This window comes from Sorghum bicolor, chromosome 5 (genome assembly GCF_000003195.3).
Source record: "Sorghum bicolor cultivar BTx623 chromosome 5, Sorghum_bicolor_NCBIv3, whole genome shotgun sequence".
Taxonomy (NCBI): Eukaryota; Viridiplantae; Streptophyta; class Magnoliopsida; order Poales; family Poaceae; genus Sorghum; species Sorghum bicolor.
In genome coordinates this window covers 38,384,936-38,457,024 of record NC_012874.2, presented here as the reverse complement: position 1 = coordinate 38,457,024, position 72,089 = coordinate 38,384,936, and the positions used below count along the sequence as shown (strand labels likewise).

General features: G+C 43.3%; 1 protein-coding gene across 3 annotated transcripts; it reads right to left on the bottom strand.

Annotated features, from left to right (window-relative positions):
• LOC8064420 (ubiquitin carboxyl-terminal hydrolase 5) lies at positions 28,656–39,850 on the bottom strand. 3 transcript variants are annotated; one of them, XM_021461286.1, is made up of 13 exons: positions 39,133–39,850; positions 37,051–37,293; positions 36,228–36,372; positions 35,959–36,018; positions 35,789–35,884; positions 35,232–35,636; positions 34,475–34,618; positions 33,960–34,130; positions 32,372–32,629; positions 32,133–32,281; positions 31,460–31,945; positions 30,283–30,556; positions 28,656–29,583 (listed from the first exon to the last, which is right to left on the bottom strand). In XM_021461286.1, the coding sequence occupies exons 1-13, from the start codon at positions 39,255–39,257 to the stop codon at positions 29,395–29,397; spliced, it is 2,745 nt and encodes a 914-aa protein (XP_021316961.1). In that variant the 5' UTR covers positions 39,258–39,850; the 3' UTR covers positions 28,656–29,394. The 3 variants fall into 3 exon arrangements, with proteins under 3 accessions (XP_021316961.1, XP_002449457.2, XP_021316962.1); XM_002449412.2 differs by lacking the exon at positions 39,133–39,850 and adding an exon at positions 38,910–39,087; XM_021461287.1 differs by lacking the exon at positions 39,133–39,850 and adding an exon at positions 37,410–37,483.

The following is a 72,089-nucleotide window of genomic DNA, read 5'->3' as shown; positions in this document are numbered from 1 at the left end:
GATAGGACGATGATGCACACACAGGAGTGGTTACAGGTCACTAACTTCACTAAGACAACTATATTACTAAAGTAAATGCACAACAAGACTAAAAGACTTGCACTAAGTAAGAACTCAGTAAAGTAAAGTAAGAATAATATATTAATAAAAGGAAAGTCTTACAAAAGTAGAAAGGTACAAGAGCTATACCAGACTCTCCAGAAGACGACTCCGGAGACCCCGAGCTTCGCTCGACTCGACTCTAACTCCCACTCTAGACTAACTACTACTCTACTTGTATGCTTGGAACTTGTAATGCACTTGGCCTTGGAATTGCACACTTGAAATGAGGGATGGAGGCTGCCTTTTATAGAGGGAGATGGAGTAGGGGTTACTCCATCGCCACGTCATCGATCCGCGTGACATCTTCTCTCCACCCTTGGATCAAACCGACCTCACAACCGCCATTTGATCAACGGCAGGGGCAAATCAACATGTGGGACATGTGGGGAAGGTCGGTGGGAGGCCACCGACCCTGGAACCGCCTTTGATGTGGGGTCGGGCGACCCCACTTCTGGGCCTCTAGGCCCACCAGCAGTGTCCACAGGGGTCCCTTATGTCGGTGGACTAGGTGGCACACCTGGGTCCCACCAAAGAGGGGTCGGGCGACCCCCTCCCTGTGGGCCCAGGGTGTCACCTGTTGTCCCCTCGATCTCCTCTTGATGATTCTGATGTTGGCTTTGTCAAATAATGTCTTGAATTTGTTGTTCCTGCATAAACAAGCTAAGAGTACAAGTGGAACTAGTTATGGATAAAATATGTTCATGTCATGTCGTTTCCCCTTGCAACCGAGGCATGTTGACGGTGTTTTGTATGTGGATTTCTATAATATATCCACCGTCAATAGTAAGTGATAAGAATGCTCCTCCAGCTGCAGCATCCATGGTCTCTCGGGCACTGTTGCCGAGCCCATGATATAACGTCTGCATTAGTAGCCAACTCTCCATTCCATGATGGGGACATTCTAGGATGTAGTCTTGAAAGCGCTCCCATGCTTCTGGAACAGATTCATCATTTTGTTGCTCAAAACTTGTAATCTTCCCACGAAGAGCATTGGTCTTGCCCATGGGAAAGAACTTAGCCAGAAAGTTTGTTGAGCAGAGTGCCCACATAGTATTCTTCTCCTTTGTAGCGTAGAACCACTGCTTCGCTCTTCCTAACAGTGAGAATGGGAAGCGGCGAAGTAGTATAGCATCTCTGGGGACTCCTGATATGGTAAATGTGTTGCAAATCTCCAGGAAGTGTTGGAGATGAGCACTAGCATCTTCGTGTGCCTTCCCACATAACTGGTTGGATTGCACCATGTTGATAAGTCCAGGCTTGAGCTCAAAGTTACCGTCAATCTCTACAGCAGGTCCAGTGCGGATGTTGTCCGTAGTGGGAGCTGAGAACTCGCGGATTGATTTGTTCGTCATGGCTTCGAACTCTGAAGACAAGTTCCAGTGATCTTCTTGATTAGATGAAGCTTCTTGCTGAAGTGTTGATGATCTATTCTTGAGCTTGGCTCTTGCTTTTGATTGTCAACAAAATTTCCTGGAAGATGTCTTCTATTCATACATTCCCCTGCATAAGATAAAATAGAAAATATCGGGGTAAAACTGTATGAGAGAATAGATAAGCTCAATCATATTAGTGATGCGAATGATAACTCAAAATCCTTTATTCATTCTTGATTAGTAATCAACCTTCCCCAGCAACGGCGCCAAAAATGCTTGTTGGGTATTCTTAACATCACTACCAAAAGTAGACTTAGTTTTCTAATTCTAGTAATAGTGCCAAAAATGCCAAACCTATCCCTCATACCACTTAAGCCAAGTTGTCATCCCCAGCATGACATGAGAGACACGGTATTGAAATATGCAATTGCTCTTCTAAATAAATAATTAATGGGATCTGCAAGCGCACAGATTAATACCTATGTAGCATTTAACCCGGAAGTATTCCAGATATCGTTATTTATATTTTTACCACTGGGAAGGGATTAGCAATCATCAATATTGATTACAGAATAGAATATGAGATTGAGTATCTATCATTGCATGTATAATTGAGAACATTTATCTAACTCTCTCATACAGGGGTAAGTATCACATAAAAGATATATGAAGTAATGAATAGTGACAAAGATAATTAATCTGATCATAACTTAGCCACATAATAAATATGATAAGCACCTCAATTAGATACTCTAGAAAGTCAATAGAATGGTATTAGAACGAACTACAAGAATATTTCCTAAGTTATTCTCAACTATATAGTCTAGCATTATCATAATTAGTGCAACCATACTTAGCAATCATTGCGAGACAAGACTACGCCCATGCATAGTGATATTAGCAAGGTAAATGAGAAACATAGCAATCACTCCCCTGTAATAATATTGCTCTGCCAGCCCAATACACGAGAGGGGGACTATATAAGAATCAATGAAGCTGTCACTATCACGAACTACCCCACGATCTGGCATATTGGGTACAATCGCAGATAAATACGGTATAAGCACCATGCCTACACAATATCTATCATTTACCCATGGATCCGATGGATAAACGCTATACGATCCTAAGCATGTATATAGATCCAATCTAACTAAGGCCAGTACATAACTACGATAAACTAAGAACAATATAATCTTGAATATAAGCAAGTAGAGCAAAGTCATAAGCAATATATTGAAGTAGAACAAAGTCATATTCATAATATTGAAGAACAAAGATAATTAGAAGAACAATTAGAAGCACAATTAGAGAATTACCAAGAATCCTCTTAACAGATCCGGAAACCAATCGAAGATTGACTCCTTCTAGTTCTAATCCTATGTAGCTATGCTAATCTAGATATCTAATTGATGTGGTGGCTCTAATCTTGATCAGAGGCTTCTTCTCCCTCAAGGAATAATGAATTAGGGTTGAGAGGGGCTCTCCTCTAGGGGCTAGGGGGTATGGTTTTATAGTCCCTTCAAGTGAATATGGGCCGTTGGATCAAACCGACATAGATTGAACGGTTATCCTTGATCCTTTAGGTCGGTGGAGATCTTCCCCGAAACAGAGTCCTGATTGGGCTCGGCAGGAGGGCGGGCGCCCAGTCCCTGGCCCCGTTCGGCCTCCGCTTCCTTCCCGTGGCTTCTGGAGTCTTCTAGATGTAAGATAATTGCGCGGCATGTTAATATCTCTATGTAATCCCGACGTGTGGCCCTTTCTTCCATATTTCCTGATAACCCCCTGCAGAAATAGACAAACACCAAAACTCGTGGAATTCTGTAAGATAAAACCCTAAGTCTAGATGTTGATTTCATTTGGATCCTTTTCTTTGTTTATTTGATAATTAAATTTGATACTTAAGGACCGTCAACAAAAACTCGGTTTGTATAAACGCTCCCCTCTTTTAAATTTAAAAAAAGTTTTATAAATAAAAGTTTAAAATATTGTACATTCATTCTCCATCAACTTGTCTCCTTTGTTCAAAATGTTTTGCATCCCTTTTATTTCTCACTAAAATTCCTGTGAATTTATGAACACTTTGTTAGGGACCCCATTTATCTAAGTAATTGACGGATGTGATATAGTAGGATGACATGATGCTTGCTAGTCTTTGCAAAGTACTTGGGTTTTTATTTTACAAAGTTAAAAAATTCATATAGCAAATTCCTTGAATGATTAAGCTTTTATCTACCAATGGCCAAATATATCTCTTTACGATGAACCTTCTACATATGCTGCTTACTCTGTGTTAAGTTTGGTCAAATTTTTAGACCACTGTCGAGAGATGTTTCATGCCTCCAAGATCAGAATTCACTTGCACCCACCAAATAAAGCCAACTCTCACACTGAGAAGTTGCGTGTTGACGGTCCATAAGTACTAAATTTAACTGTCAACTAAACATGGAAAAGGATCAATATGCACCAAACATCTAGAATTAGTGTTTTATCTGATAGAATTCTACGAGTTTTGGTGTTTGTCTATTTCTGCAGGGGTAATCAGAAAATATGTGGTATTTTCGCATCCATGGCTCGATTAGACAACATATGTATGAGCTGTTTTTCAAACCTATGAGCTCCATGTAAACATTCCCTTAGTTATAGGTAAGTGACATTTTTGGTAAGGATCCACAAATACCACATATAGAGAGATTTGAGAGAATCATAGCTGGGAACTCTGAGCTTTATTTTTGAAAACGTATGCAAAACTCCAGAACAAAGGTGAAGTATAGACAGGAGGAATAGTGCTTGACTTAATTATTTTGTCTTTCAATTACTCGAGACTTAAGTGCAGGTACTAAGCTCCATGACACTTCACTCTAATCTAGGAGAATTTTATATGAAAGCATGTGTGCCTGTAAGGAAAGAAAACATTGAAGCAACTCCTGATCCATCTGAGTTTTAGCTGTTTGCTCAGGGACGAGCAAAGGGTAAGCTTGGTGGAGTTTGTTGACGGTCCTTAAGTATTTAACCGTCAACTAAACATGGAAAAGGATCAATATGCACCAAACATCTAGAATTAGGGTTTTATCTGATAGAATTCCACGAGTTTTGGTGTTTGTCTATTTCTCCAGGGGTTATTAGAAAATATGGAGAGAAGGCCCACATGTCAGGTTTACAACGAGATAATTACGTGCCGCACAATTTTCCTCAATCAAGAAGAGTCCAGAAGCCACGGGAATGAAAGGGAGGCCGAGACGGCCCGGGGGCAGGGTGCCCGCTCTCCCCCCTTGGGCGCCTGCCCTGCCCTGGTGACCAATCAGGGTAGGTCTCTTGGATCGTGCTCCACCGCCTCTAATCTTCAAGAATAACTGTGCGATTAAGGTCGGTTTGATCCGACGGCTCACATTCATTTGAGGGGGCTATATAAGCAAGGCCTCTCCACCCCAAGGGGAGAGGAGAAATCATTATCAGAGGAAGCCATCAAAGTTAGGGTTTAGGAATTTCTCACCCACAGAGAATTAGAACTAGCTACTTCCAATTCCTTCAAGTTCTATAGGATTGATTAGATAGAATTAGTGAAGTAGAGCCTAGCGCTCTGGATTTCGGATCTTCATCAATAAAGATTGGTATTATTTCATATCTTTCTCTACTACTTTATTGCATTATGTCTCTATTTATTATGTTCTTAGTTTGCTCTAGTTCTATATTTGATATAGTTATGATTGACAATGAGTTCATGTATAAATTTGCAAAGCGCTTAGCTCTTGACTCGAGGGAGCTAAGTGGTAGATCATATGTGGGCATGGTGCTTAGATATTATTTACCTGCAAATGTATCCTATTGGCTGGGTCGTGTGGTAGTTCGCGATGGTGACAGCTTTGTTGATTCTTATATAGTCCACCCTCCGTTGATAGGACAGGCAGAATTTGTATTGCGGAGTAAGTCTTGCTATGTTCTGATTTACTTTAGCAATGTTCCTTATACATGAATAAAGAGTCTTTTGTGCTATATATGATTTGTAGATAACTAGAGTAGATTGTGACTTAGTAGATAGTAGATACTCAAAATCCATTCTCTAGCTAATCCGACGTCACCTTACATTTATGTGGAGTAGTCTATTTCTAATCACTGTGTTATTTACCCATGAGCTTACGTTTTATTATCTTTATTATTATGGCTTACCCCCTGCTAAAGCAAGTGACTGTGTGACGAGTTTCTCATTAGTAATCATGTTCTTGCACGTTTATCTCTAGTCTATGCCCTGATAGATTTTACCGCTATTTTCACTTTCGCCATTCTATTAAGCAAAAATATAAATAACGATACCCGGAATACTTTTCCTGGTGAAATGCTACAATGAGGTATTTTATCTGTGTGCTTGCGGATAGAATAGATTATTTTCTAGAGAGCCTTCATATTCATAAATACCTTAGTACACTCTAGTGCCATGCTGGGGATGACAACCTAGTATTCAAGTGGTGTTAGCAAGTGTCAACAAGCATTTCTGGCACCGTTGCCAGAGAACGGTAAGGAAAGCTAGGAAGTCAGTCAAGGTTATTCACGTAAACTATTAGACTAGACTATGGAGAAATAATTGCATAAATAACTAGCAAATGAGAAATCATAACAAGGCACCTCTGCTTTGGCAGGTTCACCCTGATGTTTTTCTATGTTTATATTTTTATACACGGTATATCAGGATTGACTTTGGTACATTCAACTCTTCATCATCAGAACCAAAGCAATCAAGAAAGAAACAAGAAGCTACCTACCAATTGCTGAAGCTATGGCACAGAAGACCTTGCAAGAATTCTCTACTCCATGTCTTGAGAACATTCCAACTGGTCCAAGATTTGAAGTAGAGGAAGGAGCACCCAAGTTCGAGCTCAAGTCAAGCCTTATCAACTTGGTGCAAGCTACACAATTTAGTGGAAAGGCACATGAAGATGCTAGTACACACTTGCAGAATTTCTTAGAGATTGGAAGCACAATCCGCATCAACCACTGGTCCCGAGCCGGTGCTGCCCTTCCGGGACTATAGGCCCACCCTTTAGTCCCGGTCCGGGGAACCGGGGCTAAAGCCCCCCACTTTAACCACGTTGCAGGACCCTTTAACACCGGTTGGTATTACCAACCGGTGTTAAAAGGGGTTCTTTTTTTGTTTCATTTTTTCGGTTCTGTTTATTGTTTTAAAATAATAATTGTCGAGGGTGTCATTAAGGGGTACCCCAGCCATGCTCGTAACGAGAGGACCCGTAAACAAATCGAGACCCCTGACTCGACGCCCCCACTCGCACGCGTGACTACCAAAGCATGGTGCCAACCCTAGCCTCGAACACAGAAAAGGGGTCGTGCGAATCGATAGAGGCTCGACTGGACAGTGACCGTCAAATACGGAAGTGGCTCATACGAATCGACAGGACTCGAGTGCAAGGACGTCGTTCACCGCCTGTCGCGGGTACGGGAACCAGGGCATTTGATGCTCCTGTCGTGTTCTCACCTAACCCGACAGTCACAGGAGACGTGATAGGGAGCGAGCACTCATCCAATCCCCCTTTTTGCAGCTTTATCCCTTCAGATGAGCCAGAGTATGGCCAAGCACAGTGAGACAGTCGAGACGTCGCATCATGACCCCCCTCGAGGCATCCAAAGTCAGCGCATCGATCAAGCAAGGCCATGCGCGGTACCGGACCCTCGAGCGAATACGTTCCTTCCCAGAGAAGAGTCAGACGGTGAAAGACAGCACCTCAACCGCTCTGGACGTGACTACTGCCATGACGTACAGGCGTGCCCACGGTTAAGCCAATCCAAGGCGACGCACAGGAGCCGAATTCGAAAGCATGCGCAATCATCACCAAAGTACCGAGTAACAAGACAGCTCGAGGCCACGCCAGTACGGAGGCCTCGAGTAGGTCAGCGCACTACGCCCCTATCGATCACTATTTTATTACCTACGCCATGTAACATAGGCCTCCCCTTGGAACTATAAAAGGGGAGGCTGAGGAAGGAACACGCAGGAGATATACGTAGAACAACAACCATACACCGCATCCGTTTAGGACTTAGAATCTTCAAGTGACACAGGCTTGTATTCACCCCTGTACAAGCACTTAGGTGCAAGACAATAGAAAACACCCCCCCCCGCTGGACGTAGGTCCTTCTCTTGCCCGAACCAGGATAAATTCCTTGCATCACCATCTGGGAGAGGGAACACGAATACAAGATTACTCGTTGGTGTGACCTCCCGAGGGCAAAACACCGACAGTTGGCGCTCCAGGTAGGGGTCCTGCGTGTTTTTCATCAGCCACCCGTCTCCTCCTAGATGGACACTCTCGTTTCGCCGATCCCGTGCTCCACGGTAATTTGGTTCGGGAGCCTCGAGTTCATATCCACTGGTTTCAGCTACGACATGATCCTGCTCTCGGTCAAAGGACCGGGAGGAACTCGCATTGCACCAGCACGATCGAAGGCCCCATGATGGCCTCGCCACCATGCCTCCCCGCCCAAGAAGAGGCGTGGACAGCACCGGCACCGCCCTTATGCTGCATCGCAGTCATCAACCCGCGCCAGGCAAGCGGCGGCGCAGGAGCCGGCAGCCCCGCCCACCGAGGCTACGGATGCGATGGCTCGGCGTCAAGACGACTCCACAATGACATTGGGAGATACCGTGACTCGCGTGCTCTCGCCCTCGACGACGCTGCTACCGCACGGGTTGTTCGCCTCTCGAAGAACACACCCGTTCGGCCTGGACAATGCCGCAGCATCGCTCGCCAGGACCATATGCCCAGAAGCCCAGACGAACGTGGAACAACCAATGGTCCTCCCGAGCGATGCCAGGGCACAACAACAAGGAACTGGGCCGCTGGATTTTTCCCGTGTACGGAGCCTCCAAAGTTTAGGACCCGGGCGATACACCATCACCTCGCTCAGACATCGAATGGTGGAGGAGGGGCGTGGGTGTTTTTACGCCGTGGAACCAGACCCCGACTCCGAGTCCGACAGCTACGACCCTACGAGGGAGTGCTTCAACATCGATGGGGAAGTAGCAACCACCGATGACATACAAGATGCTGTTGCCGGTGGCCGAGCCCCGATAGCCAGAGAAGATCCCAGGACACCTGGGAACGACGGGCAGGTCGACCCTCCAGCACAGGAAGATAGAGTTTTTCATAAGTTTTCAAAAATAAAGCTTAGAGTTCCCAGCAATGATTCTCTCAAGTCTCTCTATATGTGGTATTTGTGGATCCTTACCAAAATTTCACTTACCTATAGCTAATGGAATATTTAAGTGGAGCTCATAGGAGTGAAAAACAGCTCATACATATGTTGTCTAATCGAGCCATGGATCCAAAGGAACTCAGCATATAATTAAATCATGATGTGCATGTTTGGTGGAGTAAATGATAGTGATGATGAAAATATATAAGTGATAATAAAACTTATTTCTCATTGCTCCTCATATTGCTATCTCTCCTCTTCTTTGATCTTTGCTTTGGGAGAACAAGGGCTATCTTTTCTCTCTTTTTTTTCAGGTGGGTAGTAGATACCCCTAATTCTACTGTCGGACACTTGTCCATTTTTTCCGCTCAAGTGGGCATCTTTGTACCCCTAATTCTACTCCGAGCACTTGTCCATTTTTACCTCTCGTCTCACTCTTTTTCTTTCTTTTCCGAGAATTCAGGGACTTGCCCCTTTTTATTTCCTCGCATATTTTTGCATAACCCATGCCTCTTCTGCATTGAATATTTTTAGAGAGAGAAAATAACAATACTTGGGACAGTGAGTGATAATATTTTTAGCAATTTTAATGAATGGTGGTGAATGGTGTAGTGGATGTGTGCAAGTGAATATCTTAATTTAATAAAATGAAAAGCTCCTAAGGGTCTACACAGCTCGATCAAACTCAATGTGAGTATAAGTAGCAAGATGTTATAGCAAGTATCGTTGTGGTAGGAATTTTGTTATGCTAGGAACTCATCATGTGATTTGTAAGTTTTCAAAATAAATCTCCAGAACTTAGTGTAGTAGGAACAAGATAAACAGTAGCTCAAACTTTATATCATGTCCTTCTCTTACCTAGACTTTAGTTTTATGCTTCCCATAAATAGCAATTTCAGTTTTAGTAATTCGTGGAAGAACTCTAATATAAAAGCTAGGTACTTGAAAGTAAGCAAACAGAGCAACTATTCATCATTTCCATCATGCATATTTTTGGTCTTTTTTTTAGAGATTAACACTTGGCAGAAAAATAAAGCACACTTATCTACACACTCTTTGTATTTTGTTTTCATGTTTATAGAATGCAGCAAATTAAAGCAAGAAAATATTTATTGGGTTTTCTAAGTTTTCTCTTTAAAATAAAATACTAAAATAGAAAAGAATAAATAAGAAAAGCAAATAAAAACTTACTTGATAAAACGGGGAGGAACTCCCCAAGCTGGATGTTGTTGTCGGTCTTACCCATTGTTCCAGAATCGCATCATGGTGGTGATGTTGTCGTTCATTGTCGTGGTGTCTTGTCTCAGTTCTTGCACTGCAGTGGCGTGGTCCTGGTTCCATTTTTGTTGCTGTTCCAGGAGTCTTCCATGTTCCGCTTGCGTATTCTGGATGTCGAGGAGGGTGTTGTCGGTACGGGTGAAGAAAGTGCCGGCCTCTTGGTAGTAGTCGTTCGTGAAAGCATAAGAGGCGTCGGAGTACCATCCTGCATCGAATTGGGGCGGAGGCCTGGATCCTAAAGCTCCATATGGATCAGTGGAGTACCTGCCCGTATGGAAAGGCGGGTTTGTCCACTGGTGATCTTGGCTCTCCGGCCATGTCTCCTGTGTTGGCTCTTGTGGTTGAGCATGTCGAACCCATGGGTCTCGAAGGACTCGGGGGTTGTAGTCACAATAATGCAGGTGCGCTGCTTCTTCCGGCCCGGGATCAGCTCCATACCAGGTGCGTTCTCGATGGGTGGTCATCCTTTCAGATGCCACTCGTTGTGGAGCTCTCTGGTTTAACGGTGTCACTGCAATCTCAATCAAGTAACTTTGAACAACATAGAGGCCAAGGTTCGGGTTAGGTAACCGAATCTTGCCTTTATTATCGTACAACATATACATTATGTTCCCCTCTTTTTTCAACATCCGAGCATGTCTAAATGTGTCATAGCCATGATAAATTCGTAACTCGTCAATAAATTCCAATGACGAGTTTTCTAGCAAATGAAGATTAGAGGCTAGACGAGTGATGAGTGAAGTACATCCTACAGGTCCCTCAAGGCTAGGTATACTAAGCCAATGAGAAACCAAAAGTGTAACAGGTGAAGTGGGTACTTTATTTATAGCAGCATATAGCAATTGTAGATCTCCTACTCTTACTTTTCTAATATCATCACGATAGAAAAGATTGTACCCGAGCCATTTGTGGAACATCCTAAGAGTGGGGTGTTCCATGTCACTGGTTCGGGCTTGACTATAAAACTCATCTCTAGATATCTCTTTCCAAAACTGGTGTCTCTCAAAATTGGGTAAGTCGGAGTCAATGTTCAAGATGCATCTTGAAGAGAAACCGAGATGGTCGCTCAGTTCTCTCCAAGACAACATAATGTCCTGTTTAAACATCCGAAAAGCAATTCCCCCCTCATAATATTGTAAAGTGCAAAGAAATTCAAGGGTGAGAAGACGGGAACCCAGCTCAGTTATGTTCCAAAAATTTGTCCATCCCACCATCTGGAAAATCAAATCGAATTCAGTATCCATACCTGTTTCTTGTAGCAAGATAGGATCAAGAGTGGGGGTGTGAATGAAAGCCTTATTCTTTAGCTGCTGGTAAACTTCCTTTTCCCTGCAGGTCTTCAGTCCAAGGTCTCCTATCTTGAGGAGGACCTTGACTTGTTGCTCAGATGAAGATGACGGAGCTTGTGTGGGTGTCGGGTCGACGCTCATCTCTGATGGGTGCGAGGAGTGTCGGGATGAACTCCTTGTACCTATGTTCTTGAGGGCCTTCCCTGCGTTCTTTACCTTCTTGAACATCCTGTAGACAAAAGTTGACACACACACACAACTAGTGGAAAATGTGAGGGAAAAATGTTAGTGGTCAGCTGTTCGAAATGTCAGTAGTCCAGGGGTTAGTCGTTCAAGACAAGTTTTTAGTTTGGCAGCACCTCCCCCTAAACAACTTTTACTTCCGCTTTGGACAGCGGGATCACTACTAACTAGATGAACCTCACTCTCTCACTCAGAGACTACCAACCTCTCTTCCACTCTTCTCTTCCTCTCTACTCTCTTCTTACTTCACTACAAAAGCTCCTTTGGAAACTGAAACTTGCGTGGTTTTCTGGAATGCTTGTGTGAAGAAGTTGGAGGCAGGAAGTGGCAATTTATAGGAGGAAAGGGGGACAGGGTGTGCACCCTCTATAGGTGGGCGGGCGCCCACCTTTAGTGGCCATCCTGGCTGCCTTTTCTTCACTCCCTCCTTTGCTTGGCTCTTACGCAGAATAATAGTTCAATGGTGGTTGTTGGTCAGTGGAAAAGTGCTGGTGAGTGAAGATATGTTGGTGGATCAAATAATGTGATGGGATGTGTGTGAGGTGTGGTGTATGACATGTGGGACCCAAGGAGTGTGGGTCATGCTTCTAGGAGGTTGCTATAATTAAATATAATGCAAGAAAATCTATGAGAATTGAAACTTAGTGAAATGATAATGGAAAATATTTTTGTGCCTCCACAATAATTAATAAATATGGGTTGTTACACACCATAAATATTATTTATATGGGGCTTTTGATTGTTATAATAATGCTATGAATAAATATGACTAATGCAAGAATTAAATATGCGAGAATTAATGATGCGGATAAATACCGATTTACCTCCCGGTGAGGGTTTGGGATTTTTAGGTCCTCCAAGCTGCACCTCCAAATCTTTTAATCTTCTGAATTACCTTCCTGTAGAGTCTCTCTCTGGTCTAGGCTAAAATGTGAAGTGTTCTTCTTTTCCGTTTATGTTGAACTTGATTTCTCCCTTCCCAACATCAATGTGGGCATTGGCAGTGCTCAGAAATGGCCTTCCAAGGATAATGGACACTTTTGAGTCAGGACTCATGTCCAATACCATGAAGTCTACTGGCACAAGGAAATCTCTAATCTTGACTGGAATGTTTTCAGCGATGCCCAACGGGGGTCGAACTGATTGATCTGCTAGTTTCAGGCACATTGATGTTGGTTCTAGGGTCGCATGCTCAAGCTTCTCGTAGACTGATGCTGGCATCACACTGACACTTGCTCTGAGATCACAAAGTGCATTGTTGAAGTGTTGGTTTCCGATCGAGCAATCAATAGTGGGACATCCAGGATCATTCTTTTTCCTTGGTGGTTCGTTGAGGATGGCCGCACTACACTCCTCTGTCAGCTTGATAACCTCAGTGGTTGGGAGTGGTCTCTTCTTGTTAAGAATATCTCTGATGTACTTTGCATATGTGGGTACCTGTATGGCATCAAGTAGAGGTATGTTGACATATAATTTCTGAATGACCTCTATAAACTTACCAAACCGCTCATCCGACTGCAGTCCTCTGTTTCTTCTGGGAAATGGCAAATAGTTGGTGTCGTAAAAATCTTTCCTCATTTCTCCAGTTCTTGGTGGTTGTAGTAGATCTTCTGCTTCAACTGGGCTTTCTTCTTCTATCACTGCTGGTTGCACTAGTGCTGATGTTCTTTGTTTTTCTTTTGGGTATGGGGGATCCCTGGTAGCTTTGCCTCCTCTTGTAGTTATATTCTTTACCTGCTCAATGTTAGTGACAAGAGGCAGTGCAGCAGCTAGCTTTATTAATTTAAGCTCTACCCTTTTATTAAGAATGTTTTGCTCATCAAAGGCAGTTAATAGAAAATCCATTTTATTGTGTATATCTTTTAGAGATGATTCATTTGTATCTAGCCTTTTTTAACTTCATCATTAGTTTTTGTTTGTTGAGCAATTATCTATTTTAATGAAAGTTGCTTGAAAGTATTACCTGAATTCATACCTTTGCTATTGGGTTGACTCGAAGTGGGTTGATATTTGTATGCTGTCTCAATGGCCCTTTGATCTTCTTTGAACTTAGCCCTCTGGTCAATCCAATGGAGCAAATTTTCCATCTTGGTTGATAATGCATTTACTTCTTCTGGTACTTCTTCAGTTTGATGACATTGTTGAGCTTTATCTTGGAACCAGCTTTGGTTTTCTGCTATCTTATCCAAAAGTGTCTCTGCTTTACCAATTGTAAGCTCCAAGAATGATCCTTTAGTAGATGCATCTAGACACTCACGAGCCTTCTGGGTTAATCAATGGTAGAAGGTCTGCATAAGTAACCATGTGGCCATTCCATGGTGAGGGCAATCTGATATGTATCCTTGAAAATGCTCCCATGCTTCTGAAATGGTTTCTGTCTTCTGCTGTTGGAAACTGACAATATTTCCTCTTAAGGCAGCTGTCTTGCCCATTGGGAAAAACTTTGATAGAAAGGCATCTAACAAGTTCATCCAGTTGTTGATGTTATCTTGATGAATGTAGAACCACTTCCTCGCTTTCCCTTCTAGTGAGAATGGAAAAAGGCGAAGCAGTATGATGTCTTTGTCAACTCCGTTGATGTGGATTGTGCTTGCAATCTCTAAGAAATTCTGCAAGTGTGCACTAGCATCCTCATGTGCCTTTCCACTGAATTGTGTAGCTTGTACCAAATTGATGAGGCTTGACTTGAGCTCGAACTCAGGTGCTCCTTCTTCTACTGCAAATCTTGGACCAGTTGGAATGTTCTCAAGGCTTGGAGCAGAGAATTCTCGTAGGGTCTTCTGTGTCATAGCTTCAGCAATTGGTAGCTAGCTTCTTCTTTCTTTCTTGATTGCTTTGGCTCTGATGATGAAGAGTTGAATGTACCAAAGTCAATCCTGATACACCCTATATAAAAATATAAACATAGAAAAACAACAGGGTGAACCTGCCAAAGCAGAGGTGCCTTGTTATGATTTCTCACTTAGTAGCTGTTTTATGCAATTATTTCTCTATAGTCTAGTCTAATATTTTATATGAATAACCTTGACTGACTTCCTGACTTTCCTTACCGATCCTATGTGTTTTCCTTTTGTTTCCCCGACAACGGCGCCAGAAATGCTTGTTGACACTGACTAACACCACTTAGATACTAGGTCGTCATCCCCAGCATGGTGCCAGAGTGTACAAAGGTATTTATAAATATGGAGGCTCTCTAGAAAATAATTTATTCTATCCGCAAGCGCACAGATAAAACACCTCATTGTAGCATTTCACCAGGTAAGTATTCCAGGTATCGTTATTTATAATTTTGCTCAGGAGAAAATGATTATATGAAGATAAGGATAAAATCTATCGAGGCATAGACTAGAGATAAACTTGCAAGAACATGATTACTAATGAGGAACTCGTCACACAGTCACTTACTTTGGCAAGGGGGTAAGCCATAATAATAATGATAATGAAATATAAGCTCATGGGTAAATAACACAGCGATTAGAAAATAGACTACTCCTCATATATGTAAGGTGACGTCGGATTAGTTAGAGAATGGATTCTAAGTTATCTACTATCTACTAAGTCACAATCTACTCTAGTTATCTACAAGATCAAATATAGCATAAAAGACTCTTCATTCATGTATAAGGGACATTGCTAAAGTAAATCACAGCATCGCAAGACTTACTCCGCAATACAAATTCTGCCTGTCCTATCAACGGAGGGTGGACTATATAAGAATCAACGAAGCTGTCACTATCATGAACTACCACACAACCCGGCCAATAGGATACATTTGCAGGTAAATAACATCTAAGCACCACGCCCACATGTGATCTACCACTTAACTCCCACGTGTCAAGAGCTAAGCGCTTTGCAAAGTTATACATAAACTCATTATCAATCATAACTATATCAAATATAGAACTAGAGCAAACTAAGAGCATAATGAATAGAGACATAATGCAATTAGAATAAAGTATTAGAGAAAGATATGAAATAATACCAATCTTTATTACCGAAGATGTTAGGGAGTTGCTAATTCTAATTCTCTGTGGGAGAGATGTTCTAAACCCTAACTTTGATGGCTACCTCTGATAATGATTTCTCCTCTCTCGCCCTAGGGTGGAGAGGCCTTGATTATATAGTCCTTTCAAGTGAATTTGGGCCGTCGGATCAAACCAACATTGATCGCATGGTTTTCCTTGATCCTTTAGGTCGGTGGAGCATAATCCAAGAGTTTGGTTCTGATTGGCCCCGAGGCTAGGGCGGGCGCCCTGCCCCCGAGCCCGTCCGGTCTCCCATTTGTTCCCGTGGCTTCTGGACTCTTCTAGATTAAGGAAAATTGTGCGTCACATAATTATCTCGTTGTAAACATGACATGTGGGCCTTCTCTCCATATTTTCTGATAACCCCCTGCAGAAATAGATAAACACCAAAGCTCGTGGAATTCTGTCAGATAAAACCCTAATTCTAGATGTTTGGTGCATATTGATCCTTTTCCATGTTTAGTTGATGGTAAAATTTAATACTTAAGGACCGTCAACAGGCACCTGTCATCTTAGGGAGGCCATTCCTGAACACCTCGGGAGCTGTCATCTACGCTAGTGCTGCCAAGATCAGTTTCTACATCAAGGGGAGGAAGGAGACGTTTTTCTTCAAGAACAAAACTACACAAATTCCAGTGCAATCCCGACAAGAACCAAGGAAGAGGACCAACAGGAGGAATAGGAACAAGCAAGTGTGGACCGAGTCAGCTAAGATGGTCACTGCAGTTCATGGAGGTTAAGATCGTCGACTCAAGTCACCGTTTCTGACCAAGAAGGACGACCTAGGTATGCCAAGCATCTATTGCTCCATTAATGGGTACAACATCTACAAGACACTGTGCGACACCGGATCGGGCGTCAACATAATGGCCGCAGTCACCTATCGGCTCTTGTTCAGGACCATGCCCCTAAAACCAACATACATTCAGCTCCAGATGGCAGATCAGACATTCTGAAAGGTTGAAGGTATAGCAACTGATGTCCCTATCAAAATAGACGATCATTTTGTCCATACAGACTTTCAGGTTATTGACATGGGAGAAGACGAGTACGATCCATCCATCATCCTTGGGAGACCGTTCCTCAGCACCGTTAAAGCAATCATCTACATTGGAACCGGAGAAGTCTATATGCACTTCCCATCAGAGAAGGTACGTCGTTATTTTACTGACCCTAATTATATAGTTGAAGACTCTAAGCAGGTCAGGACAAGAAGAAGACAACGCAACCACAACCAAAGGAGGCAAATCATCTAGGACGGATGGGCAAACTATGAAGGAGAAGTTGTAAGGTCTGAAGACATACAGCTTGAACAGAACTATCATGAGGAGATCGTAGCACCAAGTCAGGTGTGGAAAGAGAAGATAGTTATACACGAAGAGGAGGCGCTGCCGGAACCACCGACTACGCCATCCAGCGAATCCCAGGACAACTGAGAAAACGGAGAGTCCCGTTCGGAGGACTTAAAAACACCGAACGCCTTGCCAAGAGGTAAACTTGGTAGTTATCTTTCTCCTTTCAATTATTTAAAATAGTTTGTTTAGTTAATCATGTTCATACTATCCGAAAAAGAAAATAAAAATGTTAAAACAGTAAGCCCCATGTGAGTATACGAGTGGCATAAAACCATAAGTGCATTCACTGTGGTGGCATAAAAATAAAATTAAATAAAAAATTTTCTGCTCTATAAAATGAAACATTTATTAAGGAGGCTCAACATGATAAAGGCTAGATATTTATGCTAACACCTAATCAGTTCCACAAAGCATTGTTGTCTATCTGAGCTCCACAGAATTCAAGGATCAAGAAGACTAGCAGATAGAGGACATTCTAATCGCTGTCAGGGTGCTGCCGACTTTCAAATACACCTCAGCCACCTGCTAGCTACATGAGAAGAAATTACGTCAAAATTCAGCTTGGGGGAGAGCACCCCCATTTATCTCGCTAAGTATTTCTATCTACATTCATACTTATACTATATTAAAATATAAATATACATAACCATGAAAAACCAAATAAAGATTTTGTGCTTATATAAATATCTTTTGCTTAGTGTGTTTAATAAATAAATAAATAAAGTGGCTATGCTAAACTAAATCTTAATAATAAAACTCTAGCACGGATATGATGAATAGTTGCTCTGTCTAATTTTCAAATTTGAGTTCTCTCTCAAGTTTAGACATAACTGTTATAATTTAAAGCTTGCTCTAAACCTGAACTTGTGGAAAGTTGATCTGAAGTCTAAGTTGTTAACGGATATGATATGGTAAGGTTGAGCTGCTGTTTATCTGTTCCTAGAGATGCTAGAATTCTAGAGAATTTTATCTTTGAAAATCTTTAAAATATCACTTGATGAGTTTCTCTATGATGAGAGTTTAATTTCCTACCACAGCCATATATACATGCTTGCTAGATTTTGAGCCACACATTTACTTTTTACTGTTTATGAGCATTGAGTGGGGTCAAGCTGTGTAGACCCTTAGGAGCTTGTCATGTGGTAAAATCAATATTCACTTGCACGTTCACTCACACATGCTGCTTCTATTCCGGAAGTACGCATCCACATATATCCACCCATTTTCATCTCCAAAGCCACCCAAAAATATTCTACTCCTAATCCGGGAGAGAATAGCCAAAAATATTTCTGTTTTTTCATGTGAAATAAATGCTCCAGTTATCTTGGTTACTACCACTTGCTACATTATTTTAGGAGATGAGTGCTTAAAAAAAGAGAAAAAGAGAGAAAGATACGAGGAAATAAAAAGGGGCAAGTGCCCGCAACCTCGAAAGAAAAGAAAAAAGTGAGACGAGAGGTAAAAATACCCACCTGAGAGAAAAGAAAAAGAAAATATAGAGCATCTCATTCTCCTCAAAAAGTTTCAAAGAGCAAGAAAGGTATGCATCCCCTCAAAAGAGCACAAGTAGAATTAGACTTTCACCATTGTTATCATCATCATCACCATACACCATTCATTCGCCACACATGCACATCTTGATTTGACTTATTGACTTGTTTCTCTGAATCCATGGTTTGACTATGCAATAAATGTCTTGTAAGTATGTATACGCTATCTCCCACATATGAGCTCCAGATATCAAAAGCCTTATTAGAGTAGGATGAGAGACAAGGCAATGTCACTATGCCTTATACCACAAATACCACATACTTTGAGAAAAGGCATGTACCATCACTGCCTTGGTAAGGATCCAGAAATACCACAAAAGAGAGATCTGAGAGAGTCATACAAGGAATCTCTAAGTTTTATTTCAAAATCTGCAAAAACTCCAGAGCTATAGCTGATCAAGAATAAGAGACATGGTGCTTGACTAGACCGTTCTATCTTTTAACTACTCAAGACAGAAGTGACGGTTACAAGTTCCATAGTGAAAGGTAAATAAGTAAGTTTTAAGTCTTGATAGTTTACTCTAACTCAGAGATGAGACCTTATTTAAAAGCATGTGTACCGTCAACTTTTTAAGGCATTACAGCAACTTCTGATTCATCACTGAGGTTATCCTTGCTCAGGGATGAGCAAGAGGTAAGCTTGGGGGAGTTTGTTGACGGTCCTTAAGTATCAAATATAATCAACAAATAAACAAAGAAAAGGATCCAAATGCAACCGACATCCAGACTTAGGGTTTTATCTGACAGAATTCCACGAGTTTTGGTGTTTGTCTATTTCTGCAGGGGGTTATCAGGAATTATGGAAGAAAGGCCCACACGTCGGATTTACATAGAGATATTAATGTGTCGTGCAATTATCTTACATCTAGAAGAGTCCAGAAGCCATGGGAACGAACGGGAGACCGGACATGCCCGGGGGCAGGGCGCCCGCCCTCCCCCCTTGGGCGCCCGCCCTGGCCTCGGGGCCAATCACAACCAATCTCGCGGATCATGCTCCACCGACCTAAAGGATCAAGGAAAACTGTGCGATCAATGTCGGTTTGATCCAACGGCCCACATTCACTTGGAAGGACTATATAAGTAGACCCCTAGCCCCTAGAGGAGAGGACCTCAGAACCCTAATTCATTATTCATCTTGGGAGAAGAAGCCTCTGATCAAGCCCTAGAGCCACCACATCAATTAGATCTCTAGTTTAGCATAGCTACATAGGATTAGAACTAGAAGGAGTCAATCTTCGATTGGTTTCCGAATCTGTCAAGAGGATTCTTGGTAATTCTCTATTGTTCTTCAATTGTTCATCTTTGTTCTTCAATATTATGAATATGACTTTGTTCTACTTCAATATATTGATTATGACTTTGCTCTACTTGTTTCTATTTGCAATTATATTGTTCTTAGTTTATCATAGTTATATGCTTGGCTTAGTTAGATTGGAATTATATACATGTTTAGGATTGTATTGCGTTTATCCATGTGTACAGTGGGTAAATGATAAGTATTGTGTAGGTGTGGTGCCTATACCGTATTTATCTGCGATTGTATCCTATATGCCAGATCGCGGGGTAGTTTGTGGTAGTGACAGCTCCATTGATTCTTATATAGTCCCCCTCTCGTGTATAGGGCTGGCAGAGCAACATTATTATAGGGGAGTGATTGCTATGTTTCTCATATTCCTTGATAATATCACTATGCATGGACGTAGTCCTGTCTCGCAATGATTGCCAAGTATAATTGCACTGACTATGATATGTTAGACTTTATAGTTAAGAATAACTTAGGAAATATTCTTGTAGTTTGTCCTAATTCCATGCTAATGACTTGCTAGAATATCTATTGAGGTGCTTATCATATTTATATGTGGCTAAGTTATGCTGATCAGATTAATTATCTTTGTCACCATTCTTACTTTATATAACTTTTATGTGACACTTATCCCTGTATGAAAGAGATAGATAAATGTTCTCAATTATACATGCAATGATAGATACTCAATCCTATATTCCATTCTATAATCAACATTGGTGTTTAGCAATCCCTTTCTAGTGGTAAAAATATAAATAACGATACCTGGAATACTTCCCGGTTAAAATGCTACATCGGTATTAATCTGTGCGCTTGCAGATCTTATTTATTACTTATTATGAAGAGCAATTGCATATTTCAATACCGCGTCTCTCATGTCATGCTGGGGATGACAACTTGGCTTAAGTGGCATGAGGGATAGGTTTGGCATTTTTGGCGCCGTTATCAGAATTAGAAAACTAAGTCTACTTTTGGTAGTGACGTTAAGAATACCCAACATTCAGCATGGATTTCATTGTTGGACTTCCCCCTACTCTAAAGGGACACAGCTCTATTTGGGTTATTGTTGATCGCTTGACCAAGTCAGCTCATTTCATTCCCGTACATTTTACATACCGACCCTCCGACTATGCTGAATTGTACTTCTCTCAGATCGTGAGATTGCACGGAGTGCCACGCACTATTATTTCTGATAGAGGTCCTCAGTTCACTGCCCGCTTTTGGGAACATTTGCATTGACTCCTTGGTACAAAGTTGGTTTGCAGTTCAGCCTACCATCCTCAAACCTCCGGTCACACTGAGCGCGTGAATCAAATCCTGGAGGATATGTTGAGGGCATGTGTCATCTCTTCCAAGGGCGCATGGGAGAAGTGGCTACCCTTAGCTGAATTCTCCTACAATAATAGCTATCAAGAGAGTATTCAAATGGCTCCTTTTGAAGCTTTGTATGGCCGCAAATGTAGAACTCCCCTAAACTGGGTCGAACCTGGTGAAAGGAGGTACTACGGAATTGACTTCGTCAAGGAAGCTGAACAACAAGTTCTTGTTATCCAGGAACACATGGAAGCCGCCCAAGCTAGGCAGAAAAGCTATGCTGACCGAAGAAGAAGACCACTCGAGTTCGAAGTAGGTGACTTTGTGTACCTAAAGGTATCACCCATGAAGGGAGTGAATCGCTTCGGCGTAAAGAGAAAGCTTGCCCCTAGGTATGTGGGTCCCTACCAAATCATTGAGAAGAGTGGCAAAGTAGCTTACAAGGTACAACTACCTCCGGAAATGAGAGCTATCTTCCCTGTATTCCATGTGTCTCAACTCAAGAAGTGCCTTCGCGTGCCCGAAGAGAGAGTTGAAACAGGAGGTCTTAAATTACAATCAGATTTATCTTATGAAGAGAAGCCTGTGCAAGTTCTTGATGTCAAGGAAAGGGTTACTCGAGGGAGAGTGATTAAACTTTTTAGGGTTTTGTGGAACCGCCAAAGTGAAAGAGATGCCACTTGGGAAAGAGAAGACTATTTACAAGTAACTTACCCCTCATTCTACGAAAAATGGTATGTCTTTCAAATCTCGGGACGAGATTTTTTGTAAGGGGGGAGGTCTGTAACACTCCTAGTGTTATCTTGCATGTTAACCATGAGCATTGCATCAACATAAGCATCATCATGATCACTCATGAGCATCATACCATGATCACATGTCATTTGGGTATACATTATGTGATTGAATTGCTTGTGTGACTTGCTATGTGTGATAGTAATGTGTGACCAATGCATATGAGTGCACATTGTCTTCCCAAATACTTTAATCATGCTTAGAATATCATTTTTAACAAAGTTTGTGTTGGAAGTTTCACCCAAAAATGCCCCTAAGTCATGGTTAGCCCTAGGTTGACCTAGTTGACCCCCTAAACCTCCTTTCAAAGACCTTTTATGAAACCAATGTTAGAGACCTTGCATGTAAATGACATCTAAAGAAAAGTTGTAGTAAATTTCATATGCTACAAAAGTTGTGTTGATGACTTTTTATGAAAATGCTTGGAACACACTCAAAATTAGCTCACAAGGCAAAAATCAGGGCTGTTTCCACACAGCCGAATTTGGCTAAGTCTGGATTCTGCAGTTTCGACATAGGGCACTTGGAAGCTTTGTAGTTTGAATTCCAGGCCGAGTTAGACTTTGATCCTGTAAGAAAACTTGTAGATCTCGTGTAGCTCTACCCGATGGAACAAATCTGAGCCAAAACCACCGAGTGGATCTCGAGTAAAACGTCGACGAAGTTGGAGTTTCAGTGACCGTGATCGGGCGATTCAGAAACCGATTCAGTTTGGGCAGAGCTCACCCGCCGCCGCGTGTCCGGCCACCTGTCGGCCGTACGCCGTCGACGACCCCGCTTGTCAGCCCCAACGACGTCCACAAGTCGCCACGCACCGGGTGGACGCCTCAGACGCGCCATTCACCCGTCCAGCGCTCCACATTTCGCCCGCCTTCATTCTCGGCGAGCTCCGCCGTGCTTCGGCGAGCTTTTCCGGCCGCTCCACCGCGTCTCCAGCCAAGCCAGCCCGCCTAGAGCTCCGCCTCGACGTCCTCTACCTCGACGTCCATCTCTTTCCCTTAGCCAAGCACTGGTGAGGCCGCATTGTCAACTCTGTCGCGAGCTCCACCTCGCCGGAGTTTGCAGAGATCACCGGCAACATGGCCAGACCTCTCTGGTTCACCACTGGCCGTGATTCTTCTTCCTATAGCTTCGCCTTGCTTCACTCTTGCTCGTCCGCAACCTCTACTGAGTCGCCATTGCCTCAGTTCCCGGCGTACCGCCGCCGCTCCGCCATTCGCGACGGCGAGCACCCTAGAGTCTAGTAGAGCGTGAGCAAAGTAGGTCGGTAGGTTCGTCTTGAAGTGAGGAACACGTAGATGCCCCCGGTTTCCCCGAAGACCCCGCCGTCGTCGAGATTCGCCGGCGACGAGCTTGTCTCTGCTCTCTGTCTCTCTGTCGCATGGGTCCCGTCTGTCAACGGACCCCACCTGTCAGCCACTATCTCTCTCTCCCCTCTAGTTCACTGTTTAGCAGATCCTGTGTTGTTTTTGAAAAATTCATAACTTTGGCTAGGCAGATCCAAATGAAGTGATTCCAATTTTGCTAGGTTCTTGTGTTAGTCTAGTTTTATTAAAAATATAAAACATGCCATGTTTTTGCAGAAATAAATAGATATGATTTAATCTTGGTTAAATAGGAGGTAATTATATCTTGAGATCTCTGAGTCTTATGGCCATGCAAATTTAGGATATTGTTACTTATGACATGAATAGGCTAATAATTTTATCATCGTTTTTGGATGACTGTTGGTGAAGTTATAATTATTTCTTGTTTAAATAGGAGTTTTCTTGTGGTATTTTTAGTAAATAGATTATAGCTCCTTTTATGATGAAACTTGCTGATGGATGAAATCATGTGTAAACAAAGCGAAGAAAAATCTGAAATCTGTTGTTTGACACTTTTTGATAAGGTTTCACATTTATGCCTTTAATGCCATTGTTAGCTTGTCTTTTTTGTATCTCACAATCTGCATGTGCAAGAGCCATGAAAATTTTACAGTAACCTTGTGGTAGCCTAGATAGCTTTCTGTAATTTTGTGGTAATTTTTGGAGCACTTGTGTTGCATGCCCATTAAATCATCTTAATAATTAAATAAATAGAAAAGGTGATGATAGAAATGAGTTTAAACCTTGCCATGATGTTTTATGATGTTTCTTAGACATGTTCTAACTACTGGTGCATTTGGTTTGAACCAATGTTACATTCTCAATATGTGTTAAAATATTATTTTGCTAATTTTGCCTTGTCTAGAGCATATTGTGTGTAGCTGATAGCAATTGTTTAAGAACTGCTTGAAGATGAAGTTTTATGGAAAACTTGTCTATAACAAACTTGTAGCTAACTTACTTATCTACCTTGTGTCCAAATTTCATAACATTTGGCTGAGTAGCTTAAAAGTTATGACTGTTGCAAGTAGCTGCTACGAAATGCTTGTTCTCTGGTTTTTCCAGGACAGCCAGCCAACTTTGTCTGTTTCAGCATATTTCGGTTGGGAATCCTTCTGGGATGTCTAAACGTGAAGTGTAGACAATTTGTTAATCTTTCCAGAAAGTGCTTACTTGCTTAATTTGGCCAACTGATGTTTAAGTTATAGCCAGAACTTTTGACTAGTTAATCTGTGCATGACCCCAGTTGTTGTGCATGAATAACTAAGGTTGATTGCTTATCTAGTTGGTCTCTCTACCAGAGAAGAAGTATGCACTTACTTGTCAATCTATGACTCACTTAATTTTAGGAGCTTGTTCTCATGTTTGTACCTTACTATGTGTTTCTTGGCTCAGTATCGTGACATATTGCATCTTATATGCATTCCCTATGTTTATCACCTTGCTATGCATACATAGGTGTACCCAAAGGAGTGACGGTCTTGTAGTTCGATCTACCCGAGCCGGAGGAGCAGCAGAGGGAGCCACCTCAAGGAGCTGAGGAGGAGGAGGAGGATCTACCGGAGTGTCCCGACCACCGCCCGTCCACCTACGTTGAAGGCAAGCCCCGGAGCATTATAAGACTCCTACTATTTTGTTATCATGTCCAGCTGTCAATTAACTATGGTTATGTATTGTTGCATTAAGTGTTAGGCGTTGATATGACACCCTTGCTGCATAATAAACTACCTTGTCCACCTTATACCTTACCTAAGTAGGTCTAGGATCGAAATGATGCTTAGCCATGCTTAGCTCGGTAGAAGCCGGGTCATTTCCTATCACCTGCGAGAGATAGGTGGATGCTGAATCACGGTTGGCTATATTGCTATCGTGGAGATAACCATGTGCTAATAATGAATTTGAGACCGGGCGGGATGACGATAGTGCAGCAACAAGGCATGGAGGTCTTGGATGTGAATCTATCCCCGTCTGTGTCGTTTAAGGACCGATTCGCTGTACGTCCTCGTGTCATGTTGAACGCATGCCTAACACTTAGTTGGCCGGATAAGTCGTTCCGACCGCAAAGCCTACGAGTGCATCTCCGGCCGGATACCCCGTTCGGTTTAAGTGCGCACCCCGGTCGGTAGCAAGGATGTGCGGGGAGTCAATGGCGTAAGACCGAGGTGTCACGTTAGAGTCCTGACCCTGGCAGATTGGCGGTCCCTAGGGGTGTGGCGCTGTACGGACCCGAGAATTGGTCCGGAGTTGTGCTAAAGGTGATCCGAGCTACCCTCATGAGCTATGCTTGGGCGAGTGCTAGGAATACCCCTCCAGCTGGATAGGAATCGATTCGAATCGCTGTCTCTCCCGGATAGTGAGAACTTGACTCGAGCAGCGGCAACGTAGACCTGACTAAATAAACTTGATGGTTATGATGAGAGTAATGATGGCTATGTGATAATCCGGATATGGTTATTATTGTGATGCTTAATACTCAAGTGTGTGCTTAGAACAGTAGTGGATAGCTGATCTAAGTAATTAACTTGCTGCTGAAAATGTATAAATGTGTTACTTACAACTAAAGCCTTTTATGCAAAATGTGAGTCAAACCAGTCCACAAATATTAGCCTTGCATACTACTTGGTGTCACTTTATTTCTGGTTTACGACGGGTAAGTCTAGCTGAGTACATTCTCGTACTCAGGGTTTTATTTACCCCTGTTGCAGATGATGTCGTTTATCACGGCTATTGTGCTAACTGTCACCATCCGGCTGCGGATGATGAGTAGATCTCGGCCAAGATCACCTCTCGTACCTTCAGTTGTGAGTGTGTGTGGTTTTAAAACTACTTTGTTTCCGCTACTGAACTGGTTTGTAATAACTTTATTTGAACTCCGATGTGTTGTAAAACTATGTTCTGAGATGAATGGTTGTAATCTGTGATGACGATGCTTGATCATGTACGATCTTGGTTGTATGTTGGTTGAATCGAGATCTTTTGAGGTTTCGTCGGACTACCGGGTTTATATGGGTTCAAGTCCATTGGCTTGACTGCTCTCGTGGCCGCTAATTCACTTGAATTCTTATAAATTGGACGGTTCTGTTACAATCATCACGGTTTTGCATCTATCAGTAACACGGTTTTGCATCTATCAGTAACGATTTGTAAATCCGTCATCGAAAATCTGTCACGGATTAACAATTTTTTTGTAGTGTAAGGCCATAATTGTGACTGAAAAAGATAAGTTCATATTGTATTTACCTCCTACTATAAAGCCTAGTCTTGTTTGTTGTTTCAGTTATCCTCTATTTGTTTTTTGTCTTCCCATCAAAGGTTTAGAATCTCAAACACGTGACACTTGGGGCACAGCTGTCTGTTGCAAGGTCCTGGTCCTAGTAGGTACACCTCCGTCCAAAAAGATAACTTGTTTTAGTTTCGTTGGAAGTCAAACTATCTTAAATTTAATTAAATTATAAAAAAATCAATGTTTACGATATCAATAAGTTATATACTACTTCATTCATTCTTAAGATGTTTTGTCATTTCTAGTTTCATAGCTTCTACTATGTATCTAAACATAATATATATTTAGATGAGCCGTAGCAAAAGTTATGAATCTAGAAAAGCCAAAACATATTATAATTTGAAAAGGAGAGTATAAAATAAATATAACTATAATTATTCGGCAGTATAAATATTAGTGTTTCTATATAAAGTTTTAGAAAATTTAATTTAAGACAAAATTTAAACGTTAAGCCTTGGATCTCTAAAACAACTAGTAGGGTTCGCTTTTAAGACATCAGGCTACTTCAAGATTTTTCTTTGGGTAGCGCCGTGGCTGATTTGGTCACACGAGCGGATATAGGACGTGGTGATACTTTGCAATTTGCATCGGCGGAGCAAGTCTCGCACAGCACATGGGACCAAACACGCTTCTCCCTGGAAATCTACGCATGCGCAAATGCAAAGACCCTAGTACTTCGGTATACATGGTCAAATTGGCCGCTCGGCCCGCCATGGCACGGGCCCAATGAAAGTACGACCCATAGATACTAGGCCACACACAACATGCCACCAGGCTAGGCTAATTAGGGCCACAAGCCTAGTCTTGGGTCCAGGCATAACACATCGTGCCTTTTTTCTACTAGCCTAGCCCAATGAGCTCGGAAGCCTAAAGCAAGTGTTAGCTATGTAGATATTTTAGCTAGTTAGACTGTACTGGTGCCAAGATTTCATCTGTTTGCACAACATGGAGCCTGATGCCTACTGAGCATGTACGGAGGCCGGTTGGGATGGAATTTTTTATTTTTATGTATCGAGAAACCTACATGACAAGAGTAGACCTTTTTCAGTCGGTATCGCTCCATGCAACATTGCTATCTCATGCCTAGATGCTCTCTCTCTGATTTCAGCATTGCTCAAAACCAAAGTTGTGGGCAGTCTTATGTTGCTATCGTGCCTAGTACAGCGCCCAACATACTACGTGCTGCATGACCATCTATACGTTTGGGAAACCCAGCACGCCAGTAGACTTCCTCTAACCCTTGAGCCGTGGTGCGAGATAAGAGCAGCTAGGAAACATCGGCGCCCGGGCGAACTGTGAGACGCAAGCGGCGAGGGAATGGCGTTGCTCGAGAGTCGGAAGTCAATCAATTTCTCCTCTTTCAGCCAGGAATCTAGGGTGGAATGTTGATTTCCAATTCAAGGCTCGTCCAAACAGGCCGATCCAAGAAAGAAATATCAATTCATCCCAAATTCAAGGAATGCAAACAACCCATTAGGGTAATTTGAATTTGAAGAACAGACATCTAGCATCAACTAGGAAAATCAATGTAAAACAAGCATCACTGGATAAGTGTGGCAAAAGCACCTCAATAACCATGGTTTTTGAGTGGTGATAGGCACTGGTTCCTAGTGCCTACACTGTTAAATACTCCCTCCATTCTAGATTATAAGTTGCTAACTTTTTTGTCATCCAATTTGCTATGTGTATAGACATATTATTATATCTAGATGCATAGTAAAATAAATATACCAAAAAAGTCAAAGCGACTTATAATTGGAACAGAAATAGTATGGCCTTGTTTAGTTCCAAGAAATTTTACAAAATGGATACTATAACACTTTTATTTGTATTTGACAAATATTATACAATCATGGACTAAGCTTAAAAGATTCGCCTCGCGAATTACAGGTAAACTGTGCAATTAGTTATTATTTTTATCTATATTTAATGCTCTATACATGCACCACAAGATTCGATGTGATGAAGAATCTAAAATTTTTTGCAAATTTTTTTGAAACTAAACAAGGCCTAACACAACCTTGGGTTTCTCCCAAAATCAAGACAGGATTACAAGGCCGAGAAGTATGCACAGATGGTGTGCCCTTTGCGGGCAGGTCTGATAAATCCATTTGCAATTTCATATCTAGGATCCGGTAAGCTTACTAACACAAGAAAAAAATATTTAACACCACATTTATACAAACAGAAACAATTCTACCCCCACTCTCAAGTGGGTTGCGGTTGACTATTAAATGGCGCACGCCTTCGTCAATAGGAAAAAAGCAAGAATCCAAAATAAGGTTTAACATGTCAGCACAACGATACATTTTTACATTTGTGAGGCCTTTTGCCACTAATATAAGTACAACATGAGCTACAATTCTTCCCGCAACAACACAGCATTATAATGTGCACCGACATTGTCAAAGGTGCATTCGCCACTGCAGTCTCTGGTATAGTTGGGTATGGTATTGTTGGCCACCACAAGCATCGACCAACACCAGCTGACCCATTTCCAACAACAGTTGTGTACAGGCTAGCTAATCTAAAAACGTTAATGGATTTTTTTAAAAACCTGAAATGGAAATAATTAAATTAAAGAAAAGGTGTTCCTAAATGTTTGCTTGCTTCCCCTTGTCTCTCTTCTAGAAGAAAACAGATCACCAAAATGCCACCAATCCCTGGTGTTCCTGTTGAAGCTACCCAATTATCATAAGAAAAGAGTCAATTACTCCTTCAATCCACCTTATACAAAATTCCCATCTTGCACCAGCACTGCAGATGAACTATGCAATAATCTTCTGTCTCAACTGGAGAATGGTGCATTTTCCCAGCTGCAGTAGAGTCGAGCCATATACTCCTGGCAGTAACTAAAGGCCTGCAGGTGTCATTTCTGGAATCCCCTTGCACCAAACCACAGCAATGAATTAGTCTACCTATGGCTATATCCATGGCTTCTCTTTGCATATAAGTGAGATCCATTACTAGTTCCCCTTGCTCTATCTTGTTCTCTGACTCTTCTATAGAATAGTACATAAGCTGCAGCAGTCTTCACCTCGTCTTCATCAATGGAAGCAACATGGCTATCATCGAAATTGTACCACCGATTTTCATCGACAAGCTGCATAAAGAGAAATTCCCATCAGCATTCTATACTACACAGGGAAGCATCAATGAGGATTCAAAAGCACAGTGGTACTGCACAAATCAAGGAATTATCAACACACTTCACAAAGAAAACATAACTATTGCAGCTGTTTGGTTGGGTACATTAGCCTGTATCCAGGCTTGTGAGGCTCTTATGCAGAATTGCGCATTGTTCAAAGCAAACCTAATGCAGCAGTAGCTAGTACAACAAATTGGATTGTATTAGGCAATGTGCATAGGTCGATGGAGCCAAAAAAAAAAGACCTCCCCTACCTCTACTAGAAACATGAGACCTCTACTAGAACATGGAGGTAACTACATGCAAGACAATGAAACACAATTTGACCAAATGCAGCTTGCCTGTGCAGGACAACCAAACAGGAAGACCATACAATTACGCTGGCTTGGGGAGTGCTGCATAAAGTCTAATGCAAGCACCAATCGCAACCTAACTGTTTGGCAAGCCTTGTACTCAAAGCAGGGTAGATTGCAGACTGAATTGCAATGAAATTGTGGGGCAGAAGATACAATATAAAATTACAAAAGCCATAAGAACATGCAAAAACAGCAAAACTGAATAGAGAACCAAAAGGCTACAGAAAGCCATAGGACTTCAGAATCACTCTTTTTTTTAGCAGAGAAGCTGTAATAATAAGTTTGGTAAGAAATGTACCTTAATGTGTGCAGTATAATGTCCACTTGCCATGTTGCCATAATGATTGCTCACAGCATACAACTCATAGATCTGGCGCTCTGAACTCTTCTTGTTGGCAATGTAATTTGTCAAATCCAAGTCATGTATTGGAAAATTAACAAAAGTTTCTAGTTTTTGTTTTGTTGACCTACTAAATGAAAATCTCTTTAGATGTATGACTAGCACTTCTGGAAGTCTCCACAAATCCAACTTTTTGCTAGCTTGTCTTTGCTCTTTGCACCTTGGACAGTACCTAAAAGAACAGCATAATAACTTCATCACTAAACACCATAGAAATGAAGGCTATAGATATAAGGAAGAAACATTATTAAAGTGCCTACAAATTTTAAACTGATTTTTACCAAAATCCAAGGAAGGGAAACCATATGATTCAAAAGAGGCTCTATTTGGTTGCAAATTAAGAAATGATGGTTAATGTGGGTGATCACATGCAACTGTTTTGAGCGAACAAAATAATCATGGGCGCATTACACATTGTACATGTTTCAGATCAAAAATTGAAAAGTTGATATGCCCACAAAAATGGACCAGATGATCCACAGGGGACTGTCCAATAAAATTTGAGAGAGAGAGAGAGAGAGAGAGAGAACCCCATCAACAAATATATTTTTATGGGCCTCAATTGTTACAGCTACTAAAAGGATCCACAAATTTTGAAAATATAACAAAACAAACTCATAAGGTATGTTTATGTAGTTATAACTAAAGTGCCAGTGCAACCAACAGAGTAACCACTAGGGATGAAAACAGGATGGATATTCCAGATTTCCATCTGTCCCGAAAGGATTTAAAGACCACATGGGCAATCCATATAAGAATCCAGACATTTAATATCCGTACCATATCCGAAACTGAATAGTCAAAGTTGGATTTCCAATATATATATATGGAATAGACATTAATATTTGATGCATCTGACACTATCTGAATCCGACTCCGAATCCCAAAAAAGATACAGCTACCCATATTTGGTATCCATAATATCCAATCCAGTTTCATCCTTATAACCACTCAAAGTGTCTAAGCAAGCGTCAAGTACCAGTGTACCGACCAAAATGGAAAGTATGCACCAATTAAGTAATTATCATTTTTTGCAAGTGCAAATGTATCTTAGAATGCGGAAATGAAAACTAACCACATGTCTTCAGGTACAAGAGGTTCTTCTCTCAAAAAAGCATCCAAGCATGCATAGAGTGAGAGAGCTTCACCACGGGTTCTCTTAGCAGGAGGACCATACATAAACACCTCTGGGAGGTACTCTAAATGATGAGTGTCAATCTTTTTCAGATCTTCCTTGAGCCAATTGATAAAAAATACAGTTGCGAGTGAAGATTGTGGGACCCTGATAGCATCATTTGATTTTTCAATGACTGTGTTGCTATCATCAATCAACTGAAGCTGAAATTTGCTGCTGTCAGTATGATAACTGTGAGTTCTCGTGGAAACAGAACTTTGAACAACCAAACGCATAAAGTCCTGATTCCTTAGCATGGGCACAAGCATTTTATGGACCAACTCATGGATATCCAAACCCGTGACAATTTCATTGCGAGATATTTGTGCAAGAAGAGGAACACCATAGGGTTTCCAAGATGTCAAGGTGTTAGTGTTTCCATGGTCCCTACCAATAGCAAATGATAATATTATCAGAAGATGGTGCAAGAAGTATTTGTGTTAATCATGTAAATAGCATATTGACATGACACATGTTGGGTTTACTTCAATTACAAACCAAGATGACCACTACAGCTGTAATTCTAGCAAGAAGATAACCATATATCAGTGTCTGTTGCTTTTTTTTTCCTTACAAGTCTTCATGACGATGCACAAACTGAATGTAATTCACCCTCTTTTCCAACTTTGGGAGCTTATAAACTGCCAGATGATCATCATCACTTATTGTAGACAGCTGAAGCACTGGATCATCAATAAATCGGTAGATCTTATGATTCCGTATCTGTAGATAAATTCAACAAAAATGTTTTAGGGACACAATCATCAAACCTGCCAACCTGTACATTAATTCAAGTGAGCACTAATGACGAACCTCAGCAATTAGAAGTTTCTCCCCATTTTTAAGTGAGCATGCAGTGCCAAGGGCTTGTAATAGATCTCTGCACCTACCTTGCTTCGGTACATTTACAGTGAATGGTGTTGGTGGAACACTACCATCACAAGAAAATACCACGGCGGTCACGCTCCGGGTTGAGGCAAATTGTAAGGGTAAGGAAAGATACATGAACGGGTCGAAAGTCACTGAAACCTTCCCACAGACTGGGCAAACCAAAGTGGACTTGTACTGCCCCTGGAAAAACATAATAAAAGGAAATGTTAGTACAACATCTTTCTTAGAATAATTAGGAAGAGAATTAAATCATGAGCCAAAAATATGTCATGCATGCAACAAGCATTATTATGTGTATTGTGACAAGTATGTGCCTCCAATGTACCGCAGTATCTGTAGGGAAGATGTGCAAGACTTTATACACACCGTAAGAAACACCCTACACTGGAGAGTACATATACAGATAGAATATACTCCTTCCACCCCATATTAGAAGACATTTTAGAATCTCCCACAGAAACCAACGCTGAAGCCAAAAGACCAAAATGCCCCTCAAGGAGCAGAGATAGAGATGTATTGGGAAAAGAGAAATGTGTATAGGGAAAAGAGAAAGGTGCTACGGAAAGTGAGAAGGTCAAGTATTTTGGGACAAAATTTGAATGCTATAAGGTCATCTATTTGGGAAGGAGAGAGTAAGTCTAACAAAGCTAATCCTTCAGCATAAAAAAATAACATGTATCCAGCTCCACATGTAATGAGGTAGCACATCTGCACATCTAATCACAACAGGAAGGTCACAGAAAGGTCTTTACATTACATACAGTAAATACCTGAAACTGCTAGAGGTGCTTACATGCAATGATTTCAGGTCATCCGATTAATCGCGATTAATCGTCCAGGTCGCTCCTAGGATTCGATTAGGAGGTCCGACTCGATTAGTTCGACCAGAAAGCTGGTCGTCCGATTAATCGTCGATTAATCGCGATTAATCGGACGACCAGGTAAGATGGACGACCAGGCTTCTGTTTTTTTGGGCCTTTTCTAACTGGGACTGGGCTAATGGGCTTTAAGTTTTTGGCCTGTTAGGGTTTAGATAGAATAGAGGGGCTGCAGGGGGAGTTTGGGACAACAATATGGACCTCTGGACAGTGCAGAAAAGAGAAGAAACCAACTCCCACAAGTAATTCACTATCTAAACACTAATGTAGTCTTGATGCTAGCTTGATTGTGTATATTATATAGTATATATAGAGGTATATATATAGGCATATATGCCCTGAAATAGCTGGACGACCAGGTGGACGACCAGGGTCGACCAGGGCGATTAATCGCCCTGGTCGACGATTAATCTCGATTAATCGCCTGGTCGGTCCTAGAGCGACCAGCTTCGACCAGTCGACCTGAAATCATTGCTTACATGCACACTCAGAACTATGATGTCAAAGGATCATTTTATTCCAATACCCAGCAAGAGGAACATGATGGTCCCAAATCGCAATGGTTATTAGCATTTATGTAGAGCCAAAGCATCACAACAGTAAGTGAATTGATTCACAGGTGTAGAACTAACCTGGCATACATCAACAATGATTGAATTGTTTCTAGCAATATGATTTGCCCAATATTCATCTGCAACTTCTTCATCTGATCTTCCATCAGCATCTCCCGAGTTTATGTAAGGTCTATGCTTCACGCGATTCAAATCCTCATGGAGTCCATCCAAGAGGAATGCCAACAGCTCCTGCAGTATTTTACCAAAATACAGATTCAGGAAAAAAAATTAAAAAAAAAAACTCAATAAAGTGAAATGCACCATGGATCCTTCAAATTTTCTCACATTCTCATCTAGGTCCATGAAGGCAGAACTCTCAAAGTGATCATCCATCCTTTTTCAAGTGGTCCATTCGATGTGTGAATTTAGGTCCATGATTACTGAACTTAGAATCAACCACACGAAAAGTTGAAGGACCCACATGATCACTTTGGGAGTTCATGTACCCAGATGAGAATGCGGAAAAAGTTTAGGGACCCACTGTGCATAAATATAACATATGATAGAACATCATTCTAAAGAGACAATCAAACCTGTGAATCATGCTGGTTGTATCCACTGAACTGAGATGCAAACCGAGAAAGCTTCGTTTTGAATGGTCTAGGCGAAACTGGGGCACGTCCTCCAGGAGCCCAGAGTTTTCTCAGTAGCTCACCAAAAGCTAGTGCAAGTTCACCCTACATGACTACCATCAGAACTTAGTACAATTAACATGCAGGATGCTCGAGAAAATGAAACCAGAAAAGGGCAGTATGGCAACCAGTTTTTTTCAATTGTTTTTGCATGATTAAAATTAAAATACATTATAGCTGTAGAAAATGTCCACACAAATGCTCGGAATAATCACATGCCAGTACGTGATAGTAACAACATAAATTTCTTTGTATGTCAAGGTCAACAAACATAAGATTTTTTACTTATCTTACCAAACTAAAGAAAAACTGACAAGACTTTAGAATGGCAAGATCATAAATCTGAACTAGAAACTTAATCAAGAATTGAATACATATACTACACTTAAGAGAAGATATTGTACATGTGGAAAATGTTACCAAAACCAAAAGCTACAGATTTTGGAAATGAAGGGTCTGGCATCTCTTAGTACTTGTTGCATGTCAGGAATAATGGGAGACAACTAAACTGAAATTTGGTTGGCTGCTATGAATAATATCATGATGAAAAAAAAGTTATCCAAACGAATATAATGGAATAACATCATATTCTCTACCAAAATGACTTTATCTTGAAGCATCAAGGCCTCCAGGACATGTGAGTCAAAAGAGTACTTACCACATTACCCAGCGGATTTTGCCGATTTATTTCACGATGATAATCTTCACAAAAATATCTAGTAAACTGTGGCGTGTGCACAAGACACTGTATGGCACTGTTCATATAGCATGTATTTCCAAGATTAAGTAGCCCTGTAAGACCTAAGGGTGATCCCCTCGTGCTCATGCCACTAGAACCATGCACATTATCCAGATCACCATTGGTTGATCGCAGGTAGAGGCTTGGTGTCAGACTAGAGTTATAGCTTCTAGAAGCATAGCTGTTGGCTGCAAAATTCTCATTTGGCAATCCTGATTTCAGAGCATCAGTAATCAGAGAAGTCGACTCTCTCTCAAAAAAATTGTTTCTTTTAACCAAACCATCCAGACTACCATTGGCATCAGTGGTAACCTCAACTAGAATCTGTGAAAACAATATAAAAGTATACAGTCATATCATTTACTTGACAACAGCCATTAACTAGTAGTGCATCTGTTCTACAAATATAGTTTGATACTGGGGTGGGGGTGGCAGTGGGGGAATGCTTCTCAATTATTATAGAAGATTTGACTCACGTCTTGATCCATCTGAATGTTGGAATCATCAAGGGTTTTGTCCAGGCTATCCATCAATGAATGCTTTGTTCGACCATAATAGTCCCAAATGCATACCTGCCAATGATGGCCACAATAACTATGAAAAAAATCCTTGCAAGTAACAATGTAACATCAAAATAAACAACTACCTCAGCTGGTACCAAGTCAAAAACCTTACAAGCCCTTTTATGGAGTTGGCCAACTGTATCCTGAAAAAGGTTCATGATGATTTTTAACTTTTCAGTTATTCCAACTTTATTGAAGCTATTAGAGACATTAAAAGACTTCAACAGAAGGTTATACTCACAAAGTGGCATCATAGGTTTACATAATTCTGTCCAATCTATTCAATTTATTGAAATACAAACTAAAAGAAAGGACAATGTGCTCAACAATGGCTAAAGAGATGAGAGCATACCTTCTTGCTTATCCTTATAAAGGTTCGCTCTTCTCTTGACATTAGAATTAACTGCAGTCGTAGAGGATAAACTTCTATGGCCAAATCAGTTTGAGAAAAGCCAGTATTGATTGCCTTTCTTGGTAATGTTGGTCCTCCACCATACCTGTTAACGCATTTTGTGTAATAATGAGAATAAGATTCCAAACACCAAATCAAAAGCTGTGTGGTTGTTTCTTGTTGATGGACGATGTCACAGCTTCTCACATACGGAACACAAATAAGTGAACCATGTTTGTGAAAAGTCTCTCAGCTTCTTAACTTGAATTCATAACATAGTAGCATCAACTTTCTTCCATGTATTAATTTTGGGGTTTTACTTGAAAGTCAAGGCAAAGCATCTGGGGATTAAACAACACCACAGTTTGTGCCTTAGTTCATTTTAAGACCAAAGGCTACTGATTTTTTGTGCTACTTTCTTCATATATAATCATTTGAAGAAGTGATGTATTTGGCAAATACCAACGCAAACTGTAAAGAATATTTAATAAAATTGGCTAGGATTGATGTTTTATTCAGTATGTTCAGGAAAGTGAATATATCAATTTACAGTAATAGAGTATGTGAACTAGAACCGCCTTGAAAGACAGTTATCCATATTCCACAGAAACGGCAAGGAATCATAAGGTAGACAGGTCAGCATAAGTAGAATGATTAAGCTATGTAGAAACTATCAAAGACAAGAAGCCACTGCACTTAGGTGCATAGAGGCATTTGAAAAGTGATAGATCCAGAGAGGATTATTCTTTTGATGATCATATTGCACAGTATAGAGATGACTTACCAACCATGCAACTTTTCCCAAACTTGCTGAGGAACCAGTATGTAATCCCGACCCTCAACCAAGTTATCATGTATCTCAATCTCCGTATTGGAGACTTCAAATGACGCATCATCAATTAAATCGGTATTGTCAATAGCTCCTGGCCTTCTAGGAGTCTTTGAACCAAAGTCATGATGATGATAACCATTACTTGTTGCACCAGTCAAATCTTGAATGAGGTAATCAATCCAACTTTGCCACCACCTATTGAGCCAAAAAAAGAAGATTTGCATTTATAATCCGAACTGAGAGTAAACAACTGAAGAAACTGACAGAGAAGAATAAAATAACATAGTACGAATATGTATTTCTGAAGAAACCTTCTAAAACAGACATTTCCATGATGCTCATCAGCACCATATGCGGACCTGTAAAACATGCAATTCAATAGAAAAGAGAAAAACATTCCAGGTCCAAATTAAAAATACCAGAAGCTTTAATACATCTTATATCTCATATTAGGCATATCCTACTAGGTGTGATACCTTATCTTACAACGTCATTCGAATATTATTATGATCATAACACGACAAAAATGGTGATACTTTCAAGTTGAATCCACAGCCTACATACTGCAACGATCCATGAGTATGCACGATCATACCAAAAAACTTAATTTAATACAGATCTTGTGAAATTACTCCCTTCTGTCATCCTTCTCATCAAAGAATAACTTTAAGGACAACCAAATTGAATTGCATGTGGGCTAATTAGGCAGCCTTAAACGTCTTCTTTAAATTACCAGAGGGAAACAGGGAATACTTTTAGGGCCCCTTTGGCAGCGCTTCTCCCGCTCCGCTCCACGCGAGAATCCGGGGAGCGCTGCCAAAGGCCACCGCACCGCACTGCTTCCTCAAGGAAGCGCTCCTCCGGCTCCCTCCCTTTTGCACTGCAGGTGGGGAGTCCACGCAACTGCGCCAATCTAGCCGTCCACACACTCCTCCACTTGTGTGACCGTGTCTTCATCTTCGCCCGCGCTGCCGACGCACCATCCGCAGACCTTCTCCAGCCGGCCCTCTCCTCTGCGCTGCCCTTCTCCCCGTCGCACCCTCTCCGCCAGGGGCGGAGGGTAGTGGAGGCTAAACTGCCCCCCCCCCCGTGCTTGACAGAAATTCAATGACTCATAAATCCCTCGAAGTCTAAACTACATGTCTATTTAACATCTCACCATGATTTGATGCTGAAGGAAGCAATTTAGCCCCCTCTAATTCATGGGCCATGCTTCACCACTGCTCTCCGCCATTGGTGAAGGAGGCCAAGTCACCGCGGGGCCCGTTGGGGTCCTTTTATGCCCCCCCCCCCCCCCCCCCAAAAAAAAGAAAAAAAAAAAAACCACCGCTCCTTCGCGCCATGCCTCTCCGTCTGCGCCGGAGCTGAAGCCGGAGACAACAACAAAGTGCTGCCAAACGGTACCTTTTTCAAGTGGGAGCGGGCAGAGCTGGAGCAGAGGGAAGCGTGGAGCGGAGCGGCAGGAGCGGAGGAAGAGGGCTACCAAAGGGGCCCTTAAATGTCCTAAAATGTTCAAAGCATCTCAAAGACCGAATATAGGAGCAGTAGAATGCTCAAACCTCAAAGGTCCTAAATCACAACTGGTCCAAAATGCCTGACATAACAGTCTCTAGAACTTACACAGCTGAAAAAAAAAATCTCTTGTGCCACACACCATGGCTGTCCAATCCTGTTTGCAAAGCAGAGGAGCACATGCCATCGGCGTCAAGAGGAGCGCACTCAACAGGTAAGACTACAGCGCTTCAGAAGAGGAAAGGCCGGCAAATCCTTAAGCAGAGAGGAACACATAAACCGGCACGCATTAAACCCACCTCCGATGCCAACGCCGAGGCGCAACCTCGCCGCGACACCTCGCCGGCGGCGCCGAAGCATGTTCCTCCACCGACGAACAACACCAGCAAGAAGGGGAAAAAAAGACCTTGCGCCACGCAGGACCATTCCAAGCGTGGCAGCGCGAACGGTGATTGAATCAGGGAGTAGATCGACAGGGATGGGAAGCAGGGAAACGGCGAACGGAGAGGCATGATAGTGGACCTGGTGGTGATGAGGAAGAAGGTGTCGCCCTCCTTAGCGTGGGCATCAGCCGCGACGGTTATGTCCCGGATGAGAGCCCTCTCCACCTCGGCGGGGAGCTCCGGCGCCGCCACCACCATCTCCATCCCCGCCGGCGGCGGCGAGGAGGAGGAGGAGCCCGCAATCTACGGCTAGGGTTTGGACCTCCCCCTCGTCTCGCCTTCCCGCAGGGCTCTCCGTCTCTCAGCTGGAGCGGCTTGAGCAGGGATTGGTGGAGCGAATGGAGCCGGCAGTGGAAACGGTAGTGGCGGGGATGCGGTGAACCTGTGAGCGGACGGGGCGCGGATCTGCGAGGTTTCCTGCTCTTCCTGGCCGGAGTGAGGAGAGGATGTCTGGTTGTGTGCAGACTCCGGCGCTTGTTTTTCTTCTTTCCTTCTCTACCCCTGATCAACACAGGGATTCAGCTATTTCGGACCGGCTAGCCGCGTGTGATTTCCTCAAAGGAATTCCTGTTCCTTTCCTCCCCAGTGCTCTCCCTCGTCCTCTAGCTTCTCTATGGGGGCACACAAGGCGCCATGGGTCACACAAAGAGTAGGCGTGCCACCCCATCACCGTCTCCACCTGCTGCCCCGCCGCAGCACGGTAGAATTTCGTCGGAGCTCCAGAGGCATAGTTGCATCTATGGAGCTCTAGTGCGACCCTATCGCACCCGCTGCTCTCTTTCTTTCCCCCTTCTTGTGTTGCCGCTATGGCTAAGGTTGCCCCACCCTTACTCTTCCCAACCGCCTTTGCCTCGTCAACATCTCTCTCGTCACTATCATCGGGCCAGCCTGTCTCCCCTGAGCCCCTTCTAAGCCTATCGGAGTTGGAGAAGAAGAGAGGGAGAGCATGGGAGCAAGAGCGCGTCATTGCACTATGATGCGACGGTTCGCGGGATAGATTTTGCATTCTTTATAAGCTCATACTATAAATAAACTCATATAAATTGAGTGACTATATAAATAGAGTGAAAGTGCAATCTTAGATGAGAGAATGTGTTGACACCGTTTTTAGACACATACCCAGGGATCAGTAAAGTATAGATCGGCAGGTGGAGCAACGGTAACTAGTCTGCAGAAAAGTTGTCGATGAGGGTAGTTGCCGATGAAGTGACGATTGGATGTGGCTAAGTCCAGAGGTGGTAACGTGTTCTTACCGATGATCAATATCAGTGTTTGCCGATGGCCATAACAGGAAGTCTGCCAGTGACTCGAAAGGAAAGCGTGGAGGTTGCCGATTGATCTGTGGCGGTGTCTCGGTCGGTTAAAGGGGATAGTTTTATGTTTTCTTTAGTTATTTAAATTCGTTTTGTATACGGATTCTGTTTAATTTGGAATTTGAGTCTTAGTCGTGTCTGATTGTAGCTCTTTGAGCAGGGTATAAATGTAGACCCTAGGGCCTTGTAATGAAGATCTAATCAATCAATCAAACACAAGTTTTTACTCATATCATATTTCAGTACCTACTTTTCCGACGACTTCGTCATATTTTCCTTTTTACTACGAGTTCTTAGAAATTCGTCGACTTAAGCTCGGCGTATTCTCGAGTTTCACGTGAATACCTCTTGGCCGTGACATCCGGACGCATCGCTGTTGTCGGGACCAAAGTATTCGAGTTATCATCTTTGCCGATAGTAAGGTCAAATCGGCTGGCATGCCTTAACGTTTGAATTGGGTATTAGCCATTTGTGTTTGCAGATCAGTTTGCATCAACACATCTTTTGGAACGCCAGTGGGACAAGATTCAAGATCAAGATCAACATGTCGAACACCGATTTCGACTTGGAGAACGTCATCCCCGTGACGGAAGCCAATCTTAGAGATGAGCAGAAGCAAGCTATTGTAAAAGCCATGGAGGATTACAAGCAACAATGTTTGAAATCCTTTAGTATCAACAAGAGTGGCGAGGTGATCCAGAAGGAGGCACTACCGGCGCCTCGGCAGGTTACTTTTGAAGCCAATCCCGGTAAACTTCAAGACATGGTTGATAGTACTATTAATCGTGCCTTGATCAATCAAGCTGGTGTGCTGTCCAATACGGTTTTCAATACCGTGGCTAGAACTTTCAAAGAGGGACAATTGCCACCAAACTATATGGGCCCTGTCTATCATCTGCTAGGATCACCAGTTGTCACAGCTCCATCGGCTACTACGGCCGCTGCGGGCACAGAAGCTACTGCTCCTCCAAGCACACTAGGACTCACTAATGTGCAATCTACGCCGATGACGACCAATCCATCAACTTCAGATGAGCAAATCAAGCTTGCCATAAATCTATTGGCATCGGCAATGTCGGGGTCCATTCCTCCCAACTGGTGGGGTTATGGTATGCCCCTAGAGATGATGTTGAAGACTCCTGGAACATCTCAGACGGCTGACACGAGAGGCAAGGCTCCTATGGCATCGGCACCTCCAAATTTGTCGATGAATCAGAGTCCCCAGTATACTACAACTACTACTGCAAGACCTTACACTGGGAATTCTCAAGCTCCAACATTCCAGATGCCTAACGCATCGGCAGACTCAATGCCGACGCAGCAGAGGTTTATGACACAGCCAGGGTATGTCAATCCAATGATGATGCCCAATCTTCAGCCATCGGCAGGGTTCATGCCGATGAATGCTAACAGTGGATGGACGGGGCAATTAGTCTTTCCACAAATGCCTCAGTAGAATCATCAGGCTGTAGGGTTCCAACAAGGACAAGTTCAACCTGGTTTTCAAAATCAAGGATTGGTTAACCAGCCGATGAATCTTGGTCAACAGGCTGGTGGTCAGATGATCAACCCCATGTTCCATGCGAATCATGCACATCAGAGACACGTGGAAGCATATCAACAAGTGCCAGATCCGCAACCACCTCATCAGCAAGATACCGATGCTTATTGGGCCGATAAGATTGCTGAAGTAATGAGGGAACAATTTGGGATAAAACCCACAGTCAACACTTACTCTTATCGGACACTGTATCCTCCTGCATATGATTTAATCCCGCTTCCAAATCGGTACAAGGTACCGGATTTCACTAAGTTTTCTGGACAGGATGATACATCGACCATGGAGCATGTCAACAGGTTCATCATTCAATGTGGGGAAGCTGCTAACAGAGACAAATTAAGGGTTCGATTGTTCTCGTCATCGTTGTCTGGATCGGCATTCACTTGGTTTATATGGTTACCTCCTAACTCAGTGATAACTTGGGCCGATCTGGAGAAGCAATTCCACAAATACTTCTTTTCTGGAGTCCATGAGAAGAAGATTACCGATTTAGTCAGGTTGAAACAGCGCAATGATGAATCGGTTGAAAGCTTTGTGCAGAGGTTGCGGGAAGTCAAGAATAAATGTTATAGCCTGGTTCTGGATGATCGGCAGCTGGCCGATTTGGCTTTCCAGGGTTTGTTGCCACATATCAGAGACAAGTATGCTTCTCAAGAGTTCGAGAGCTTAAGTCACTTGGTGCAGAGGATTTCCGACCAGGATATCAAACCCTTTGAACCCAAGAGAGCATGGAACAAAAAGGTGTCCTTTGTCGATGAAGCAGCAAGCTCGGATTCTGATGAGGAGCCAGTCATCGGATTAGCAGAGTGGGTGAAAAATAAAAAGCCGATGTCTTGCCCTTTTGTGCATAAGGAGCCAGAGAAGTTTGCATTCGACATTACTAAGGCCGATAGGATATTTGACTTTCTATTTCAGGAAGGGCAAATCAAATTGTCACTCAATCATGTGATTCCATCGGCTGAGGAATTAAAGAAGATGAAATATTGCAAGTGGCACAACGCAACTTCTCACAGCACCAATGAGTGCAAGGTTTTCAGACAACAGCTGCAATCGGCTATAGAATCTGGGAGAATCAAGTTTGATGGTTCTAAAGCGCAGAAGCCGATGAAGATTGATCAACCTCCTTTCCCAACAAATATGTTGGATGCTAAGGGAAAGACCAAGGTTTTGACGTCGGAAGCAGTTGAAAGGAGTGCATCGGTAGATCCTCAGCATCAAATTACTGCTGCCGATGCTAAAGGAAAGGGTTTGATCCAGGAAGGAAATAGCTCAGGGAGGCCTCCTCGATCCGGTATTGTGATAACTCATAGAAGGCCTCGGGAGACTTGGCAGCAACATGAAGATCGGTATCGGCGCCAGCAAGAAGATTATCGTCGGGAAGGAGAAAGGCGCCGACAGGAGTGGAATCGGCACAAGGATCACTGGAACTGCCCGTTCTTTATCTATTGCTGGGAGCAGAACATTAAATTACCCATTGTTAGAGATTGCCGTGAATGCAATGGTTATGATCGATGTGACAGATCCGATCGGTGCTATCACAATGATGATCGGTGATTTAATGGGCCGATTAGGGAGAGAGCGTCAGTTCATGATCGGCTGGGGGCAGACTCAGTGTACACGATAGGCTTGGTGATCGTGTTGAATATTTTCCCAGGAACCAGGATGAACTTGAAGAAATGGCCAATGCACGAGTTCCCGATGAGTTCATATTTTGTAGAGACGCTAATATTTATCGGATGGAGTCAAGGGAAAGTTGTCGCCCATCGGCAAGGCAGTCACAACTTCCCCCATGGTGTCCAGAGGGGTTGACTAGGACACAGAAGAGGAGGCTACAGCACGAAAGACGAGAAGAGCTAAGCAAGGGCGAGAACTCTGGCCAGTTTGGGGATCAGCAACAACCGGATCTAAGGGGGAAGGGCCATCGGCAGATGTTAACATGGTATTTATGTTGCCGATGGAGTTCCTTGCACCATCCAGTGATGATAAGGAGTTGGAGTTTTCCGACCAGATAGCTTAGTTGGCTCTGGATCCGATGACAGCTATCTTTGAAAAGCCTGGCGACAATGAAAGGCACCATCTTAAAGTTCTGTTTGTCAAAGGAAAAGTTGATGGTCAGCCAATGACCAAGATATTAATTGATGGTGGGGCTGCTATGAACATCATGCCGTATGCAGTCTATCGGAAGCTTGGAAAAGGAGATCAAGATCTGACCAAGACCGATATGATGCTAAAAGACTTTGAAGGAAATGTGTCTCCGGTTAAGGGGGCAATCTGTGTCGAGTTGACCATCGGCAGCAAAATCTTGCCGACCACCTTCTTTATGATCAGTGGAAAAGGTGCTTATAATTTGCTACTAGGGAGAGACTGGATTCATGTCAATTGTTGCATCCCATCTACAATGCACCAGTGCTTGGTTCAGTGGGTAGGTGACAAGATTGAGATTGTCCCGGGAGATTCTTCCTATGTCATCGCATCGGTAGAGGAGGATACCTATGAGAGGACTAGGTGTATCTCGGGAGAAATTTAGGAGAAGGATTTCCTCAAAGTTGCCGATTATGAAATTCCACCGATCCAAGTAGTCGGTACTGATGAGGAGTTTTAATGGATAGATTCGCCGATGATGGAAAATTAGGTCAAGGATTCACATCGGCTGATGATTTTGTAGAGGTAGATATAGGTAGTGGTGATAAGCCTAGACCACTTTTATTAGTGTTAGATTCTGAGTGTAAGTAGCATTTAACCGATTTGTTAAAGGAATATAAAGATTGCTTTGCTTGGGATTATACTGAGATGCCTGGTTTAGACCGATCGATTGTTGAACATCGGTTACCCATCAAGTCTGGATTTCGGCCACATCAACAGCCAGCTCGCCGATGTAATCCTAATATTCTTCCTGATAGTAAGGCCGAAATAACCAAACTTATCGAAGCTAAATTTATTCGGCAGTGTCGGTATGCCGAATGGATTTCTAATGTTGTTCCAGTTTACAAGAAAAATGGGAAGCTTCGGGTTTGCATTGATTTCAGGAATCTTAATAAAGCTACGTTGATGGATGGTTACCCAATGCCAGTTGCCGATCTACTGGTTGATGCTGCGGCTGGGCATCGGATCATAAGCTTTATGGATGGCAATGCAGGGTATAATCAAATATTCATGGCTGAAGAGGATATTCCAAAGACTGTATTTAGATGTCCTGGTCATGTTGGGTTGTTTGAATGGATAGTCATGACCTTTGGCTTAAAAAATGCTGGTGCTACTTATCAGAGGGCCATGAATTTTATCTTTCATGAGTTCATCGGCAAACTGGTGAAAATTTATATTGATGATGTGGTTGTTAAGTCTGGAGATTTCACAAAGCATCTTGCCAATTTGCGAAAGGTTTTGGAATGCACAAGGAAGCATGGTTTAAAGATGAACCCTAGCAAGTGTGCATTTGGTGTATCGGCAGGACAATTCCTTGGTTTCATGGTGCATCAAAGGGGGATTGAAATTAGTAGGTGATCCATTGATGCTATCAACAAAATAGTTGCTCCTACCAACAAAACTGAGCTCCAATCTCTGATCGGCAAAGTAAATTTTATCAGGCGGTTTATCACCAATTTATCTGGTAAAATTCGTGCTTTTAGTCCTTTACTTAAGTTGAAAGCCGATCAAGAATTCATATGGGGGAAAGAGCAACAGTTGGCTTTAGATGAAATCAAGAATTATTTGATAAATCCTCCGGTTCTGGTTCCACCTCAGCAAGGAAAGCCCTTCAGATTATATTTATATACCGATGAGATGGTCATCGGTTCAGCTTTAATGCAAGAATTTGAAGGGAAGGATCGTGTAATTTATTATTTAAGTAGAAGATTGGTTGATGCTGAGACCAGGTATTCGGCTATTGAAAAATTATGTTTGTGTCTATATTTCTCCTGCATTAAGTTGAGGCACTATTTACTATTGGCCGAATGCACTGTTATATGCAAAGATGATGTGGTCCGGTATATGCTATCTATGCCGATCATGAGTGGCAGGATCGGTAAGTGGATTTTGGCACTGTCAGAGTTCGATCTGCATTACGAATCGGCTAAAGCGGTTAAAGGACAGATTATGGCCGATTTTGTGACTTAACATCGTGGTGCAGTGGAAGCTTTGGAGATTGTACCTTGGACGCTCTTCTTTGATGGATCCACGTGTGACCGGGGGGCACGAATCGGCATAGTGTTAATTTCCCCTCGAGGAAGGAAGTACGAGTTCTCCTTGCCGATTGTTGCCACGTCAACGAATAATCAAGCCGAGTATCAAGCTTTAATCAAGGGGTTGGAATTGTTAAGAGAAGTCTGTGCTGATGCTGTTGAAGTCTTCGGGGATTCTATGCTGGTTATAAATCAATTGGCTGGAAGCTATGAGTGCCGAAGCGAAGTCTTGATAGCTTATTATGAAAAGAGTATGCGACTGTTAAAGGAATTCAAAGATTTCTGATTAGAGCATGTTTCTCGGTTGCATAATGAAGAAGCTAATCGGTTGGCTCAGCATGCTTCAGGATATCAACCTATGGTTAACATGTTATCGGCAATCAGTGCCGATGATTGGAGAAAAGAAATCGTTGATTATTTGAAGGATCCATCCAAGAAAGTTGAGAGACGTGTTCGGTTTCAAGCCACCAAGTATGTGCTCCTCGAAGATGAATTATATTATCGAACAATTGATGGAGTTCTTCTCAAATGCTTAGGTGATGATGAAGCTAAAAGTTTAATGGGAGAAATCCATGAAGGAGTATGTGGGGCACATCAGTCGGCATTTAAGATGAAGTGGATGATCAGGAGAAATGGGTATTATTGGCCGGCTATACTTGAGGATTGTTTTAAGTATTTCAAAGGGTGTCAAGGATGTCAGAAATTTGGCAATGTTCAAAGAGCACCCGCATCGGCCATGAATCCTATTATCAAACCCTGGCCATTCCGGGGATGGGCTATTGACTTAATCAGCCAGATTTATCCACCATCTAGCAAAGGGCATAAGTTTATCTTGGTTGCCACCGATTATTTCACCAAGTGGGTTGAAGCTATTCCTTTGAAGAATGTCACATCGGCCAACATGATTGATTTTGTGAAAGAGCATATTATTTACCGATTTGGTATTCCTCAAACAATTACTACCGATCAGGGTACTATGTTTACATCGGAGGAGTTTGATGAGTTTGCAATCGGTATGAGAATTAAGGTGTTGAATTCTTCTCCTTATTATGCTCAAGCTAATGGGCAGGCCGAGGCATCTAACAAAGGAATTATCAAACTTATTAAACGGAAGATTGAGGAAAATCCTAGAAGGTGGCATACATTGTTGAATGAAGCTTTATGGTCATATCGGATGGCTTGTCATGGGTCGACCAAAGTTTCACCTTATCAGTTGGTGTATGGACGTGATGCAGTGTCACCTTGGGAAATTAAGACTGGGTCTAGGCGACTATCTTTTCAAGATCAATTGGCTACCGATGATTATGCTACTTTGATGACAGACAAGTTGGATGATTTAGCAGGGCATCGACTAAGGGCTTTAGTAAGTATAGAAGAGAATAAGAAGAGAGTTGCCAGATGGTATGATAAGAAGGTAAAGGCTAAGGAGTTTGCCGATGGAGACTTAGTATGGAAACTAATTTTACCGATCGAGACTAAAAGTTCAAAATTTGGGAAGTGGTCTCCTAACTGGGAAGGTCCCTATCGGATAAATCGATCTCCTCCTGGCAATGCCTATATCTTAGAAACTCTCGAAGGAGTTGAATTCCCTAGAGCATTGAATGACAAATATCTAAAGAAATATTACCCAAGTGTATGGGTCGATGCATAAAAGTTTTAGTGTCGATAACACTCCTATCGGCTGGATTGAAATATGCCTAGGACTAAGTACGATGTTTTAAGAGATGCCGATAACAGTCCTATCGGCTAGATCAAAATATCAGGAGTGTTTAAAAGAGAAGAGCAAAATATGCCGCCGATGAAGAGTTTACATGTTTAACAAAGCTTGGATCGTTGATATGGCGCGCAGATGAATCTGATCGGCTTCTTCTATCTCTTTCATGTCATCATCGGTAGAACCCTCCACTGGCTTCAGTTTCTTCTTCATCTGCAGTGCCTTGCGAGCCTGGATGTTTCGCTCCTCTTCAAGAGTCTTGATTGCTTCAGGCAGCTGGTTTTCTTCCTGTTGAGCTTGGGACATAGCTTCTTCTACTTGTTTGAGTTCTGCCAACAGGGCTTCTCTCTGTGCCGATATATCAGAGATCTTTTGCTTCAATACGTTTCCTGAGGACTTCAAAATGCCGATGCTCTTGTGCTTTTCATCGGCAAGGAGCTTTACTTTCATCATCTCTTCTGAGAGCTGGGCGTAAGTAGCTCTATCGGCAAGGCGCTGAGCGGCTTTCTGATACTGAAGCTGCCGACTCTCCAAGTGAGCAGCCTTGAAGAGGATCTCCTCAGCATCGGCAGGAATTTGGCCTCTAAGAGCATTGAACAAGGCCTTAGCTGGATCGAAGTCATCAATCAATTGGGCCATATCTTGATGAAGGAGAGCCGACAAATCTTCCAACTTTGCTCTAATCTCTTCCGATGAGATTCCAACCGCTCGAGAAGAACTTGCTTCCTCGCCTTCATCCTCAGAGATGTCGATGGCAAAGGAGAAAAAGCTGTCAGGAGAGTCCTGTTCCTGAAAAAGGAAGACAAAATAAGTTATTCTATGATCAAGTACTGATAACAATAAAAATAGAGATCGGGTAACTTACTTGTTTCAGAGCTATTTCTCACCTCTGACTAGACGAGGCCGATGGAACCACAGGCTGATCGGCTGGAGTTGCCGACAAAGCTATGTCAGTTGAAAGATTGATAGAAGTGATTAATAAAGTGAAAAGATAGGTTCATCGGCAATAAATGGAAAGTATGTTACCTTGAGGGGGTGCAGTACTTGTCTGAATCGAGGAGACTACCGATGCTATGATTAGACTTGCTGGATCGGTGGTCTGCTCGTGTACATTAGCCAATGTTTCTTCTAGCTGAGGTTCTTCTGGCTGGAATTCTTCCGTTTGGGGTTCTTCTTGTGGCTGAGGAGGAGATGGTACTTCTTGTGTCTGGGCTTCTGGAGACGAAGGAGATGATTCTACTAGGATCGGAGACCTTGGGGGAGGAGGAGGCATTACTGTTCTCTGGCGCTTCACTTGTGATCTGGTACTCTTGGAACCTTTTCTCTTCGATTGACTGGACTGGGGGGCATCGGCAGTCATACTTCTGGTCTTTGCCGATGTACCGGTATACTGATACAACAATGAAAAGTTTATGAGTACAAGTGCAACAGGTATAAGGATGGAATCGGTATAAGTTGAAGAATTCAAAAAAATTTACCTTGAAGGCTTGTGCTAAAGCAGTGGCGGCTACTGATGGGGATGTCTTCGTCCGCTTGGTGGTGACTTTCTTAAGACGGACACCCCGATGCATTATAGCAGCCAAGGTTGGGGCCTTGTTGCCGATTAGAGAGATCGGGCCCGATGGAAGGAGTTCAATCGGCCTACCACTCCTGCTGACTAATGGTGGCATATCATCGGCCTGTATACAACAAAGAAAGTAAGTTACCGATGGAGAATGAAAGTGAAAGGATCGAAACATCAGTTTAAAGTACTTACAATATTATCAGGGACTTTGTATTTGGGGTCGATCATGCCACGGTATGCGAGAGCTAATCTGTAGAATAAGTGCTCTTTCCACTCTTCCCACCACTGTTTGTATGTCTGAGTGATGAAGAGAGCTGGGATCCAAGCCGATAGATCGACATCTATATCGGCGTTTGGTGGAAGTTGAGCTACCTTGATCCATTCTAGATTGCTGGTGATGGTCTCCCTCGGCTTTATCACATCGGCGTAGCAGAGTGCAATTGGCAGTTGGCCGAAAGCCAGTTGGCGAGCTAGTGCCGATGGGTTATAAAACTCGTAGGTCAGATTGGAGGCTTTCCCACTACTAAAGAAGTTCACTGGTATGGCTCTTGGGGTGATAATTGCCATCATCACATCACGGTCCTTGTTGAGAGTATCATTGAAAGGGTGGAAAGTCAAGGGGAATCTGGTGTCTGGATCTTCATAGGGCATCCATGCCCGCTGTTCTCTGGTCAGGCCCTCGTACAGTGTTTGAAAGAATCGGCTAACCTAGTCTTCGTTGCCACCAGTGCCAGGTAAGACTATGGCCGCTTCGCCAAAGTTCAAGGGAGAGCGAGTTGCTGATTCTTCTTCATCCAATTTATAATCTTCGGCTATGTCCCTGGGGAAGCACTGTGCAAAGAGGTCGAATTCAAGGCGCTTGTGCATGTGGAGATTAAGCCACATGTTGATGAACCACCAAGGACCCCCTAAGTTACCGATGGGTTGGCCGAGCAGAACTTTCTTGGCTACTTGGTGGAGGAGGTGATAAGCCGAGCCGAGCAAGTATCGGCCAAGAGGAAATCGGCCGCCATCGGCTAGTCTCTCTGCTGCCGATAAGTAAACAGAAGTTGGTCCTGCCGATCGGCCACAAAATACAAATTTATCCAGCCACATATTCAGAAAAGTGGTCTGTTCCTTTGCATTGACAGGACCTGTTCTTCGGTACTTCTGAATGTACCCGGACCAACCGCCGATAGCACGAGTTTCTACCTTAGCACTGGGTCTGGTGTCGAACAGGTGGCTGTTATCGGCAGTAGATATATCTAAGCCGGTGAGCATAAGTACATCGACAAGTGTAGAAGCAGGGCCATGGCCAAACACAAAAGCATTGAGTGTTTCTGACCAAAAGTATGAAGTAGCGATCAGCAGTGACTCATTTCTCTCCATATCGGCAAGAGACAATCTAATGCACTGATCTAACTTCCGCTCGCCCCATTGAACCTCGTTTGAATGACTGACTCTCAAAAACCAATCCTTCCATCCCTTGGTAGGACTGGGCTAGGAACGGAAGGCATCTTTCCATAGATCTAGGGAGAAGTTTTCGGCTCTAAAGGGAACTCTGTTTGTCTCTGCATTTATCAGATCGGTGAGATCCGGGTTTCCTAGTGGACCAAGACATTGGAGGTGGGGTTGATCGGTAGGAATAACAATTTTATCGGCCAAATCCTAGAAATTTTCGAGGGTAAAAGAAAGAACAGAAAGAAAGAGAAGTATTCAGTAAAAGGAATTGCGGATGAACAGAAATACAGTAGAGGCGCGAAAAAGAAGGGTAGTGAACTGACCTCAGGCACGGTGAAGTTGATGGCCATTTTCTTGCGAGAAGAAGATCGAAGACTTGGGAGATTGGTGAAGAAGGCCTTCGTTGAAGTTCTTGGAGTCCTCGGGTGGTGCAGCCGCTGCGAAAGTGGATTTTGGGCTGTAGAATGACAAGATGGAGAAGGAGTACCCGAGAAGGAAGTATTTATAAGACAAAACGGGCAGGGGCAAATTTGACTTATCTCTTTGCCGTATCCGTGAAATCCGAGGGTGTTCAGGTAGATATGGTAACTGTTTGCGCAGTAATCAAGGGATTGTGCTGGTGATTTGACAGCAAGCGGTCACGATTTTGGAGATATTTCACTGTGCAGGATCTCTTGGTCGGTCCATCGGCAGTTCTCTCTAACGGTAATATTGCCGATGGGCGCATAACGTGGAAAGATCCGGTTTCGGAGGTTGAGAAATTCGAGGAATCTGCAGGAGAATCGGGCCAAGGTTGTTCAGATTTAACGGTCGGTAACCAAATTGGGAGAATTAATTGCGAAAGGCATCATTACTGCAGAGAATTTCGGAGCATTAATGATTTTATACTCCGAAATTGGGGGGCATGTGTTGACACCGTTTTTGGACACATACCTAGGGACCAGTAAAGTATAGATCGACAGGTGGAGCAACGGTAACTAGTCTGCAAAAAAGTTGTCAATGAGGGTAGTTGCCGATGAAGAGACGATTGGATGTGGCTAAGTCAAGAGGTGGTAACGTGTTCTTACCGATGATCAATATCAGTGTTTGCCGATGGCCATAACAGGAAGTCTGCCGGTGACTCTGAAGGAAAGCGTGGAGGTTGCCGATTGATCTGTGGCGGTGTCCCGGTCGGTTACAAGGGGGTAGTTTTATGTTTTCCGTAGTTATTTAAATTTGTTTTGTATACGGATTCTGTTTAATTTGGAATTTGAGTCTTAGTCGTGTCTGATTGTAGCTCTTTGAGCAGGTTATAAATGTAGACCCTAGGGCCTTGTAATGAAGATCTAATCAATCAATCAAACATAAGTTTTTACTCATATCATATTCCAGTACCTACTTTTCCGATGACTTCGTCATATTTTCCTTTTTACTACGAGTTCTTAGGAATTCGTCGACTTAAGCTCGGCGTATTCTCGAGTTCCGCGTGAATACCTCTTGGCCGTGACATCCAGGCGCATCGCTGTTGTCGGGACCAAAGTATTCGAGTTATCACCATTGCCGATGGTAAGGTCAAATCGGCTGGCACGTCTTAACGTTTGAATTGGGTATTAGCCCTTTGTGTTTGCAGATCAGTTTTGCATCAACAGAATGCACAAAATTCTATATCACAGATACTAAGCAAAATTTTCCTCTCAATGACCAAAATCTCCTACTTTCCACCTTTCCCTTCTTTCTCTAGCTCTGGCAAGCTTTTAAAGTTTAGGATTTAGAGAAAAACGTACCATTTGTCTGGAGGACCATGGCGGTGGAGTTGTGGGGTAGTAGGTGGCGGTGGTGATGCAGACGATGAGGTAGTGGATAGTTGTTGGCATTTCTTAGCATCACTACTAAAGTTAGACTATAAATCCATCATTAGCAATGGCACCAGAAATGTCGGGTGTTGGTATACCATGTAACAGAACCGACCAAATTATAAGAGATTAAGCCTAACAGAGACCATTTGCATAGTCAAATCGTCAGGCTTAAGCCCATATAATCCCGGTAGTCCGTGAAATCTTGAAGGATTTCAAACCACACATCGTACAACAGCCAAGATCGTAATAAGTTTAGCGGTCGCCATCCACAAATACATCCAGATTACAATATTCATAAAATACATCGGAGTACTTAAAGTTATTACAAACCAAGTTCACAGGTAGCGGAAGCTTCATAGTTCGAAAATACAACACACACACTTAGTCTGATACAGTGCCATAGTTCAGTCATTCCCACAAAAGCAAAAGAGAAGACGGAGTGACAATCGCCCTTGGTCTAGTCATCACCCATGGCTGGGTACAGACAGAGGATGCAATAACCATAGTACATTTGACCATCTGCAAAACAACATGGGAGTAGAACCCTGAGTACGAGAATGTACTCAGCTAGACTTACCCGACATAAACTTAAAATAAAGACTCTTCAAGGATCATGAAGGCTATATAGTGGGGTAGCTGACGACCATTTTGCAAAACCGCAGAATTTTATTATCATAACCTACATAAGTCTTTCTTTTTTTAACTTGCTCAAGTTGAAAGTATCATTACCTAATATCTAGGTTTGCACCTGCACTATCACAAGCAAGTATAGTGTTATGAAAGTACCTCAACATAGCATTTCTTAAAACCATTCATCATTATAACCCAAGTATTCCATAGTCCTTACTACGAGGACAGGGCTCATGTCAAGTGCTCACTATCCAGGAGCGATGGCGATTCGAATCGATTTCTAACCAGCTCGCGAGTTTATTCCCCACACAAACCACACTCACTGATCAAGTGAGCTACAGATCACCGTATTACACTATCCAGGACCAATTCGGGGGTTCGGCAGGCACCGCCAGTACCCGAGGACCGTTCTGGCGACCGAGGTATCCAAGGTATACCAAGGTTGCGCGCCGCGCCCTCGTCGTTCTCCTCAACCATCACCAATACAGCGCATGGCGGCTCGATTCCCGGCCCGGATAGTGTTCAGGCTTCGCGGTCGGAACGACTTATCCTTCCAGCTAAGTGTGGGGCATGCGTTCAACATGACAAGAGGGCCGTCAATGATCGGTCCTTAATCGACACAGGCAGGGGCACTATAGTCAACCCACCATAAGACCCTGCCCGGTCTCCAATTCCATTCCACACTTGGTTACTCTTTTCCCAAAACAATCACTGCTTAAATAAGTAGGTATCCACCTATATCTCGCAGGTGACAGGAAATCACCCGACTTCTACCGGGGCTAAGCAACTAAGCATAGACTTCGCACCTATCTACATAGGACAAGGTAGATAAATGAGGGGTGATATCAAGGAGTACCAATGCATCAACGGTATCAACCAACTCCTATCACTTAAATGCAATATAGTAGATCAAGCATAGTATATCCTGTAAGTTAGCTAGAATAGGAAGACTTAGAATGCTCCGGGGCTTGCCTTTCTCAAACGTGCTGGGTCGGTGATCCGGACACTCCTGTAGTTCCTCTCCGGACTCCTGTGCTTCCGGAGGTTCCTGCTCCTGAATCTCCTCTGGCTCCTCGGGTCCCACCTCGTTCTTCTGCGAGCCTGTATGATGCATGTGTGCTCATGAGTGGAGTGCGAGATGCCCGAGTGGATGCATGTATGAGAAGGTACCAAAGGATCATGACATGATGAATAGGCGATTTAACAGGTCATGCTCTTTACAAGGCAGTCAACAACATCCCAGAGTAGGCAATTGAATTAACATCTATTGCATTCTCTTCTACAATTATTTTTCAAGTGTAAATAGCAACCCACAAGTTGCTCCAAGATACACCAATCCCATTCTTATTTTATTCAACCTATATACAACAATCATAAATTATTTATTCATTTCTAGGCCCATCAAAATTTGCATGCAGTTCCGTTTATCAATAAATCCTACAAAAATTACAGGAGGCTACCAGTCAAGCATAAGGTCTACTGTAAATTTTTCATAATTTTTAAATACTTATTTTGAGCTAAAAAAATCACAAGATTAATTAATAAGGACAAGTACAATTACTCTACTGTGGTAGAAGTGTCAAACAGCAGATTTCATATTTTTACAATTTGTCTAATATCCTAAGAAACATCCACAAAAATTTACAGACTGATTGCATGATCCAATTAATTATTAAAAATCATAAACCAATGCCATACAAGCATTTAAATCACCATAAATTCATTTATACACCAAATATTGTGTAGCAATATTTCCCCAGTGAGTTAACATACATGCAGAGCCAACAAATAAAGTTTCACATTTTTCTGAACCATATTTTAATTACTATGCATTTTCCAAGTTTAGCAAAAATATAGATTAAATATATTCATACAGAAAAGTTACTCAAACATGACATGCAAATACATCAAAATGCAGATCTGAAAATATAGAGTACACCAAAATTTATTTCATCAAATTTGGAGCTGTAGAACTCAAGATATGAATTTTACAAGTTTTGAATCAATTTCTGGAAAACATTTATTTAAGAAAACCGACGCAAAAGGCTAAACACACCTGCATCTACACCCACCGGGGTTCCCCTGCGACTGACAGTGGGCCTCTGACCCCACTGCTCAGCGAGACCGAGAGGGAGCACACCTCCGACGAGCAGATCTCGCCGGCGGTGAGGTCCCCGGCCACGGGGTGAGCACCATCTTGCTCCCCGCAGCGAGGCGCACCCAGCGGTACCCTCGGATTGACCGGAGGATGGCCGGAGCACCTCCGACGAGCATGCATGGCGGCACGGCGGCGCTGCTCGCCGTGGCCAGGCCGCTCCGGCGCGGTAGAGCGCGCGCAAACGGCTCTCTGAGCTTCCTCACCACCCTACCGACCTAGCGCAACCAAGAACCAGCGAAAAGAGGTAGGGAAAGGCAAGATCCGTCGCGGCGGAGTACTCCGGCGAGCTCGGGGTAACTCCGGCGAGCGATTCACGGTGCTCGACGGACTCTCACCTCGGTAGAACGCTCACATCAGCTTACCCTAAAGATGGTGAAGGCGCTGGTGGCTTCGGTGTCGAGGTTTGGTCACTGAAGTGGCCGGCGGTGAGCAGCGGAGCTGCTCCGGCGATGGCGCTGCGGCGGAGTTCTACGGCTCGGTTGCGCTCGCGAGCGGAGGCAGGAAGGAGAAGGGCGCGGGCGACAAAGCGAATGGGACGGCCTGGGAGCCCGGGCCGGCGTCCCGACCAGGTGAAGCCGGTCGGCCGCGGCGCGCCCATCGCCGGCGTACGGCCGCCACGTGGCCGACGCTGGCTGGGACGAGGTGGGCGTCCGCGCGCGGGAGAGAGGGGGAGGGGGAGGCAGGTCGGGCCGCTTGCGGGGCCGAAAGGGAGGCGGGGTTGGCCCAGCAACGCCTGCCCCTTTTCTATTTTTTTTTGAATTTCTTTTCTCAAATTCTTTTCTAAATTCTTTTGGACCAATTTAAATTCATTTTCACCTCTTGCTCCCAAAAACAAAGTTGCTCCAAAACAAAAACCCTACAACTCTGTTTTAATAAGCAAGACCAAATTCCCAACAGAATTTGAATTACAAATTAAAACTAGTCCTAGTTTTTTAAATAAATTCATTTTGGAAATCTTGTATAAATTCCATTTCTCAAATTCCATGGCTCCAAAAATTGCACAAAAATATTCTTAATTCTTCTTACACATAAATCAACCTAGTTTGAATATCTCACATTTTTAGAAGCAAGCATCATATTTTTAGCATATTTAGAACACATGAAATAAAGCACATAAAATCATGGTTTGGGATGAATGACATGCTCATGATGCTTATGCTTGATGAGAATGCTTATGCATTGCTTTGGGAAGGCTAAGTGCATGCTTAACACCTAGGGTGTTACAGCCCTTCCCCCCCTTAGGGAAATCTCGTCCCGAGATTTTGGGTTACTAACCATTTCTTATGAAATTTTGGATAAACTATTTTTAAGTAATCCTCTATTTCCCAGGTGGCATCCCTATCGTCATGATGACTCCACACCACCTTGTATGTTCGGACAACTCTGTTTCGAGTTACTCGTTCCTTGGTATCCACAATTCCCATCGGCTGCTCCTTATACTCTAAGTCTGCTTTTATTTTGATCCCTCGAGGTTCAATCCTTTGTTCAGGCACTTTCAAACATTTCCGTAGCTACGACACATGGAAGACCGGAAAGATCGAGCTCAACTCCTCAGGTAACTGAATCTTGTAGGCCACTGGGCCTTTCCTCTCTAGTACTTGATACGGTCCCACATATCTGGGTGCAAGCTTGCTTTGAACTTGGAAACGTTGAACTTTCTTCATTGGCGTAACCTTGAGGTACACATAGTCACCTACATTGAATTCAAGTGGCCTTCTTCTCTTATCAGCATAACTCTTTTGTCGTGATTGTGCCGCTTGCATATGCTGCTGTATGATCTGCACCTTTTTCTCAGCTTCATTCACGAAGTCGATACCATAGTATCTTCTTTCACCAGGTTCAACCCAGTTTAACGGAGTTCTACATCTTCGACCATACAAAGCTTCGAACGGGGCCATCTTGATACTTTCTTGATAACTATTATTGTATGAGAATTCAGCCAAAGGCAACCATGATTCCCATGATCCCTTGGATGATAGCACACAGGCCCTCAGCATATCTTCTAACACTTGATTTAGCCTCTCAGTTTGGCCTGAAGTCTGGGGATGATACGCCGTGCTTCTTATCAGACTGGTCCCCAAACTCTTATGCATTCGCTCCCAAAAGTGAGCGGTGAACTGTGGTCCTCTATCTGATACGATGGTTTTGGGAATACCATGCAACTTGACAATCTCAGCCATATATATATCGGCATACTTAGGAGGTCGGTAGCGAGTCTTCATATGAATGAAATGGGCCGATTTGGTCAATCGATCAATGATTACCAAAATCGAGTCATTCCCCTTCCTTGTCGTTGGTAAACACGTGATAAAGTCCATACTGACCTCTTCCCATTTCCATTCTGGAACTGATAACGGTTGCAACAGACCTGCAGGCTTCAGGTGGATGGCCTTAACTCTGCATCACGTGTCACAACGGGCTACATATGCGGCTATTTCTTTCTTCATCTTGTCCACCAAAAGTGGGGTCTCAAGTCTTGGTACATTTTACTACTGCCAGGATGAATAGAAAGCTTAGAGAGATGAGCTTCATCCATGATACGATTCTTCAAATCACGATCTTTTGGAACTACTAACCGATCTTGAAACCACAGTACCCCTTTTTCATCAACTCGAAATCGAGTCTTTGGGTCATCTTTGATCTTCTCCTTGATGTGGAAAATACCCTTGTCTGTTTTCTGACCTTCGATGACTTGACTCTCGAGTGAACAACTGAGTTGTATGTGACATAAGACCTCAGGATGCATAAGATTGAACCCATCTTCAAACAACGGTTGAACCACTTGATAGTGCGGTTTACGACTCAACGCATCTGCTACTACATTAGCTTTGCCTGGATGATAGTGAACTTCCAGATCATAGTCCTTAATTAGCTCTAACCACCGTCGTTGCCTCATATTCAGCTCAGATTGAGTGAAGATGTACTTCAAACTCTTATGATCGGTATAGATGTGACACTTATTTCCTAGCAGATAATGTCTCCAAATCTTCAAAGCGTGCACTACTGTTGCTAACTCGAGGTCGTGAGTTGGGTAGTTGACTTCGTGCTTTCTCAACTATCGTGAAGCAAATGCTATCACTCTGCCATCTTGCATCAACACACACCCCAAGCCACTTTTTGACGCATCGCAAAACACATCAAAAGGCTTTTCGATATTAGGTTGCGCCAGAACGGGAGCAATGGTTAGCAACTTTCGCAAGGTGCGGAAGGCTAACTCACACCCCTCCGTCCAGACGAACTTATGATCCTTTTGTAGCAAACTTGTCATTGGCTTAGCAATTTTGGAGAAGTCAGGTATGAACCGACGATAATACCCGGCCAGACCAAGAAAACTTCTAACTTCCGAGACAGAAGTCGGTGCCTTCCAGTCCATGACCTCTTGCACTTTTGACGGATCCACAACAATCCCTTCTTCAGACAGAATGTGCCCTAGGAAAGGAACTTTCTTCAACCAGAACTCACACTTGCTGAACTTGGCATATAACTGATGCTCTCGTAATCGTGTTAACACGATTCTCAGATGCTCGGCGTGGTCTTGCTCATTTTCTGAATAAACCAGAATATCATCGATAAACACCACAACAAACTTACCCAATTCTGGCATAAAGACTGAATTCATCAGATACATGAAGTATGCAGGAGCATTTGTCAACCCAAAGGACATGACAAGGTACTCATACAACCCATATCTGGTGGAAAAAGCAGTCTTCGGGATATCTTGCGGACGAATCTTGATTTGGTGATACCCGGACCTCAAATCTATCTTGGAAAACACCTTTGCCTTGGACAACTGATCAAATAAGATATCGATCCTCGGCAAGGGATACTTATTCTTGATTGTCACGGCATTGAGTGAACGATAGTCCACGCACATGCGCAACGACTGATCCTTCTTTTTCACAAACAACGCCGGACAACCCCATTCCGACGAACTTGGCCGGATGAATCCTTTATCCAGCAACTCCTTTAGTTGATTTTTTAACTCAGTGAGTTCGTTTGGTGGCATCCGGTACGGCCTTCGAGATATTGGTGCTGTACCTGGTATTAACTCTATTGCGAACTCTACCTCCCTGTCTGGGGGAAGTCCTGGTAATTCCTCAGGAAAAACATCAGGAAACTCGCAGACTACTGGGATCTGTGGTAATGGAACCACGTGCGTAGCACAAGAGATGCTAGCAAAGTCAAGACGACGGGGCAGAGGTACTTGAAAAGAGCTATTGCCCTGCGGTTCTCTGAGAGATAACATCCTCTTCCCGGTATCTATGACGACATCCCATTCTCTCATCCAGTTCATGCCCATGATAACATCCAAAACTAACCCAGGCATGACCACTAGATTTACTCGAAAAACTCGGCCACTTATATCCAGGGTTGCCCCTTGAACCACTCTATTGGTCAACACATCTGCCCCTGTTGAGCTGATGCGGTAGCCATAACCCAGATCTGTAACTGGTTGACTATGCTTTTGTGCAAATGCTTGACTCATGAATGAATGCGATGATCCAGAATCAAACAAAACAACTGCAAGATGTTGGTTGACAGGAAACATACCAGCTGTTACCGGTTCTCCTTCCAGGATTTCCTCAATCGAGGTATGATGCACACGAGCTGGATAAGTTGGCTGCTGCCTCTTGGGGTAGGGACATTCCTTAGCAAAGTGCCCCATCTTGTGGCAGTTGTAGCACGGACCCTTGGGCGCATTGTTGGCGGCAGGTGCTGCAGCTTGAATTGCCTTTGGCTTGGCAGGGGCTATCGCCACCTTGTACGGCTTCTGCTGCGTTGGATGTCCGGTGTTCCTTCTCTGCGGCGGTCGGAACCTAGCACCTGGGGCAGGGGGACGATACTGCTGTCACCCTATCACGGGTGCCCTGGACTGCGAGGATCCGGCTTTAAAAGCCCTCTTACGTGACTTGGATGCACTGTAGTAGTTGTTGTTGTTCTCCTGGGTGAGACAGTCACTGATGTAAGCATTGAAGGTAGCCCTGGCTCCTGTGCCCATGGTCTTTAGCATCTTTGGATTTAAGCCTCTCTGGAAACTAGCAATCTTCTTGGCCTCCGTGTTCACAAACTCGGGGGCATAGCGAGCGAGATTATTGAAAGCGTGTAGATACTCCTTCACAGATTTCGTCCCCTGGGACAGCCTCATGAACTCCCCAACCTTCATTACAACCACACCCGGAGGAATGTAATTTCCCTAGAAAGCGGTGGTGAAGCGGTTCCAGGTAATTGGGGTCCCCTCTGGGTAGGTGGTACGGTGATGGGACCACCAAATTCTAGCGGGTCCTTGCAACTGGTGTGCCGCATACTCAGCCTTAAGTTCTTCTGTCATCCGGAGAAGACGAAACTTCTGCTCCATGGTATTGATCCACTCGTCTGCCTCGAGCGGTTCCAAAGCCTCTTTGAAGATTGGTGGCTTGGTATCCATGAAGTCCTTGAACAAACTATACTGATTGACTTCACGGCCGCCCTGGTTATCCCCACGACGGGTGTTGTCAGCTATGTTGCGCAGAGTCTCTTCCATGTTGCATTGCATCTGTTCCATGTTGCGTTGGCTCCCCAGAAACTGCGCGAAAAACACGTCCGCAGTGTACGGAGGAGGCGGCGGTGGTGGCGGTGTCGGTGGTCTGTCCTCATTCCGTTGAGCCCCACCTCCAGACATACCTGCTCCAAGGCCCGGGTTGCTGTTACCCCCGCCACGTGTTTGCACCATCTGCATACGTCAATGATAAGCAATCGTTAGGAGTTGCCATCAAGGGTAGAAGTGTATAGAATCATGCCGTACTGAATTTACTGAGGGAATAAATTCGCACAATAAATAGAGGTACAACAATTCATCATCTACGCACAACATCACTAACAGATTACTTAACATTCACGCAACAAGGTTCGCGTACATCCAACTTGCCAGCATACATACACTGGACTTTCAGCATTAACTCATAAGTCTTACATAGCCCAGATCCAAAAGTACACGACATGCCATGCAACATACAACACAGAAGAAGGAGGACTAGCTCTAAAGCCCTAGCATCTATTCGCTATGATCACTGTCCATGCCGGAGCCCTCCTCATCCTCATCTCCACTAGCAGCTGCTCCTATCGCGGGATCCGCGTCCATCTCGTCCTCAGAGTCTAGCTCAGCTGCTCCAGGCAGGTGGTGAGGGTGGAGCTGGTTATGCAGCTGGTGGATCTCCTCATGTAAGTTCTCATTGTACTCCTCGGCATTGGCTAGCTGCTGCTCTAGCTCTAGCTGTCGGGGCCTCAAAGTGTCCTCCTCGTGCCAGGCTTCATTCCTCTGTCCAAGCACATGGACTAGCATGCGCTCGCAGTTCCTATGAGCAGTAGTCACCCTATCCCTCTGCTCTCGCACTGCAAGCAGGTCCTGACTCAGCTCACTGTTCTTTTGGACTGCCTGATCTCTCTCCCTGGTCACACGGGCTAACTCTGCCTGTAACCTCTCAACCTCAGAGTCGAACTCACGCTGCAACTGGCGCTTCTCATCCTGGACGGTGAGAAGAGACCCGGACAAGCGACCCAAACAACACTCCAGGCCTCCATAGGTCTTCATCAAGGCGTACATAGCACTCATAGCTGCACTGTCACTGTGCTGGTCCTCATCCGCACTCCTCTCTAGAGCGCTCACCTCGGACTGATCCCACACTGAAGAGTAGGGGTCACCCCGGGGAAACACCCCAGCGAAGGCGTGGGCCAGCTCCTGTGGAAACCTCTCCATGAGGTCCCTCAAAACTGCAAAAGCTGCCCTGCTGGCACCGTGGAAAGGCATGATACCTCGGGACTCATACACCCAGCCGCCCCAAGCAGGGTCTCCTCCACTGGTAGGAACAACTGCCTCAATCCCCACCAGGGTCCCGTCACCAAGCAGCTCCTTATCCCAATAGTAACGAGGCTCCCTTCCTTCAGGATACCCCATCGAGCTGAGCACTCTCCAAAGCAAAGTGGGCATCCCAAACTCCTCTTGGAACTTGCTCCTATGTCGCGAGCTCCTGGCTGCCAACGGATGGCGAGGGGCCCGCCCACCAGTGGACTTGCGAGCGGTGAGCCTAGTGCGTGCCATCTGCTGCAAAGGGAATACCTTGGGTAAGAGCGAGGATTACCTTTAATTACTTTATTTAGAATTGGGATAGATTAAATTAAGGGGGAAAGTAAGCAATGATATGAGATGAACATGATGCATGCACGGACTTACGATCTCACAAACTTAGAAACAAAGGTTAACACTAAGCGGTATATGCGGTGGCACACAACGTTCTCTCATAACGTAACTAACGTTCTAAGCGAGAACGTGGTTAGTGTACCTGCAGAAAACTCATTTCAGCCCACCCACAGTATGCTCATGCAGAACAAGAATTTAAAACTATGCACTCCACGTACACAGACACCCGTCCATGCATATGACGTGTTGCTACCCACATCATCGCCCTAATGACGGCATCGCCTCTCAGGACGGAATACCCAACATGCGGTACTGTTCCCAAGACACACCAAAACATGTGTGCATGACACAGTACCTAACAACACTCCCCTAGACCGGCAGTGTATCCGATCATGCTCTCACAGCTCCCACTTACCGTGGCGTAGAGGAAAAATGGATCCATACATTACCACTCAATTGAATGGCACTCATACTATTGCACGCCGTATGAGCGACGAAAATAAAAATATGATGCATTAACCCCCAAGTCAGTACTTAACTAGCCACCTTAAAGTCCTTAACTGGGCATAAAAGATATGACCATGGCACACTGGATAGTTTTTCCCAAAACTTGGTTTAACACCTTGATCATTATTGATTAATTAATAAAATCTTTCCTTAAACCGGTTTAGATTTTTGTTTAGAACGTACTTATGAACAGTAACTCGCTAAACCTTGCTCCGATACCAGCTGTAACAGAACCGACCAAATTATAAGAGATTAAGCCTAACAGAGACCATTTGCATAGTCAAATCGTCAGGCTTAAGCCCATATAATCCCGGTAGTCCGTGAAATCTCGAAGGATTTCAAACAACACATCGTACAACAGCCAAGATCGTAATAAGTTTAGCGGTCGCCATCCACAAATACATCCAGATTACAATATTCATAAAATACATCGGAGTACTTAAAGTTATTACAAACCAAGTTCACAGGTAGCGGAAGCTTCATAGTTCGAAATACAACACACACACTTAGTCTGATACAGTGCCATAGTTCAGTCATTCCCACAAAAGCAAAATAGAAGACGGAGTGACCATCGCCCTTGGTCTAGTCATCACCCATGGCTGGGTACAGACAGAGGATGCAATAACCATAGTACATTTGACCATCTGCAAAACAACATGGGAGTAGAACCCTGAGTACGAGAATGTACTCAGCTAGACTTACCCGACATAAAATTAAAATAAAGACTCTTCAAGGATCATGAAGGCTATATAGTGGGGTAGCTGACGACCATTTTGCAAAACCGCAGAATTCTATTATCATAACCTACATAAGTCTTTCTTTTTTTTAACTTGCTCAAGTTGAAAGTATCATTACCTAATATCTAGGTTTGCACCTGCACTATCACAAGCAAGTATAGTGTTATGATAGTACCTCAACATAGCATTTCTTAAAACCATTCATCATTATAACCCAAGTGTTCCATAGTCCTTACTACGAGGACAGGGCTCATGTCAAGTGCTCACTATCCAGGAGCGATGGCGATTCGAATCGATTTCTAACCAGCTGGCGAGTTTATTCCCCACACAAACCACACTCACTGATCAAGTGAGCTACAGATCACCGTATTACACTATCCAGGACCAATTCGCGGGTTCGGCAGGCACCGCCAGTACCCGAGGACCGTTCCGGCGACCGAGGTATCCAAGGTATACCAAGGTTGCGCGCCGCGCCCTCGTCGTTCTCCTCAACCATCACCAATACAGCGCATGGCGGCTCGATTCTCGGCCCGGATAGTGTTCAGGCTTCGCGGTCAGAACGACTTATCCTTCCAGCTAAGTGTGGGGCATGCGTTCAACATGACAAGAGGGCCGTCAACGATCGGTCCTTAATCGACACAGGCAGGGGCACTATAGTCAACCCACCATAAGACCCTGCCCGGTCTCCAATTCCATTCCAAACTTGGTTACTCTTTTCCCAAAACAATCGCTGCTTAAATAAGTAGGTATCCTCCTATATCTCGCAGGTGACAGGAAATCACCCGACTTCTACCGGGGCTAAGCAACTAAGCATAGACTTCGCACCTATCTACATAGGACAAGGTAGATAAATGAGGGGTGATATCAAGGAGTACCAATGCATCAACGGTATCAACCAACTCCTATCACTTAAATGCAATATAGTAGATCAAGCATAGTATATCCTGTAAGTTAGCGAGAATAGGGAGACTTAGAATGCTCCGGGGCTTGCCTTTCTCAAACGTGTTGGGTCGGTGATCCGGACACTCCTGTAGTTCCTCTCCCGACTCCTGCTTCCGGAGGTTCCTGCTCCTGAATCTCCTCTGGCTCCTCGGGTCCCACCTCGTTCTCCTGCGAGCCTGTATGATGCATGTGTGCTCATGAGTGGAGTGCGAGATGCCCGAGTGGATGCTTGTATGAGAAGGTACCAAAGGATCATGACATGATGCATAGGCGATTTAACAGGTCATGCTCTTTACAAGGCAGTCAACAACATCCCAGAGTAGGCAATTGAATTAACATCTATTGCATTCTCTTCTACAATTATTTTTCAAGTGTAACTAGCAACCCACAAGTTGCTCCAAGATACACCAACCCCATTCTTATTTTATTCAACCTATATACAACAATCATAAATTATTTATTCATTTCTAGGCCTATCAAAATTTGCATGCAGTTCCGTTTATCAATAAATCCTACAAAAATTACAAGAGGCTACCAGTCAAGCATAACGTCTACTGTAAATTTTTCATAATTTTTAAATACTTATTTTGAGCTATAAAAAAATCATAAGATTAATTAATAAGGACAAGTACAATTACTCTACTGTGGTAGAAGTGTCAAACAGCAGATTTCATATTTTTACAATTTGTCTAATATCCTAAGAAACATCCACAAAAATTTACAGACTGATTGCATGATCCAATTAATTATTAAAAATCATAAACCACTGCCATGCAAGCATTTAAATCACCATAAATTCATTTATACACCAAATATTGTGTAGCAATATTTTCCCAGTGAGTTAACATACATGCAGAGCCAACAAATCAAGTTTCACATTTTTCTAAACCATATTTTAATTACTATGCATTTTCCAAGTTTAGCAAAAATATAGATTAAATATATTCATACAGAAAAGTTACTCAAACATGACATGCAAATACATCAAACTGCAGATCTGAAAATATAGAGTACACCAAAATTTATTTCATCAAATTTGGAGCTGTAGAACTCAAGATATGAATTTTACAAGTTTTGAATCAATTTCTGGAAAACATTTATTTAAGAAAACCGACGCAAAAGGCTAAACACACCCGGATCTACACCCACCGGGGTTCCCCATGCGACTGACAGTGGGCCTCTGACCCCACTGGTCAGCGAGACCGAGAGGGAGCACACCTCCGACGAGCAGATCTCGCCGGCGGTGAGGTCCCCGGCCACGGGGTGAGCACCATCGTGCTCCCCGCAGCGAGGCGCACCCAGCGGTACCCTTGGATTGACCGGAGGATGGCCGGAGCACCTCCGACGAGCATGCATGGCGGCACAGCGGCGCTGCTCGCCGTGGCCAGGCCGCTCCGGCGCGGTAGAGCACGCGCAAACGGCTCTCCGAGCTTCCTCACCACCCTACCGACCTAGCGTAACCAAGAACCAGCGAAAAGATGCAGGAAAAGGCAAGATCCGTTGCGGCGGAGTACTCCGGCGAGCGATTCACGGCGCTCGACGGATTCTCACCTCGGTAGAACGCTCGCATCAGCTTACCCTAATGATGGTGAAGGCGCTGGTGGCTTCGGTGTCGAGGTTTGGTCGCTGAAGTGGCCGGCGGTGAGCAGCGGAGCTGCTCCGGCGATGGCGCTGCGGCGGAGTTCTACGGCTCGGTTGCGCTCGCGAGTGGAGGGAGGAAGGAGAAGGGCGCGGGCGACAAAGCGAATGGGACGGCCTGGGAGCCCGGGCCGGCGTCCCGACCAGGTGAAGCCGGTCGGCCGCGGCGCGCCCATCGCCGGCGTACGGCCGCCACGTGGCCGACGCTGGCTGGGACGAGGCGGGCGTCCGCGCGCGGGAGAGAGGGGGAGGGGGAGGCAGGCCGGGCCGCTTGCTGGGCCGAAAGGGAGGCGGGGTTGGCCCAGCAGCGCCTTCCCCTTTTCTATTTTTTTTTGAATTTCTTTTCTCAAATTCTTTTGGACCAATTTAAAATCATTTTCACCTCTTGCTCCCAAAAACAAAGTTGCTCCAAAACAAAAACCCTACAACTTTGTTTTAATAAGCAAGACCAAATTCCCAACAGAATTTGAATTACAAATTAAAACTAGTCCTAGGTTTTAAAATAAATTCATTTTGGAAATCTTGTATAAATTCCATTTCTCAAATTCCATGGCTCCAAAAATTGCACAAAAATATTCTTAATTCTTCTTACACATAAATCAACCTAGTTTGAATATCTCACATTTTTAGAAGCAAGCATCATATTTTTAGCATATTTAGAACACATGAAATAAAGCACATAAAATCATGGTTTGGGATGAATGACATGCTCATGATGCTTATGCTTGATGAGAATGCTTATGCATTGCTTTGGGAAGGCTAAGTGCATGCTTAACACCTAGGGTGTTACATACCATAACTATCGTTACGTCAGAGAGATAACCCAAGGCCTTTAACGGCGCCGGCCTTAGCAGTGTAGTCTGGTAACAATAATTAGGAATGCTGGTTTGGCCATCCTAACCATCCTTACTTACGATATGCAAAGCTGTAGCACGGCGCCAGATAAATACACAGAGTTTACAATCTTAAGTAACGGTACTTAGGTACGCCAATCAATAGTTCATGAATATAAAAAATAAAACTGCAAGCGAACAGAACTATCATTATAGCATTTCAACCCGTGAGTATTCAAGGGTTATCGTATTTAATCCCATAGGAGGGTGTAACAAATGCATTTAGCTGGTTTGGAGCATGATCACTTATTGAGATGCATAGGTAGACATAGTCTAATCAAGGGTCACGACATTCTCTTAAAATATAGATAGTGGACACACTCATCGGGGCAACCTCAAGGAATAAAGAGAAAATAAGGAAATAAAAGAAATAAAGAACAACTACTTGAGCCGACATTGATCTTATATAACTATGCAAAGAATTGTTAGTAGAACATCTAATCAATATAACTAGAGTTAGAACTAAGTCTGAGGCTCTGGGGAGATCCCCGCAGCTGGACATCCAGCCGATAGGGACTTTACAGAACTCCTACTAGAATACCTGATCGTGGGGGAATACCAGGGATGACAGGGCTGTCACTACCCTGCCACCTACCCCTCTACCCGAAAGATACCCGCGCATCCACTGATCTCCGCATACCCGAGCACCTGCCCGTGTAATTGGAAACGCCTCCTAGCCTCCCGGGACCCCAACCCTTTGGATTGACAGGTTCGGCTAAGAGTGGCCATCACAGCCCAACGAACCGTTACCTCAATCTTAATCATTTGTCTATTCATACTAATTCGATGAATGATGAAGAACAAGGATGTACACATCAAGAACATAACACAAGAACTATGAACTAGTTCATATACTATGAACAAGATATGAACACAACTATACTCTAATTCAATTGCATAATCATATAAATAAGATAAGAACTTGCTCATGTAGGAGAACTGAATTGTATTCATACCAAGAAGCTCTAAGATCCTCCAAGGAGACAGGCTCTCCTTGCTAGCTTTGCCTTGCTCTACTACTGAATCTAAACTAAAGAACAAGTGTAGAAATGTGAGGTGTATTGCTCCAAATGATGGTGTGTGTGTTGAATGGTGTGGAGCCATCTATTTATAGCCCAACAAGGACGGTTCATGGCGATCTAAATTTGGTAGGAGGTGAAACCATCCTATGCATGCCGCCATGCAACCGCGTGAAAAAGGTGGGACCGAGTAGCCGCCACGGGGGGCCCGCACTAGGGTGCGCCCGCACCACTGGTGGGCCCCCCTGGCCACCGCCTTCGCGTGGTTGGTTCGTCTCTGGGCCCTGATCCTTCCTGTGGTTACGGATGGATCCAGTTCGGTGTTTTGGTGGGCTTTTCCATTTATTTTTGATTTGCACCTTTTCTGACTACGCTTTCTTGAAGTGCGCTTTCTCGTGTCTTTTGCGCCTTTTCACGTGTCATACCTAAAATTGATATTTGCAACAAAACTTGTGGAAAGGTTAGTTCAAAGCCCTACCCTCTATTTATTTTATTTATTAAAATGATGTTTATAATTATAAGATAAGGGGTACCAACAACTCCCCCACACTTGGTCCTTTGCTCGTCCTCGAGTGAAGGCACTAAAGACCAAATGGGTTCATCTTTCTTGTCAAAAGAATCTGCATACAGGTTATTCCCAGCTTCACCTAGATTTATGAACTTCAAAGTGTCTACCAAGCTATCTTGGGTAATTGAAACATGGAACAACCTGGATTCAAATCCTCTTACATAGTCTATGCGCAGAAACTTGGGGTTTTGCAAGATTTTGAAAAATAAAGATAGCATATGTTTCTTGAATGATGCTCTCAAGTCCCTCCTAATATGTGAGTGGTTCCTCACCAAGGCATAAAGAGTTGATGCCATCTTTTTGATCATCCTACTTCTAAAAGGCTTATCTGGAGTGGTAGGCATGATGGTGGAACTTACTTACCCTGCATATGTTGTCGAGTCAAACCCAGGACCATACCGGAGGGAGTGCGCCATACCCTTAGATCAGAATGTGCAAGTGTGTGGAATTTTTGGTGGAATCCTATCACTACTTTTATTGCAACATTCCTTGCATCAAGACTCTTTTTTGAAATGAGATAAAAAACTTGAGAGGATATGTGCTATAACACAATTTTTTTGGACGGGTATGAATCTTTCCCCGTTTTGCCCCTTTGGCTTTTTCTCATAATAATTATATTATATATATATATAGCCCATTCCTATGATTCTGATGAAAACGAAAGAGAGCTTTATGATAACAAATGCAAGGAATGCACAATTCTTAGGGTGAGATATTGGCATTTTTATTTGGTGGATATATGTGCGCAACCCTCAGTGTAAGAGTTGGCGAAATTTTAGGTGGATGGAGAAAGCATGTTGTGCGCGACTTCTCAGTGTGAGAGTCAGCTTTTATATGGTGGGTGCAAGTGAATTCTGATCTTAGAGGCATGAAACCTCTCTCGACAGCGGTCCAAAAATTTGACCAAACTCAACACAGAGCAAGCAGCATATGTAGAAGGTTTAATCATGAACAAATATTTGGCCATGGTTGGAATAATGCTTGATCATTCAAAAAACTTGCCATTGAATTTTGCTTTTTATAAAAGAAAACCCAAGTAATTTGCAAGAACCAGCAAGCATCATGTCATCCTACTATATCACATACGTCAATTACTTAGATAAAATGGGGTCCCTATAACAAGTGTTCATAAATCTCTAGGGATATTAGCTAAGAATAAAAAGTATGCAAAAACATATTTGAACATAGGAGACATGTTTGATGGAGTACAAAGGTAACATCATTTTAAACATTTCATTTGAAAATCTTTATGGGGGAAAAGAGTTTGCACAAACTGAGATTTTTGATTGAATAGTCCTTCCCCCACACTTGTTTTCTTTGCTATCATGGTTAGTCACAATATATATAGAAAACAAGTGCAAAAGATAAACAAACCCTTTTTTTATTTTTTTGATAACTTTGAACAGGCACATTACATTGGAAGGGAAAAAATATTTGAAACATAAATATTGTAAAAAGAAAAAATGTGCCTAAACAAAGATTTGTGCAGGAGGTGTGGTCTAAAGATCTTCAACAAAGCGACCAACACCTAAGGCTTCAGCGACCTTTCTAAGTTTAGTATTAAACTTGAAGCGAAACCTATTAACATCATCACTGAGGTTCCTAATCTCAGTGTTCTTTTCCTCTAGGTCGTCTTCTAAAACCCGTAACTCAACACGTAGGCTAGCCTGCTTAGCTAAAAGCTCGGCTATGATATTGGGATCATCTTCTTCATCGCTGCTCTCATACTGTCCTGCACGACGCTTGATTGACGGCTGTGGCAAGTGCCTCCTGATCCTATGGAGAGTACTGGATGATTCCATCTTCTTGGTCTTGCCACCCATCTTGCTACCAGCATGATTGCCTTGCCTATCACCACTAGGGGCTTTTCTCTTAAGTCCTATGTTGCTAGTGGACGAACGGGCAGTAGCGGGTATGTTGGCGGCGCTATTGGTGGGCGCTTTGTGGTTTGCTGGTAACAACGCTAACGGCTTCTCTTCTCAACATGGACCTCCTTGCTAGAACTCTCTTGGTAAGGTGCTATGTCTAGATTGGCTATGGTCTTGGGAGCATTGATCAGCGAGAGGGTATAGCAAGACATGGTCACTACCGAAGAATGGGAGAGCGTAGCAATCTTCACAAGAGGGAGATGAGAAATGGTTGGTGTGAGAAGAGAAGATGCCTATGGAGGATTTTATAGGTGCTAACATAGTCTTTGAACTGGAAACAACTTGATCGTAACCATGGATGTGATGCTAATAAGTGCAAAAGAGGAAGGGAAAAAGATTGGGGCTGATTGGCGGACCTGGGGGTGCGGCCGCACCAAGGTGCGGCCGCACCACTGGGTCCACCAGTCGGCCTCAGTTTTTCGGGTATTTCTTTCCCTCTCTGAGTATTTCGTGATCCTAGTTACGATTAATCGTGATGCGCAGTGGAATCAGAGTGATAGTGTGTGCGATAGAGTTTTGAATTTTGAAAACTTTCTAAAAGCTATCACACTATCATGCATTTATGAGTGATTGATACCCATGATCACAAAGATTCGAAAGTGAAGAAAAGATCATTGAGGCAATATGGACTACTCATAAATACAAGAAATGCACCATTTATTCAAAACATAAATAGAAATAATTTATTCAAAATAAATAAATAAGTCAAAAGAAAATATATATTTATATTTTTTATAAGTAAAAACTTACCTAGGGATAACTTACCGATTTACCTTCGGCAAGGGCTCATCTTTATAGTCGGTTGAGCGGGACTCTTCTCCCATTACTTCTTGCTTGATGATGGCACATCTGTCTTGGGAGGAGTAGACGGTTGCACCTGCTTGGGCCTCCACTTTAGCAGTATCACCTTTGGAGGTGTGGAAGTTTGTTCAACCTTCTGCTTTGGTTTCCACACCTGCTTCGGTTGTGAAGGCTTGGGGACTTCGTCCCTCTTTTCATTCTTTTTAGGAGCTATTTTCTTTTTTTGCTCCTTATTATTTTTCTTAGGAGTCGCCTTTTCGTTTGGCTCCAGCTTTTTCTTAGATATTTTTGTATTTTTAATAAGTTGAGGCTGGATCTCAGCCTGCCTGATGCCTTGGGGGTTTGGCTCATAGAGGATGCGTATCATGTTGCACTCTTGTTGACGGCGTGGCCTGAACTTGAACTTCTCTTCTTGGCCATTAATGTTGAAGCGGAT

Bases quoted from the DNA above. Each gene is read 5' to 3' on its own strand.
- LOC8064420 (XM_021461286.1), bottom strand. From the start codon at position 39,257: ATGGAGATGGTGGTGGCGGCGCCGGAGCTCCCCGCCGAGGTGGAGAGG. The intron at 35,637-35,788 runs GTGAGTCAAATC...TTGTTTTCACAG, and splicing joins ACATTCAGATGGATCAAGAC to ATTCTAGTTGAGGTTACCAC. The intron at 34,619-35,231 runs GTAAGTACTCTT...GTAGTCATGTAG, and splicing joins AAAATCCGCTGGGTAATGTG to GGTGAACTTGCACTAGCTTT.